The sequence below is a fragment of the Phyllostomus discolor genome, chromosome 8 (genome assembly GCF_004126475.2).
Source record: "Phyllostomus discolor isolate MPI-MPIP mPhyDis1 chromosome 8, mPhyDis1.pri.v3, whole genome shotgun sequence".
NCBI lineage: Eukaryota > Metazoa > Chordata > Mammalia > Chiroptera > Phyllostomidae > Phyllostomus > Phyllostomus discolor.
In genome coordinates this window covers 73,138,562-73,210,650 of record NC_040910.2, presented here as the reverse complement: position 1 = coordinate 73,210,650, position 72,089 = coordinate 73,138,562, and the positions used below count along the sequence as shown (strand labels likewise).

Sequence of the window (72,089 nt, the reverse complement as noted above, 5' to 3'; positions counted from 1 at the left end):
GTTCTTTCCAGCTTGGTTTTCACTTGAAAATATGATTGATCTTAGAAATACCAGCTCAGTGATAATTCTGGCAGCTTGGGCCCCTTGTCAGGAAACTGGTATTCTCCCTAGTAAAAAGAATAAATAATAATTGTCACTGTTATTTTAACAACAGTTGAAACATGTTGAAAACTTACTAACCACAGTCGGTCAGCTAAGGCTGTGGTAACCAAGTTCCACAGACCAGGCAGCTTCACCAGCAGTGTTCAGTCCTCACAGTTCTGGGAACGAGAGAGTCCATCATCAAGTCGTCAGCCGATCCGGTTCCTGGTGAGAACTCTTTTCCAGGTTGCAGATGGCCACCTGCTTTGGCCACCTGCTTACTATGGCCTCATGTAGGCTTTTCCTGGTGTGTGTGTGCCAGGAAGGGGTGGGGGAAGCAAGAAAGCTCTCTGGTATCTCTTCTTATAAGGGCACTAATCCTATTATGAAGTTCCCATTCGTATGACCTCATCTAAGCCCAGTTACCTCCCAAACACCCATTTCCAAACACCTGGGAGGTCAGGGCTGCAGCACATGAATTTGGAGGAACATGATTTAGTCCACTGCACCTGCTGGGTACATGGTAAACATTATGCATGCAATGTAACTTTTAATCCCTACAACCCTCAATTTAATAAGTATATTATTATTTTCACTTTATAGATAAGGGAAATGAAGGCTTAGAGAGATGAAGTAACTTTGCTAAGGCCACATAGCAAATAACTGGAGAGCACACAGGCTTAATCAGGAGGCATGCTATAGGGAACGTGCAGTTTCAACCAAAGGTAGACTCAGCCTGGCCCTTAGTCATAACTGGGCCCATCTGAAGGTCTTCTGCATCCGTTTACATAAGGGATGGAGGGCTGCCTGTGGAAGAACCCACTCTGGCAAAGCAGAGCCAGGCCCACATGCTGTATTCAAAGACCAAGAGCATGGGTTTGGGAAAAGTAATTCTGAGTATGGGTCATGTCACTCAGTGACCCAAAGAATTATCCTGTGACCTAAGGAAAGAGAGATGCAATTGAAGAGTAAGAAAACATTGGGAGAAAACTTCTCCACTGAATCAGAACCATCTGGGGACATCAGAGCCCAGTGCATCCAGGCAGAAGCCCAGCAGCCTTCATAGCAGCAGGAGGAAGGACCATGCCTTCAGCACCCCACACCAGCAGTCCTGACCCTGACGGAGCAGCACCTGCATCCCAGCTTCCACCTCCAGGGGACAGAGCAACGAGACACCACCAGCGGTGAGCAGTGTAGGAGGAAGAGCAATGCTGCTCCACAGGTCCCGGGGGACTCATTGCAGAGCTCAGTAAGACACCCCTGGGCACTTATAGAATTAGGAGGAGCTCAGCCCCAGTCCACTGGTGTTCCTGCATCAGAATGGGAACTGACACTTATGAGGATCTCATTTTTACCTTCTGCCAAACAAGATCCCGGAAAACAAGTTACATTTACATTATTTTCTTGCTTTAAAATACGCACATTATCCTAGTCACCTTGGGCTGCCATAGCAAAATATTATAGTCTGGGGGTAGAGCTTCAACAACTGTCATTTATTTCTCACCATTCTAGAGGCTGGGACATCCAAGGTCAAAGTGCCAGCCGATTCAGTGCCTGGTGAGAGCTTTCTCCCTGACTTGCAGACAGCTGTCTTCTTGCTGTGTCCTACATGTGGGAGAGAGAGAGCTCTGCTGTCTCTTCCTTTTCTTAAGAGGACACCAGTCCTACCGGGTTAGGACCCTGCCCTTTTGACCTCATTGAACCCTTGTCACTTCTTCATAGGTTCTGTCTCCAAATGCAGCCACATCGAGAGTTAGGGCTTCAACACTGGATTTGAGGGGGACACAAGCATTCAGTCCATTACACACACACACACACACACACACACACACACACACACACACCCTTTCCCACTAAGTTGTAGAGAAAGGCCAGGCAGGTACTACTGTCCACACTTTGGATATGAGTTAACTGAGGCTCAGAGAGGCTCCATAACTTACCCAAGGCCGTTAATAAATACAAATTAATCACTTTGTTTGTAGAACCTGTCACGCCCTGCCCACACCCCCTCAGCGCCTGCCATTCCTGAGGGCTCAGCTGCCCTCAGCCAGCGTGGAGGATGGGAGCTCGGGGATAAATTCCCCGGCTGCCTTGTTCCTGATACATCTCTTTGAAAGTGTGTTCCACGCAGCCTCCCTGAGCTGCCTAGCAAGACCAAGCCGTCCTTGGCCGCTGTGCTAACCTGCTAAAGAACACTCAGTTTGCCCCCTTCCCTGCCCTGCCCCACCTTCCCCACCTCCACCAGAGACTACCTCCGAGATAATCTGTTTGTACTCACATCTTCGCTCAGCATCTGCTTCTACAAGAACAAAACTAATGACAATGGTTTGGGATAAAATTTGGAAATCATGAATATCACACTCAAGTCCATGGATATTTTGAGTGGCTAGGGTTTAGAAATTAGTGAAGAGCAAGATAGGCTATCCTCTGACCTCATAAAGTTTATGTCTAGAAAACAGCAACAAAAAATCTTCTACATCTTACTGACTAGAAATAGATTTTGTTACTTTTCTCCAGATATAATATAATTTCACTCTTGCAAGTTCATGTAATTATATACATACACCCCAGATGTGTCCAGAAAGTACCCAGCCATGTGCTGTGGAAAAAAGAGACATTTATTGAAGAAGATACAAGAAACATTGTACATAGGACAACGATGCCTCAGTCCCCTTCAAAGTAAGCACCCTGGGACTTCACTCAGTTCTCCCAGTCTCCATCAGCTGCCCTGTTGTATTTTCCTGAATCTCAGCAATAGTCTGAAATCTCTTCCCTTTCAAAGGTGGTTTTAGTTTTGGAACAAGTCAGAAGTTGCAGGGCACCAAATCTGGGCTCAGGGGGGCTGAGTCACCTGAGTGATTTGACGTTTCACCAAAAGACTGCACAAGACATGACACAGGAGCAGGCATGTTGTCGTGAGGAAACTGCCAATCACCAGTTCCTCATAACTGCGGCCTTCGGAATCATCTGAATAGTTTCCACAGAGGAATGTTCAAGCTTAATGCAAAATTTGATGCAGATTCATTACTCTACTTGCTTAACCATTTTTAAAGTCACAGCCACACAGTACACATGCTCACTCAACAGCATCTACCACCCCCACTGACTACTATAGTGAAGTCATCATTACTCACATGTGCATATTCCAGTCCACTCTCCTTGGCTGCCAGGTTACATCGACATCATGCAAACCATTCTCATTATATTAACAATGGTTGGACTTTTTTCAAAGAGACCTCATATACAGTTACTAAATCTATATTGTGCCATTGTTTTGAGTCCATATTTTTTCTCATAAAATTATGAGTATTTTTATACTTCTAATTTGTCTTTAAAACTGAAGAGTATTATGCTAAGTGAAATAATCCAGGCAGTGAAAGACAAATACCATATGATCTCACCTGTAAGTGGAACCTAATCAACAAAACAAACAAATGAGCAAAATAGAGCCAGAGACACAGAAATAAAGAACAAACTGACAGTAACCAGAGGGAAGAGGGGAGGGAGGCAAAGGGAGAAAGAAGGGAGGGGCTAGCAAAGGAACGGGAATAGAGGACTCGCGGACATGGACAATGTCGGGGGGAATTGACTGTGGGAGTGGTGGGGGTGGGGCTGGGGAGACCAACAGGGAGAAAGGCAGAAAAACTGTAACTGAACAACAATTTTTAAAAATTAGTTTTAATGCTTATAAAATATTTCCTCATTTGTACCAGCATTTATTTAACTGTTCCCCAATTGTTTCCAATGCTCCATGGTAACAGATAACACCATTGATAAAACTTAAACAGATTCTAGGTGCACTGTGATGCAGTCACATTAACACTTTAGGAACATCACCCTGGCAGCTCTGTGGGGGCAGCCTCGAGGGAAGTGGAAGCAGGGAGACTGACCAGAATATCCAAGCCAGAGATGATGAGGCCCGAACCCTGGTGTTGGTGCTGAAGGTGCAGCGAGCAGAGAAGTGGGATTAGAAAGGCGGAACTGAGCTCCTGAGTGGCTTCCCCGCCTCCACTTACAAACTCTTCCAATCAACTTAGAGCTCCTCACTGTTCCTTGTCACCTTGTCAGTCCTTCAGAGAGAGGCCTGTCTTGTCCTCCAGAGTCCCCGTGAGATTCTAATGCAGGTCTAGACCTGCATTACTGAGGTGAAATGCCCTTTTTCCTTCAATAGAAATAATTCTGGGGACATAGTTACACTCGATAAACTACACTTTAGATGAAAGAAATGATAAAAAGTCCACCAGTGCATGTACTTTGTGAGTCGGAGTCATCCAAGGAAACCTGGTAAGGTTGGCAGAGCAGGTTATTTGAGCAGGGAAGATTTGGTTATTCATTGGACCCAAGATATGCCAATCTTCTCTGCTCTGCCAATAATCCATGATCTGGAGGATGCAGTGGGACTCAGCAATGGGAATTTGGGGAGAGATGCTCCTGGGGCTGCTATCATGCATCCTGACTCCAGGATGGTGAAAATGGGCCAGAGAAAAAGCAGGCTTTCCAGAGCCTTCCTTCAGGGAGTGCTGGAGAAGGCAAGGGAGGAAACTGTGAGTTTAGGATAAGTACAACGTGTGGAACCCAGAGGGAGGAGGATCTCCCCCAGGGAGGCCAGGAGCTGAAGGGACTTGCCAGTATGTGATGTAGCAATAACATGGAAGTCCATTGAGGTCCAGAACAGCACCAGGAACATCATTCATCTCCTGAGGACCAAGTGTATGCCAGGCCCTGTGCTGGGTGCTGAAGACAGTGATGAGCAATAAGGTACGGTCCTGCCCTCATGGAGTTTACACTCTAGTAGGAGCAGGCTAACATGGATGAAGGAGACTGGGCACTGGATACCCAGTCTCCTATTTCATTCTCTCACCACCATCCTATGAAACATGTACTTGTTTACTGTGGTGGTTCCCATTTTACAGGGGTACAAGTCGAGGCTCAGAGAGGTGGGTAAACTAGCCAAATTTTACAGTTGATGACAAAATGTCTGGGATTTGAACCAAGATACAGCTAACTACAGAGTTCTCTCTTTGGCTGGAATGGTGGTTCTCAACCAAGGTGATGTCTTTTCCCAGGGGACATTTGGCACTGTCTGGAGACATTTTTGGTTGTCAAAACTGGGAGAGGTGTGCTCCTGGAATCTAGGGGGCAGAGGCCAAGGATACTGTCAAATATTATGCCACATGCGAGCAAGCCCCTCGCAACAAAGAGTTACCAGGCCGAGATGTCAACAGTACTGATATCGATGACCCTAGGTGAGCGTGTGTGCCATAAACACCTATAAGCAGGGGTTCAACTCCCCCTGGAAACTCTCGGGATTTGTCTGAATGCACCGCCAGTCTGACCAGGGAAGCCAGCTCCAGGCCCCAGGTATGGGTGGCCCTGGCAGGCAGAGTGCCAGCCCCCAAACACAAGGAGGGTGGAGATGGATAAATGCCCCAAATTCCAGGTAAACTGATGGCTGAGGGAGGAACGAGAGGCCATGTGGGAGCTCCCAGAACAGCTGCCCTCCTCACACCCACCCCTCAAGATGTTTGTCCTCAGAGACATATTCATCAGTTCCTTGAAGGATACAAACACAAATAGTTCTTGGAGCAGCTTGCTCTCCCCAGATAGTGCTGGACTAATATTTGTTTTAGAAAATGGCTGAGCTGTTCATCTTCTCCGGCAAAGGGGATCTGTTTTCCTCTCAGGAAGTCACTGGGGTTCTCAGTCAGAGAAGCCTACATCCGGAGGACCGGCGATTCCTTTCAGGCTTGATGCGCAGGCAGGCATGCTCCATGATGAAGAGACAGAAACAGAGGACAGTGGAGGCAACATTAGCTGCAGTCCTACTATGTTCTCAGTTTTGTATATAGCATCTCATTCACAAGTGTTCTGAGAGGGATGGGATAGACTTTTTTTACCCCATTTTACATAGAAAACACTAGCAAGAAGGTAGATAACTTGCCCAAGGCCACACTGCTTGTGAGGGACATTGACAGGATTTGGACACTCATGTGCATGTGATCCAAAGCCCCTACACATCAGGTCGGTGCTACTCCAGCAGTCAAGGCTTGTCAGCAGCACAGGCTCTCGTGCATCTCCTTGATGGGACAGAGAAGTCTTGCAGAGAGCATGGATTGGAAAACCAGTCATCAGAAAACTCTACAGACCCTGATCCTGTCAGGAATCTTTATATTGCAAGTTAAGAACCCCAGTGGGAACTGGTCTAAATAATATGAGAATCTATCCATTCAGGAGCTGGAAGTTATTGAGAAAAGGCAGACTTCAGAGTTAGTTGGATTCAGTGGCTAAAATATTTCCTTAAGGACTGTTTTTTTTTCTGTTTCTTCCCTCTGCCTTCTTTAGTGTCAGCTTTCCTTTGATGGCAAAATGGCTGCAGCAGTTCCAGGTATCACTTCTACATGCCACCATCTGGGGAGAGGAGGGAAGATGCCTTTACAAGATGCCTTCAGTAGATGTCTGAGGCCAGGAAGAAACCTTTTTTCCATAATCCCCATGGGAACTTCTTACATCTTGATGGCCCAGTTTGGGTCACATACCCATCCCTGAACTAATATCTTTGGCTGGGGGAAGGTCTTGCACTGCTTGGCTTAAGTCTGGGCTGACTGAACAAGACAGTGTAAGAAGGGGGATGAGATTCGGAAGCTGACTGAGTAAAAAGGAATCAGAATCAACTCTTGGAACTACGGTTGGGTCAAGGCTCTAAAAACAGCATGGTCATTGCACATAGCCATTCTATTCACAGGCAAGAGATGGAGTAAATTGGGGGAAGGGAGCCACCAGGTCTACCACAGGCAGTAAGCATACCAGTCTCTGTTGCAAGGCAGGCTGGAAGTCAGGAGACTGGAAAACATGAAGGCTGCTTGACCTAGGGTCAACTAGGTCAGCAGGCAGAGCTGCAGTGGTGAGAGGTACAGTGAGGACAGGGATAAGCAGATGCCATCAGATACGAAGCCAGCTCCAGGGAGGTCATTTCCTCCATGAGACAGAGGCAAGACCCCTTTAAGGCATGGATGTGGAACGGTCCAGCAGAGAGAAAGACTGTAGGTCAGGATGCTGTGGTATTTATTGTTGTCGTTGTTTTTAAAGGGCAGAGGACCTTTTGTGAACAGATGACTCCTATTACCCATATTATCTATTTTTATAAAATTGTCAGCTCTGTGAGAGTGGGTTCATCTCTGTCCCTGACACCCAGGATACAGTTTGGCACATAGAAGGCATTCAGCAAATGTGTTCAGTTAATTAATATAACCAAGAAGGTAGACCTTATGGATATATACCAAGCTTTATACTCTGATTAGAACAAATATGCTTTCTTCTCAGGCACACATAGAACATTCACAAAAGTTGAGCCTTATTAGGTCACAAAGAAAACATTGGTAAGTTCCTTAAAGCAGAAACATTAACAACGCTCTCTGAACACAGTGCAATAAAGTTAGAATTTAGAATGAAAAATTTAAAAAGACCTTTCACCTAAATTTAAAACATCTTCTTATTAGTTATCTATTGCTGCAAAAAGTATCCCAAAATTTGGTAGTTCAAAACAACAAACCTTTATTATATCACAGCATACACACGTTTCCCCACACTATCTGCACAGAGGGCCTAGAAGAAATGGCATTCCAGCATCAATAAGCACAACTAGAAACCAGATCTTGGTCCCTAAGTACCATTCTCTGTTAAATGGAACAACGGCTTCTTTTTCTGTTCGAGTTGTCAAAAGTCTTGTTTTTTTAAGATATACAACATGGTGATTTAATATACTGACGCATTGTGAAATGATGACCACAATCAAGTCAATTACCATATACATCACTGCACATAGTTACTATTTGTGTGTATGTGTGGTGAAAACACTTGAGATTTGCTCTTAGATTTTTTCGTTATTATTCATAGTTATCATACTGTATATCTAGAACCTCATTTTATGCCTGAAAGTTTGTTCCATGTGACCATCATCTCCCCATTTCCCTCATGACCGCAGCCCCTAGCAAACACCGGTTCTGTGAGTTGGGCTTTTGTAGATTCCACATGTAAGAGAGATCACACAATATTTGGCTTTCTGTGTCTGTCTCAATTCACTCAGCATAATGCCCTCTAGGACACAATAGCTCTTTTGAAGAATGACTGATTCTGAGGCTGGGCTGGGAAAGTACAAGGTAACCCTGGGACATTTTGTGGCACTAGAAAGTGAGAAAATGCTCAAAAACCGATTGAGCACATATAGGACATAAGTACTAACTTGTAGAGGCTCCCAATGGTCAAATATAAGGAAATTTGAATAAGATACCTAATGATTATAAGGGATTATAATCTATAGAATGAAATACATCCACGAGCCAATAGTATGATTATTAAAACTGAGTGAATGAATGAATGAATAAATGACAAGGGACAGCCCTTTCTTACAATGGAATTCCAATGAAAATAGAAGAAATGATGGAAATAGAAAATCACCACTTTAATTACACAAAAACCATGTTAATAATTTTTTAGTCAAGAATCATTCATGGATGCTAAAAGTAGTGGGCAAAAACATGATAAGAAGCATTATATTTACGTAAGTTTCAAAGTACCCTCCAGACAGATACTTATTGAGCACCCGGGGGAAAATCGTGACTTCACACCTGAGAAGCATGGTAGACGCCTGCGGATGGGAACAAGTGAGTAATTAAAGTGAGCGTCAGCACCGATGTGGTGTGTTGATGTCAAAGCCTCCTGACGGGAAGCGCTGGGAAAGACACACTATCGTTTCTGCAGTATTCTTGCCAAAAACATATAACCTGAGTTCATCATGAAAAACACTGGATGAACCCAAATCAAGGGGCATTCTACAAAGCAGCTCACTGCCATTCTTCGTCAAAGACAGAGAGAGACTAATTAACAGAGACTGGGGAGACACGACAACGAAGTGCAGCGTGCGATCCTGCACTGGGTCCCGGAGCACACTGAAGACGTTAATGCAACAGTTGAGAAAATGTGAATAAGGTCTGCAGTTTAAATAATAACACTGTATCAATGTTAATGACGTAATTTTCATAATTATACTGTGATTGCGTATGATATTAACCCGGGAAATCTGGGCAAAAGGTTCATGGAAATATTTGTAATACTTTAGTGGTATTTTGTAAGTCTGAAATCATTCCAAAATAAAAAGCTTTAAAAATGTAAAAAATAAACTTCCCCCCAAAAGGTCAGAAATGTCTCATATTCAAACTTAGGTAGTTTGCTAGTCAAGGCTGCAGTCTAATAACACACCTCCATCCCTCCTGAACCTTCTAAAGTGCTGTGGCACCCGTTTCTGGGCTGGTGGTCTCTCTGGGGAGCCGAGTTCAGTCAGACAAATAGGCATGAGAGTGAGATGAGGAGTTGGGCCAGGAGAAATGAAAGAATCTGGAACAATCCTCCCAAATCTGGGACCAAGACACCAGGTTTCCCACCATACATAGGATGGAGACTAAGTGTCCATTTTCTTACTATTATCCTAAAGAGGGAGTAGCCCCATGGGGGAGTAGAACTTGGGTAGACTGAGATGATGAGCACTTGGTAACAGGGAATTGGTAGGACATGGCAGATGAGGAAAGCCATGCCTGGGGGGCTGAGCAGGGCTGCTCTAGGCAGGACTGCCCATGGTACAGAGAAGAAGCAGCTAATTCAACTGCAGTTGAACCCCTACTATGAGTCACTCACTAAAACACAGAGGGGAAAGTAGGAAATTGGCAGAATATGGGTCATAAGAGGAGAGATGCCCTCTGCCTGGGATTCAGCAGAGGGAGCAGGGATGGGCCAAGAGGGAAACGTGAAATCAGGGGAGATTTGAAGAGGAAACGGCATGGGTTCTAGGCCTTGAAGAGGATTCTGACCTATGGAAGGAAATAATAAATAGTAAGGTGGTTCCTTGAGACTGAACAGAGGAAAAAAACACACACAATATACCTAAAAAAATGCTGTGTGTGTGTGTGTGTGTGTGTGTGCGCGCGCGTGTGCGCGCTCACGCGTTTCCTGCCCGATCCCTCCTATCTCTTCCAGCCAGGGGCTCTTCCACTCTAAAGGCCAGGACACACTTTAGCAGATGGTAGCACAAAGGGCTCTGAGCTGAGACTCATCCTCAGATCAGGTCAGGGACAGCTCACTGCCTTTCTCTGGTAATCCACTTGGAAGGTGACAGCCCCAAAATAATCCCCAAACCAGCAAACTTCCACCTCACGGCCGAGGCCCTCGGGGACAGAGGAAGCCTGTCTGTCCTCAGCTTCCGAGCAGCTCAGGTCCAGTCTCAGGGCAAGGGCCCCTCTATGGGTGCAGGTATCATCCTGGGAACCTGAACAGAAAAGGAAGGAAGGGGAGATGGGACACAAGCCTTAGCAACAGAGCCAGGGTCAGAACAGAAAGAAGTAGAAGCAGCGAAAAGTGCAAAGACCATGAGAACGAAATTAGGTAATGGGGTGGAGTGGGGAAGAAATACCCTTTGACAGAGATTGAGTTTAGACCAGATGAGCCACAAATTTCTGTCTTGGCTGCCAGTCCTTTTTTCTCTTCTTTAAAGGGAGGGGAAAAGAGACAGAAGTAAGTGTCTGAGAAACAGATGAGGGGGAAGAAGAGTGAGAAGAGAAGGCACAGAAACTAAGGAAGCAGAGTAGGAGGAGCTGTGAGGAGAAAGGAAGAGGTGAGAAGAGAGGGATCAGCCCATGAACTTGGAGCAGGGAGAACTGGGAGGGGAGCCAAGCGAGGAGGGGGGAGTCAGTGTACTCAGCTCCAGGGTCCTTGGCACTCCCTGATCACAATAAGCCCTTTCCGGCAGCGACAAAGTAGAGGCAGTTCCGTCAATGAGTTTGGGGCATCGCAGGTGTGGTGATGGGGCCTGCAGGTCCCATGCAGCTGGGCCTGGGCTCCTGCTGAGCTCACCCAAGGGCGGTGGAACGTGGTGGCTGGCTTCATTCCTGACTTCCTTCTTCAACCGGCTTTCCCCCACACAGTTCTGTCTAGCACTTATTATTTTTACATGAAAATGTATCAAAATTAATTTTATTTTGAGAATTATCTGAGAATTTCACAGCCCCTCTTGGGAACATCCTAGGTATCCTAGAGGGGCTGCAAACGGAACTGAGAACCCTTCTGAGGCTGACATGTGCCATCTGCCAGCTTCAGAGCTGCCGCTGCCAAGAGTTGGTAGTGTAGGCCTCCGGGGGTGGAGGGGGCTCGGAGTGCTGACAAGTCTCACCTCCAGGTGAGAGCCAGCAGGTGGTTGGCCTGGTAGAGGGACCAGGGCCAGGCTTCACCTGCAGCTGCAGCAGCTTTGACCGTGGTCCATGTCATGGTCAGGCAGAGTCCGCTCTCTAAGGTCAAGTCATGGAGTCACACAGATTTCAGGTGAGGCTCACATCACCAGCCTACAGTCCTACAGTCCTGGACCTCCCAGACACACCTCCCCCAGGTCCCCACCACCCCCTCTGCCACCAACCTCCTAGAAATTCTGTAGTTTTACAAATCAAATACACCCAGCTACAGGCACTGTCACCCACAGAAGTCCCAGGGGCATCTGTCCCAGGCTGCTCAGGATCCTGGAACATGGCAAAGACTCTCCACGGTGGCACAGTTAGTCCTCACTTCACATCAACAGGTTCTTGGAAACCAACTTTAAGAGAAACAACATACACCGAAAACACTTTTACTATAAGCTGATTGATATAAACAAGAGTTAAGTTCCTAGAGCATATTTTAAAAAATCACCAAACTTCTAAATGAACACCCAAAATACTTCTAATAGTAAACACTGAAATAAATGTGAACTATACATACCTTTTAGAAAAGTTAAGAAAAACAAGGTAATTATTTTCTAACCTGCTAATTCCATTTCAGGGTCACAGATGTCCAGAACCTCTCCCGGCAGCTCAGGGCACATGGCAGGACCCACGCTGGACAGGACGCCCTTCCAGCACAGGGTGCTCACGCCCCACGCCCACACTCGCTCGGGCTGGGACACTGTAGACACGCCCACCCATTCATGGCACAGGTCTCTGGGATGTGGCAGGAAAACAGAGCATCTGGAGAAAACCCCTGCCGACATGAGGAGAATGTGCACACTCCACACAGGGGCCCCACCCAGGAATTGAGTTTTTTCTCATCAACATTACCACCAATGACACTGAATGAAATGAGGTTATTCAAGGACCTACTGCACTGGCTGAAAAACAGGCTCAAGGACAGATCAGCTCACTACATGAGCACTGCTTGTTTTTACCCATCAGACCTGCTCTGTGATGGGACAGCAATAGCACAGGTAGACCAAGTGCAGAGTCTGTGCCAGCACCTGTGCCAGGCTCTGCCACCCCAGTCCATCCTTGCCACAATCCTGGAGGCAGATGCTAATCTATCACCTCCCCCAGGAAGATGCAAAATAAGCTGGACCACCACGAACCCTGGAGGCTACAGGGGTGCGAGCAGGGTCTGTCACTGTCCAGTGACTGAGGAATTCCAGCCTGCAGTACAGAGCTTTACTACATGGACCCCTCAGCCCCCCTCAGCCCAACCGTCTGTGAATCTGTTACTGGAGGAATGACACACAAGGAGGGAGGATAGATGCACAGTGGATCATGAGTTCTTCGCATAGAGTCTCGGTTCACCAACACACTGTGTCCATAGGTACCTGGTTTTGAAAAGAAGGCCCTCCGCTCATAGCCTGGAAGCTCTGGACACAGACGGAGACCTGGCTGACAGGGTCTGCGTGAACTGTCCTGGAAAATGGGGGAGGGGCTGGAGGATGCATCTGAGGGAAGGAGAGAAGGCAATGGAGCCTGAGACAGGAAAACCAGCAGAAGTGACTTATATCCTGGAATAACCCAGGGACTTCTGTGCATTGGAATTTTCCATTTTTGCTGTTCTGTTCTGCAAAAGAAACTCCCTCATTGCCCGAGCCTTGAGTAAGTTGTGTTTCAGACATAGCCTTGCCCCTCTGGCACTCTGACAGAGCAAAGAAACTGGGGAGATACCCAGCAAGGTGATGTGATCTCCAGAGAGGCAATTCAGGGGAGAAAAGGGACAGAAGATTCAGGAATGACATAGGGGGACCGAGAACTCAGCAGAGACAGGGGCTTAGAACCCATACCCAGGAATCCATGAGGCAATGGGAGGAGTGCTGGGCTTCCCACTGCCTATGGGATGACTTTCTGGTCTCAAGGTGGTAGCCCAGGCTGCAGACCACCCCCACCCTCGAATCCATAGACATGATGCAGATGTTATAAAAACGGACTTGTTGTGCATATGGGGTGGGGCATTTTCTATGCTTTCCACTCTGTTTTGTTGTGAACCTAAAACTTCTCTAAAAAATAAATTCTCTCTGGCTGGCATAGCTCGGTGGATTGAGCTCGGGCTGCAAACCAGAGCATCGCAGGTTTGATTCCCAGTCAGAGCACATGCCTGGGTTACAGGCCACGGCCCTCAGCAACCGCACATTGATGTTTCTCTCTCTCTCTTTCTCCCTTTCTTCCCTCTCTAAAAATAAATAAATAGAATCTTTAAAAAATTCTCTTAAAAATAAATAAATTCTGATTAAAAAGTAAAAAATAAGAATACAGAAAAGAAAAACATAAACACATACCTCCATAGCACCACTCGAAAACGAGAGGGATTTGTTAGAAACCTCGGAGCGAGAGGACCTTCTACAAGAAGGAAAAGAAGGAGCCTTCATTTCCAAGATGAAGAGGGACCACGGGCTTGGCTTGCAGCAGGAACACACAAGAAAAATGACACCACAAGAGGGAGGGGATGAGGAGAGGCCATCACCAGTCACTGCAATGGATGCGGGCAAGGGCTGGGGAGCTGGGAGCAGCACCTGGGTAGTTTTCCGTGCCACCAGCCACTGGGGTGCACAGCCTGGTGGCATGGCCCTCCAGACATCCTCGGTGTTCACTACAAACAGTTAACTCCCCACCCACCCCGATGTGGGCTGCACAGCCATCTGAGAGGAAATCTCAACTCTACAGGTGAATACACAGTCAAGATTCACTGTGTGTGAGAAGGGACTTGAACCACTTTGAACTCTTGAAGAACAAAGTCCCCTTGGACAGGCTGAGGGTTTAGGAACTTGTAGGAAACAGTTATGTCTTTTTCCTATGTCAGTCTCAACAGACAGGTGGCCTGGGGTGAGGAAGGATGGAATAGGAGGAAAGCTATGACATCGGCATCAGACAGTGGAGAGTCTAGACATCTCATGGAATCTCTTCTCACCTCAGGCAGAGCTCCCTTAAATGAATCTCTTTCATTTTCAGAAAATTCTTGGCATAATGTTAACATCTCTGGGAACCCTGAGATGTGAAATGAAATCCTGGTGGTGAGCAGACCACAGCAGGGAAGGTAATGGATTGCATTTTGTAGATATCAGTTTCTATTAGTTGCAAGCAGAGATCTATATTGCAAATGGAGTTTGTCCATGAGGAGAGAACATGCCACGCAGTTAAACTGAAGCACGGCTACAGACAGAGGCTTGCGTACAATAACCAGTCACTACTGGGGTGAGGCAGCAGATTCGTGCCCTGAGGTCACTTCACTGGCCAGCAAGTGAGAGAGAAAGTGAACACCTCTCTGGACTTTGCCCTCTTGCTCATAGCCCTTAGTGGCTTCCAGCTCATAGGCTGTGGCAATATTGTGAAGGACATTTGCCTGAATCCATATGTGCTCCAACCATTGTCGGCAACCTCAATATGTTATATGCTTCCATATCAATGCACAATGATGTTTCTACTGGGTATAGATGCTTAAGCATCACTGCATTTATGGCAGCCTTTTAAACATTAAGTGTTTGCTCAATCAAGAATTACTACAAATATTGCTGCTAACATGGGGTGGTCTATAACACTTGACATAACAAAGGAGCCCCATTTCCCAAAAGATGGTATCCAGTGCTCTCCCCAGAGAGGTCCCCCTGTGCTGAAGAGCAGGTCAGTCTATAAGAAACATGAGGAATGGATGCTGGGCAATTAGGTAAGGGTGGCTACAGTGAGTGTGGTAGATGAGAATAGGTGAGGCAGGAATTAGGCCTGGTGAGCAAGAGAAGCTATGGGTGGGTAGGAACAGTGGGCAGAAGTGGGTGTGATTGGGTGTGAGTATGTATGAGTATGAACGGGCTTGAGTGGGCAAAGGCAGTGATGGTCCCTTAATAGTCCATCTGCACCCCCCAGCTCCCATTTTATAATTAGGCAGGACCATTCGATAGGCCGTGGGCAGAAGTGACTTGTGCCCTTCCCGAGCTAAGGCACACAAGGGCCAGGGTGCAACCTTCTAGCTGTGCTCAGGTGCTGCAGTGACCAGCAACATTCCAGGTGGCAAACTCCATCACTTTGGGTCCCTGAGTGACCACGTGAGTGTGACCCGCCCCCTCCACTAACCAAGGTTGGATGTGTAGCACAAATGAGAAATTAATCTTAGTTCCATTAAACCACTGAGACTCCAGGGTTCGTTTTTCTGCAGCATGACCTAAGCTGTCCTGCCTAAGGCAGCGGCCTGGGGAGGGTGGCTGTCTGGGTGGTGAGCTTGTGGTGCAGTGACACCTGGCTGCAGGGAGCTACCCAGCAATTCCTTCCACTTCCCAACAGACTTTTAAGGGGCAGGTACAGGGGATTTGCTAGTGAACAAATGACCAAAATGCTGGTCCCAAGGGGCTTACGTTCTAGCAAGAGAGACACAAACAAACAAAAATAATTAAATAAATAGTGTATTGGAAGATGGTAAGTGTTATTTTTAAAAAAGTATCTTAACTGTAACCCTGGCTAGCAACAGTTGTGTGTTAGACCCTAACAGGCAGGGAGCTGAAGGGGCCCCAGCACCCAAGTCTGTTTCAAGGTCATGGCCTCTCTCCTGGCCTCACTAGGAGAACCTCCCTGCCTGTGTGAAACTCCAAGAGAATTAACAAAGGCAGCTTGGGGACCCATGGGTGAAGTTTGCAGCTCTGGGTTTTGAGAGTAAGTCAGAAACCTCGGGGCAACCGGGCCAGACAGAACGTGAGCAAAATGGAGGAAGGAAGCTTTATGTCTAGCGGGTCTGCCATGCATTTGCCTACTACCTAGGACCAAAGGGTGAAGGATGCAAATGTGCTGGCTTTGAACCATGCCATTTTTTTCCTCCTTACTTTCTGGGTTTGGATCCCTGGGAAGGGGTGGGGGATCAATCTGTTGTTCCTTCCTTATTCTGCAGCCTAAGAGCAGAGACTGGAGTTTACTATTTCCAGACTTCCATTTATTCCCTCCCAGATAAAGATCTCCCAGTTTGGTAATTAGGAGCAGGGTCCCCTCCCTGTTCCCTCTAACCTCCCAGAGCCTGCAGCAGTAAATAAAAGTGCCCACACTGGCTTAGTGGGGGAGGAGGCGGGAAGCAGGGGGGTTGATGATGATGTTTGAAACGAAACCGCTGTGGCCTGCAGCACCAGACAGACGGGCTCAGAGCCCTGGGCGGGCGGGAGATGCAGCACAGTCACTTGATCGTGGGGAAATTAAGCCCAGTTCATTAAAACACAATATTTAGGTATAATAATGCTGTGGGAGCAGCTTTGAATAATTGAAGATGCATTTAATTTACTGTATTGCTCTGCTGTGAATACTAAGAGTGAGACAATAACCATTTTTAAAGTTGAGTAAATATTGATTAATAAATTTTCAGCATGGAAGTTCCTTGCTACCAGGCACATACATGGCTTCATTGCCTGGGCCCAGGACTTAGTACCTGCACTGGAATATTTGGTGACTAAGTCCACTGGAAACTCTGATGCCCCACCTAATTTTGTATCATCATGTGCACATTTCCACTCAACAACCACGGATTCTGCTCCCCACCTTCTCCGTTGGTTATGTTTTTGTTGTTAATATCCAATTCTATAGCATTTTGATGTGAAAATAGATTGTTTGGATTGGCCTGTATGACAGTGGTCTGTTTCTACCTTTTAGAATGTATAGAGATTTCCTTGGTGGCCCCGCTAGGGTTGATTTTTAATATAAAACATAATTACAAGCAATATAAGTGAAAAGAAAACTATGTTCTCTGTTAGGCACAAAACAAACAAAATCAGACTTGCAATTTTCTATTTGAATTCCCTATTTTCTTACCTACTTTTTATTTATCTGCCGTGTCAGCTTATGAGTGAAGTGGGAGGCTTGGTCAGTTTTTCCTTGCTTTTCCCTTTCAGCTTGATGCATAACTGTGGCTTTGTGCATTTCTCCTTGTACTTCTATCTGGATTTGCTTCAATATTTAAAATCCATATTGTTGGAACAAAATGGTTCATGATGTTGATCATTCCTTGATGGATTATTATTTCTTTTGTCTATAAACAATGCTTCAGTTTGCCCTTTATAATACTTTTCACATTAAATTTCATTCAGCCTGATGTTAATATCACTATTCCAGATTTATTTGCTAATATTTGTTGATATTTTTCATCTTTATTTTCAATATTCCTTTGTCAGTTTAAGAATATCTTATGTAAAAGACATATATCTGGATTTGAGTTGTTTACTCAAACCGAGTCTCTGTCTTTTAATAAGCCAACCTAATACATTGTTGCAGTTACCTGGAGTTCTTCCTGCCAAATGATTTTGTATTTTCCACGCTTTCTTGTTCTTGTTTTTCCCTTTCTGGCTTGGATTAAATTGATTAAACCTGCTTTGTTTCATTTTTCTCCCAAGTTTGGAATTTACATATTTTCTTTATTCTCCCACTGGCTGTTCTTAGCTTTTCATCACATCTACTCAAACTCACAGCTTAGAAATAATAACACTGATCACGAAGAGGGTGAGGGGAGACTTTGAGAAGAGATGGACATGTTTTGGTCTTGCTAGTGGTGACGGTTTCACATGTGTGCACTTACCCTCACTCATCAGGTTGTGTATGTTAGATATATACAGCTTCCCATATGCCAGTAATGCTTTTACAGAGTGGGATTTTAACTCACATTTTTTCCTAATGCTATCCATTAGCATTATGTAAAAGGAGAAAATGTAGGGTAAAAGATATTTGACGTCGGTCTTGGCAATGATTTTTTGGGGAAAGACATCAAAAGCACAGGCAACAAAAGCTAAAATAAACAAGTGGGACAATATCAAACTAAGTGTGTCTGCACAGCAAACAGATGTAAAGAACTCACACAGCTCAATAGCAAAAACAGCAAATAATCCAATTTGAAGATGGGCTAAGGAACTCAAGAGACAATTTTTTTCCAAAGACATAGAAATGACCATTGACATGAAAAGATGCTCGACATCACTAATCATCAGGGAGATGCAAATCAAAACCACAGTGAGAGATCACCTCATATCGCTTAGAATGGTGAGTTTCAAACAGACAAGGTAACAAGTGAGGAAAAGAGAACCCTTGTACATTGTTGGTGGGAATGCAAATTGGTGCAGCCACTATGGAAAACAGTATAAGGTTCACTGAAAATTTTAAAATAAAACTATCATCTGATTCAGCAATGCCATATACCCAAAGGAAATGAAACCAACATATTGAAGAGATATCTGCACTCTCACATTTACTACAGCATTATTCATAAAATCCACCATACAGGAACAACCTACATGTTTTTCAATGAATGAATGGATGAAGAAAATGTAATACGTGTAATATATGTAATAGAATATTACTCAGCCATAAAAAAAGAAGTCCTGACTCTTGCAACAACAGTGGTGGACCTTGAGGGCATTATGCTAAGTAAAATAAGCCAAAGACAAATACTGTATGGCATCACTACTATGTGGAATCTAAAAAAATTTTTTAAAGCAGATTTTCACAGAAACAGAGAATAGAATGGCGGTTGCCAAGGGCTACAACAAGGGAAAACGGGAGATGTAGGTCAAAGAATACAAATTTTCAGTGATACAAAGAGTAAGTTCAAGCTTAGCTGGGTAGCTCACTTGGTTAGAGTGTCGTCCTAATACATCAGGGTTGCAGTTTCAGTCCCTGGTCGGGGCATACACAAAAATTAATCAATGAATACATAAATAAGTAGAACAACAAATAGGTGTTTCTCTCTTGCTCTTTCTCTATAAAAAAATCAATAGAAAATTTAAAAGAACAAAATGAGAGGGAGGAGAGGAGGGTTGGGTGGGTGTGTTGGGAAGGGAGTAAAAGATAGAAAATTGTACTGCAACAACAACTTAAATAAAATTTAAAAAAAGAGAATAAGTTCAGAGGATCCAATGTCCAGAATGACGGCTACAGCCAACAACACCGTGTTGTGTGCTGGAGGCGGCTGAGAGCAGATCCCCAGCTCTCTCACTGCACACGACAAAGTTGGCTGTGTGAGGTGTGAGCCGCAGTCATGTCACAATATACATGCACGTCAAGTCGTCTCTTTGTACACTTTAAATATATTCAATATAAATGCCAACTATTGCTCAATGAAGATGGAAAAGAAAAAATGACCATTTTATCTCTTTTTAACTGTACTGTTCATTAAATATATTCACTTGTCATACGATCATCGCCACCACCCATCTCCAGAATGCTTTTGATCGTCCCAAACAGAAACTCTGAATCTACTGCACGGCATCTCTCCATTCTCTACCCCCAGCCTTTGACAGTCTCCGTTCCACTTTCTGCCCCTATGAGTTCCACTACCCTGGGCAGTTCATGTAAGTGGAATCGTATAGTAGTTATTCATCTTTTTGTGACTGGTTAATTTCATTTCTTGTAAAACCTTCGAGAACCATTCATGTTGTAGCATGTGACAGAATTTTCTTACTTTTTTAAGGCTGAATAATATTAATATCTGATTGTATGTATATATCACGTTTTGTTTAGCCACTTATCTGTTGATGGACATTTTAACTATTGGAAATAATGCTGCTGTGAGCATGAGCACATCACATTGATTCTTACGGTTGCAATATCTTCCCACATCTTTCTAAGGATAGCAATTAAATGTATTCAGGTTTCTGCTCTGCTTGCTTTTTAAACTGTTTTCAGATGTAAGTTCACATGTCAAGTTTGGTGCCTCCTTAAGGCGCTGGCTCCTACCACCTGGAGCAAAAAGGGCTGCATCTTCCACCACTCACCCCATCAGGGGCTTCAGGGTCTGCTTGCATCCTGGTGTCTCAGTCCCCAGGCTTGCCACGTCCTCGGACCCACTCCCATTGTCTGCGGGCTTCCTCTTCTACAGGATTTTGTGTGTGTGTGAAGTTTCCTTGCTCAGTCTAAGGGATTTCTCATAATTACTGTCCATCAACAGCATCTCTTCCTCCTGACCAGCATATTTCTGTCACTTCTCAGAAGCTGGGGCAGGCGTGGAGGAAGGCTGCTGCGTGCACATTGTCAGCTACCACGAATCTGGTTTCTCTTCAAGTTTCACGTTCTCACACTGCCATCTCACATCAACAGGGCCTGCTCTTTGGGGGAGAGTCATAAGCAGAGAACAGATAGTACTGTGATAGTAAAGGGCCGAAATAATTTTAGGACTGTATAAATGTAACTACTCCTTAGCAGTTAAGGAGTTGAAATTACATTCCACCCTTGGAAGACAACTTCGAGGCTGATGTGGCCCCTGGTGAAAATGAGTTTGACACCCCTGCCCTAGGGAATAGCTTCTCTTAAGCCCCTAGAGTTTGTCGATAGTAGTTGGTTTAAAATGTGAATATTCCTTTCAGTAATTTGGATTTATCTTAACCCATCCTCTGAAGAGGCAAGCAGCCAGTGGTTTTCCCATACCTGTGCAGGGAGAAGAAGAAATTCTTCTTCTCTAAGCAGCTAGTACGAGAATTCCTGGGGCCGAACACACAGGCCTTTGTGAAGACAGTGTCTGGATGATTCCACCTGGGATGGAGACTCAGACACTTGGGAGCTGAGGGCTGAGGGTGAATAGTGTAGGGGAGAAAATCTTTTCCTCCATTTTCTTAGATTATTTGGTGGGGGCTGCGAATTAAACTAACATGAGGCAGCTAAGCAAGAGAGAAGAGTTTATTTACACATGCAATGCTCATGTATGCAAAAGGACTTAATGATGAGTAACTCAAAAGGGTGGTTAGAATTTGGGGTTTATATACCTAACAGCAGGGAAAAGGGAAGGGAGAGGAGGCTCCTTTGAGAAGTTCAAATAGGTCTTCAGAAAAGACAAATAGGCTTTTTAGGAGAACAAACGAAAGGTAAAAAAGTTTGTGATGATATTTGTATGCAGGTATGAGCGTCTTCTTCAGGACCATAAAACTCCCCCAAAGAAGGAATTTACGGCAGGTTCATTTCCCAGAAGTTGTGGTTTTTGTTCAGGCAAAGCAAGCTCCAAGAAAGCTTTTTCTCAGCACTGGTTGAAAGTCAAATGTCTTCAGTTTAAAACACCTTCATACCAACTCTGGGGTTTGGAGTGGGTCCCCACAGTAGACTCACACAAGCTAGAGGTGCTGGAGAGGGGGCTTTTGGTCCTGAAAAAGAAAGGAAGAGAGAGAAGAGTGAGGAGGAGAGAGGAACAGAAAAATGGTAGATGACTCCTCAAATCCTGAGTAAATACATCACGTCCATGTGTTGTCTGTTATGAGCAGCCTTTTGTGGAAACCACAGCAGACACTGGCCTTTGCAGCCACGGTGGCAGCTGGCTGCACTCTCGGAAGATGAGAGGAAAAGGTGGAGGAATTTGGCCATCAGAAATGCTCCAGAACCCTCAAAAAAAGCCGTGGGCTTGCATAGGCTGAGAACTGAGAGGTGGAACCAAGTTGGTCTAAATACCCAGGAGACAGACAAGCCCCAGTTGACAGGGAAATATGCAAATGCCAATCCAGAGCCCTTCAAGGCTGGGGACTCAGAGCCGGGTGTCCAGTCATGAGGACCCAGAGTCCCCTCCTTTCCATGCCCTGATCTCCTAATGGAAGTATCCCCACAAGGGCAAGAGTCTTGCTTCCAAACAGCCACTCACATTAATCTTTAAATTAGTGTATTTCAGCATATAAACCACATGTCCCAGGCTTCTTCTGCTCTTACTTCTCCTGTTCCTACTCAGGACAAAAATTCTTTGTCAGGTTTTTTTCAACAGCTCTTTAGAAACATAATTGACCTACTACACATGTTTAAAGTGTACTGTGTGACTTAAGTATGTATATCCACAAAACCATCACCACTGCCAAGATGATGAACACACCCATCTCCCCCAAAGTTTCCATGTACCCCTTGGTAAGCCCCTCTCTACGGTCCCTGCCCAGACAACTACTGATCTGCTTTCAGTCATTGTGGCTAGCTTGAATTTTTTAATAATTTTATATGAATGGATAGACTATTTACTCTTTTTTGTCTTTTTTCACTCAATGTGAGATTCATCCACACTGTTGCATGTATCAATAGTTAGTTCTTTTTTATTGATGAGTAGTATTCCATTATATGGATGCACCACAATTCGTTTATCCAGTCATCTATTGAAGAACATTTTGCATTGTTTCTAGGTTTTTGCTATTACAAATAAAGCTTCTAGGAACATGTATGTACAAGTCTCTGTATAGGCATAGTCGTTCATTTCTCTTGAGTAAATACCTAGGAAGGAAATGGCTAGGTAATATGTTTAACATTTTAAGAAACTACTGAACTATTTTCCAGTGTAGTGTACCATTTTACATTCCTACCAGCAGTGTATGAGAGTTCTAGTTCCTCCATATCTTAACCAATACTTGGTATAGTGAGCCATTTCTATTTTAACTCTAATAGATATGTAGCCTTTTTAATTTTAACTTCTAATAGATATGTAATGATATCTCCTTGTGGTTTTAATTTGTATTCCCTGATATCTACTCATGTTTTGCATCTTTTCATATGTTTATCCACCATCAGTATAAATTCTTTGGTGAACTATCTGTTCAAATATTTTACCCACTTTATTTGCTTATTTTCTTATTATTTAGGTTTGAAAGTTCTTCATATATAACTGGTTTATATAATTTGCAAATGTCTTCTCTCACACTGTGGATTTTCTTCTCATTCTTTATTTCTTAAATATATTTTACTGATTACGCTATTACAGTTGTCCCATTTCCCCCCCTTCACTCCCCTCCACCCTGCACACCCTCTCCCACCCACATTCCCCTCCTTTAGTTCATGTCCATGTGTCCTAAGTTCTTTAGCTTCTACATTTCCCACACTATTCTTGCCCTCCCCCTGTCTATTCTCTACCTACAATCTATGCTACTTATTCTCTGTGCCTTTTCCCCCTCTCTCCTCCTCCCACTCCCCTGTTGCTAACCCTCCATGTGATCTCCATTTCTGTGGTTCTGTTCCTGTTCTATTTGTTTGCTTAGTTTGCTTTTGTTTTAGGTGTGGTTTTTAATAACTGTGAGTTTGCTGCCTTTTTACTGTTCATATTTTTTATCTTCTTTTTCTTAGAGAAGTCCCTTTAACATTTCACATAATAGGGGCTGGGTGATGATGAACTCCTTTAACTTGACCTTATCTGAGAAGCACTTTATCTGCCCTTCCATTCTAAATGAAAGCTTTGCTGGATAGAGTCATCTTGGATGTAGGTCCTTGCCTTTCATGACTTGGAATACTTCTTTCCAGTCCCTTCCTGCCTATAAGGTCTCTTTTGAGAAATCAGCTGATAGTCTGATGGGAACTCCTTTGACCATCCCCTTATCTCTTGCCGCTTCTAGAATTCTCTCCTTAATTTTAATCTTGGGTAATATAATTATGATGTGCCTTGGCATGTTCCTCCTTGGGTCTAACTTCTTTGGGACTCTCCAAGCTTCCTGGGCTTCCTGGAAGTCCATTTCCTTTGCCAGATTGGGGAAGTTCTCCTTTATTATTTGTTCAAATAATTTTTCCACTTGTTGCTCTTCCTCTTCTCCTTCTGGTAACCCTATAATTCGGATGTTGGAATGTTTAAAGATGTCCTGGAGATTCCTAAGCCTCTCCTCATTTTTTTGAATTCTTATTTCTTCATTCTTTTCTGACTGTATGGTTTTTTCTTCCTTCTGGTCCACTCCATTGTTGTGAGACCCAGTTTTCTTTCCATCACTATTGGTTCCCTGTGCATTTTCTTCATTTCAGTTAGTGTAGCCTTCATTTTTTCATCTAATTTGTGACCAAAATCAACCAATTCTGTGAGCATCCTTGTCACCAGTGTTTTGAACTGTGCATCTGATAGGTTGCCTATCTCTTGGTCGCTTAAAAGTATTGACTCTGAAGCTGGAGCTTTCATTTGTTCTTCTGTTAGAACTATCTTTTTTTTTTTTTTTGGTCTGGTCACGCCTGTTACATATGAGGGGCAGAGCCTTAGCTTTTCACCAGGACAGGGCACCCCAATAGCTGGGTTGTGACGTTGTATGTGGGGGCGGGGTCACAGAGGGAACAATGGCAGTTCCTCTGCTTTCTATCAGATTTTAGTCCCCTCTGCTGCTTCCCACAAACAAATTGGGCCCTTCCATTGCTGGTTCCTGGGTGGGTGGGCTTGTGTATGTTATAGGACCCTGTGGGTCTCTCCAATGAACTCTCCTGTGAGGCTGGGAGTCTCTCCCAGCACCTCAACCCCCACAAGTGTTTTCAATCAGTGCTTTTAGGCTTTATTTCCCTGCGCTGGGTCCCTGGGTTGTGCGGTCTACCTCTCTGCCCATTTTTCACCTGGTTTATCTGCATGCAAATGTGTGACTGTGGACAGCCAGCTGCCTTGTGCACCTCACTGGGTCTGCTTGTTGCCTCCCCATGCCTGGGGTTTGCTAGCCGCCACCTGTGCACCTGGGGTCTGCCAACAGCTGTCTGAGTCCTATGCACCCCGGTCTGCCAGCCACCGCTTTTTCCTGCCTTGACCCATCTCCACAGGCCTCCAACTCTGCCTCTCTTACCGGTCTGGTTGATCGGTTGTCAGACATCCATATAGTTCAATTTTCTGTCCTGGTTTCTTTTTTGTTTCTAAATTTTTGTTGCCCTTAATTTTGGTTGTGCAAGGAGGCACAGTATGTCCACCTCTTAGCCGGAAGACTCATTCTTTTAATAGTGTCTTTTGGAGACCAAACATTTTTAATTTTGATAAAGTCAATTAAAGAAATTTTTCTTGTATGAATTGTGCTTTTGATGACCTATCTAAGAAATGTTGGCTAAACTTAAAATCACAATGATTTTTCAATGTTTTTTTGAGGAATTTTAAAGGTCTATGTCTACTTTAAATTAGTTTTTGTGTATGGTACAAGGTAAGAATCAAAATTATATTTTTGCTTCAGAACATACATTTTTTTCATCACATTTAGTTGAAAAGATTGTCCTTTCTCTGCTAAATCATCTTTGCATTCTTTTTTTTATCAAAAGATCAGTTGTCTGTGAGTGTGTGTGTCTGTGTGTTTATTCTGATACCAATATAATACCACAGCTTTATAATATCTTACAAACAGGTAGAATTAGACCTGATTTTTTTTATTTTTCAAAGCTGTTTTTGCTATTCTAGATTCTTTGCATTTCCATATACATTTTTGAATCAGCTTGCCAATTTTCTAGCCAAAAACCCTGTTGAGATTTTAATTGAGAGTATGCTGAACCTATAGGAAAACTTGAGAATTGAAGTCTTAACAATAATGAGTCTTTTGACAGATGCACACAGCATAACTATCCACTTGGTTAAGTCTACTTTAAAATATCTCAACATTTATATTTTTAGTGTATAGGACTTGAGATTGTTTGCCACACTTATTCCTAAGTACTTCCTATTTCTTGATCTATTGTAAGTGGTATTTTTTAAATTTCCAATTGTCTGTTGCTACTATATAGAAATACAATTGATTTTTGTATATTGAAGGACATCCTGCAACCTTGCTAAATTCATTTATTTGTTTTAGTAGCTTTTAAATAGATTTCATCATATTTTATGCCTAGACAATGATGTTGTCTACCAATAAGGATGGTTTTAATTTTTCCTTTCCAGTCTGGATTAATTTTCTTTTTTTGTTTTGTTTTTTTTTTGTTTTATTTTTCACAGCTTTAATTGAGGTATAATTGATATATACAAAACTACACATATATAATGTATATAATTTGATGTGTTTGGACATATGCACGCATCCATGAAACCATCACCACAGTCAAGGTTAAAGACACACCCACCATCTCTAAACACTTCCTTTATTCCTTTTCCTCTTTTTCGATTTCTTTCTTTCTTTGTGTGTGTGTGTGTGTGTGTGTGTGTGTGTGTGAGTGATAAAAGCCCTTGATATGAGATCTACTCTCTTAAAGTTTTAAGTGCACAACACAGTCTTTTTCACTATAGGCACTATGTTGTATAGGTTATCTTTAGAATTTATTCATTTTGCATTAACTTTATACAGTTGAACTACAGCTCCAGTTCCCCCTTTCCCCAGCTCCTGGTAACCACCATTCTGTTCTCCGCTTCAGTGAGTTTGACTATTTCAGCCTTATCGCAGTGCCTAGAACCTTTAATAAAATGTCGAACAGAAGTGGTAGGAAAAGATCTTGTTCAGGATTCTAGGGAGAAAGCATTCAGTCTTTTGCCATTAAATGCAGTATCAGCTATACATTTTTGTAGATGTCTTTTATCAGGGTAGGTTGTTTTCTTCTATTTCAAATTTACTGATGGTTTTTATTAGATATTCATGTTGGGTTGTATTAAATGCTTCTTCTGCATCTATTGATATCACTTAATTGTTTTATTTTTTTAATTTGAAGGCATTATCATATATACCTAAATAATAATAGCATTAGTTAACAATTGAATGCTTATTATGATTCAGATCTTTTGTACATGCTTCCCACTTACCATTTCATAAATTTGCACAGCAACCCTACTATTTAGGTTCTGTTATCTTCATTTCACTTACAAGGAGAGTGAGACACAGAGAGAGCAGACGATGGCACAGGACTGGTCCAGAGCCCATGCCCCCTGAAACACCACTCTAGCTACAATGTAGAGGCTGGTAGGAGGAAGACCAGAGGCAGGCAACATTCTGGGGAGAAAGGATAAGGCCTGAACCAAGGCAGTGAGTGAGGGGTAGAGAAAGAGAGATATCTAGAGAAAGGTAGGATGCAGTCGGTGAGTTGTAATTTGTAGGAGTGAGGCAGAAAGGGAGTTGAAAAGGAAAGCTCTGGATGGTGCCTTTCACTGAGATGGGAAACATAAAAGCATGAGCAGGAGAAGGTGATGATTTTGTTTGAGCATGCTGGGTTTGCATTCCTGGGCTGGGTTTGCATTCCCAGGTGTCATGCAGAGGGAGGTATTCAAGAGATGAACAGGTAGGTCTAGAGTTCAGAGAAATAGCCTGGGTAGGATTAGAGTAACATCAATGGCCAGACATTACCATTGGATAGATCACACATCTCAGAAAGAGGCAGACAACATGATTGGCTTTAAGGATCCAGCTAGACACAGAGACATAGAACCAGGTTTAAGTTTTGTGTCTCAGGACAACTTTATGCCTAACCACAGAAACTATGAAGAACAATTTACAATGTACCCTTTGTGACAGCCCATCACACACTAAGGATATACACCATACCACGTAACAGGCAGCACGGTGAGATGAAAGAGTCTGACTATCAGACAGACCTGACCTTGAATCAACCATTTACCAGTTGCTAGACCTTAGGTAGGTCAGTTCATTTCTCTCAACCTCCATTTCCTTAAAAAACTGCAGACAATAATGTTGTAACTCACAGAGCACATGTAAGGGTTAAGTAAACAAATGTTTGGAAAGCACCAAGCAGACACATAGTAGATACTCAAACAATGATGGATGAGCCACCTGTCCTCCAGTTCCAGCAGCTTCCTCCTTCAGAGCACATTGGATGTCACTTCAGTCTTGGGATAGCTGCCGCATAGACCTTCGCCAACCCCGTCATTTTGCTAATGGGAAGCAGGAAGGCTGCAGACCACATGGCCAAAAAAAAAAGTCACCCTTCGAGAAGTAGCATGTTACATGGAAAATGTTTTAATCAGGCAGTTCTGAGTTCCAGCACAGGCTCTGACATTTGCTAGCTACATAGTCTCAAGCAAATCATTCAACCAGCCTGAGCATTAGTTTCCCTGTCTGTGCATGAGGGTAGTCACCTCAAGTCACAGGGTTGTTCTGGGACTGAATGAGATTCCAGATTCAAAACACCCACCCCCAGGGTCTGGCACAGAGCATGTGCTCAAGACACGTGAGATCCTATCGCCTGCAGCTTTCTCTACCTTCTTTGTCCACAGAAACAAAGTTAGGAGTCACTTTCCCTCATCTGGAAGTCCAAAGCTCTACCCAACTCCTACTATTGGAATTCTCACATTCTGCCTCCTGCAACCTTCACTTCCGAGAAAATTCCACCTTACTTCCAGCCAGAGAGCTGCCTGGAAGACAAAGGCTATGTGTGACCCACCTTTCTCTTCCCCAGACTGGCCAGTTCACACTACATACATAGCAAATGTGCCCTGAATACAGGGATGAATGAATAACTAAATGAATGACATTGCAGTTACATCAGAAGCCATTAGTGAGAGAAAATTAATTTGCAGATGGAATTATTACATTGTGTACCCAATCTTGCAAAACAATGAGGCACAGCTTGTAGGAGTTTCAAACACTTTTTCAGAAATTTAATTGCCAGTTAATTTTCCTGCAAAACACAATCACCTCTACGAGGGAAAGGAAACAAAACACAGCCCTGGAAACCTCATTAGGCTCCATCTGGAGCTACAGTGGCTTTTTCTGAGTTGGAAACCTGAGGATGCAAGCAGCCATGGTGGTCCTGAGCAAGTCCCTTTCCCCAGGGCCTTCCATACCTCACATCCCGCCGAGGGGGCAGGGCTCCCACTTGTGACTACTGAAGTGGGGGTGACCTGGGTTGAGCCATCCCCCATCAGTCTCTCACTGTGTTCTCTTGTGACCCCAGCTCAGTTTGTGATGAGAGCTAAAGCTCAGTCTGTGACCATGATCAGAACACAGTCTGGGGCAAGACTGAGGCTCAGCCTCCATGCATCCTCACAGCTATGGTCACTTATATATACAGCTACACATATCTCTATGGCTGCGATTAGAGGTGGACCCTTGGCCCAGACGTGCCACAAACACCCGAAGTGGCTGCTGCCTGATTCAATCAGGAATCACTGCATTAAATTGAATAAGTGCTGTATTGTTTCCTCAGAGTCTCAAGACGAGGTGGGACATGGGTAAGAGAGGGAGGAATGGGAAGGAAGTTTCCTCAGCCCTGATGAGGAAGAGCTCAGAGCTCAGGCATACCAGACAGAGTTCAATCTTGCCCTGACCCATTTAAGGCACTTCTTGGCCAAGGAGCTGGATTTGTCACCTTCTGCTGCATGGCAACCCACACAAACGATCACAGAGCCAGCCTGGAGACATGTGCCCGTGGGACAGATTCTGTCAGCAACAGTAGCTGTCACCTGCTTGGGTATCACAGCTAAGTGGGTCAGCATTTGCCGGCCGCTGCGCTGATTAACAGTGTGTACAGTGGCTATATCACGGTGTGTGGGCACCGAGTCTCTGGCCTGGGAAACGCTGCTGTGCCAGCAATGAGCTCATTCCATGAGCGGCAGCGAGGCTCTGGGAGGGTCCATCTCAGTCACTACCTTTGCTGGGTGCTCATGAATTCTTTGCATTGGTTTGTCCCCTGCTGGGTCTCCCCTCTCTGCTTCTTCCAGTGTCCCACCTGAAGGACACCTCTGAGATGAGGGATGAGATGTAATGAAGCTACGTATAAAATTAATCAAGTATGACACAAGAATTGATGTGGAATGCAATCTTGCTGGCATATTACTCACCTCCTCGGAGTGGAGTTCTTTGTTTACTGTTGCAGAATTTGTGAAGGACTTGGGCAAGGAGCAACACTGGGGGTTATTTTTCAGAATGAGGACTGGAGAGACAGAAAAATATTACAGGGGAGGGTGGAACCAATATTTAAATGCTCTCAGATTCTTGGAGGTTGATTTTTCTTGTTTTGATCTAGTTACAAGAAGCATCTAAAGATGGCTTCAGAGAACCTGACTGCCGTGTATTAGAGTAGAAATCACCCATTTATTTGTCCATTTATTTATTCATTTGATAGCATTTGCTGAGTATCTACTCTGTGCCTGGACCTGTGCTAGGCATAGGAGCAAGCCAACAAAAATAATAGCAGTTGTTGCAATAATAAGAATAGGTGTTGTTGTTAGCTGACATTTATTGAAGATTTACCATTGGCTAGACCTTAGGCTGAGCACTTTGTTAGCATTACCTTATTTCATTCACAGAACCTAAGAAGTAGCAACTATTAATGTCCTCATTTCAAGTTGAGGAAACCGACCATGAAGCAATTAAAGAACTTGCTCAGAGTTGAGCAAGTAGTAAGTAGTTAAGTTGACGGCACAAGCAAGATCATTCAGATCTTCCCTCCCCACAACCTGAGTTGTAAACAGCGGGTGGAATTCACATCCCCCAGGCAGTGTCTAGACAAGACACCCTCGCTCTTCCGCTTTTGGCACCAGGTTGTTCCTTTTTTATGCCAACCCTTCAATATCCCCCACTTTGTGCCAGTAAATTCTCTGTGGCTCAAGTTATGCAGAATTGGCTTCTGTTGCTTGCAATCAAAGAGCTGTAACTGGTCCAGGTAGTGAGCTCCCACAGAGGAGCAGAGGGGGCATGACTGTGACAGGCTATGAGGAAGTGATCCGCATGTGAAATGGTGTGACAGATTGTATTTTCCAAAGATGGCTGCAAGGACATCTGCTGTCCCACCCCCTCTCCTTGAACCTCACCACTTCCCCATCAAGTGGTAGGGTCAATGTCCCCTCCCCTTGAACCTGGGCAGACCTCTGTGTGTGCCTTGGTCAATAGAGCATGACAAATACATTATGTGGCTTCCAAGGATAAATCACAGAGTGCCATGTACTCCACCTTGCAGTGTTGGGACACTCACTCTAGGAACCCAGGCATCATGCTACGTGCAATCCCAAACCAGCCTTTATGGAGAAACAAACATGAAGAAACCAAGTTTAGGTGCTCTGGCCCACAGCCCAGAAGACAGCTAGCATCATCCTCAGATATGAGTGAAGATATCTCCAGATGATTCCAGCTCCAACCAGCAAGTGACAACCCCACCACCACCATCCTTCCCGTCTGCTCTGTTGAGGTCCCGGACATGATGGAGTAGAGACACTCTGTCCCTGATGGGTCCTGTCCAAATTCCAAACCCACAGAATCTGTAAGCATAATGAAGTGGTTGTTTTGCTCCACTCAGTTTTGCAGCAATGGGAACTGGAACTGATGGATGTTTGCAAGAGAGGACTTTTAGGGTCATGCCCAACTCGGAAACTCTTAGCTCAGTCACTTCCCACAGGAACTGGTCCCCACACCCATGCATAGACCCTAAGACAGGGCTGCACAGGGCTTATCCACCCTGGGAGAATGGAGCTTCAGAGCCCATACTCAGTGATACCCCAAGCCCAGGATCTGAAAAACTAAACCCATGTGTTCAGCAGACAACCCATTTGCTAAGAAGAAGTTTCAGGTGTGGACTGGGAAAGACCCTGGGCAAGTATCCTAGTTAGGAACTGGAAGAACAAGAGGGGAATCATCAATCTCTCTAGAGGGTACATCCTATTTGTTATTCAGGGAAGGACCATTTGTCTCTAAGGAACATCAAACAAACCAGCCGAGCCTCCTTTATGGGCCAGGGAGAGATGGAGCAGGGGAAATAAACAGGGTATGCAAAAATGATAGCATCAGGAAGTTATCGAGAGAGAAACAAAATGTCCTGAGCCAGCTGAGAATTTCATTAAAGTTCTTGTTAAAAGTAATGCTCTGTTCTTGTCACCACTGAGATCAGGCCATCTCTTTCCTGAAAATGGAATGGCGTTCATGCTGGGGACAAGGACAATGGAGACTCTCTCTGTCTCTGTCCTGTATGCACACGTGCATGCACATCCATGTCCCCATCCCCAGCTCTCTGTCACTGCGCCCTTGTCTCTGTGGTGTGGCTCAGAGGACAGCCTCCTGAGTCAGGGTGCCTGGCTCCACCTCAGTGTGGCCTCGAAAATTACTCTCCCTCCTTCGGCCTCAATTTTCTCATCTTAAAAAAAAAAGAGAAAAGAGCCCTGGCTGGTGTGGCTCAGTGGACTGAGTGCAAGGCCTGCAAACCAAAGAGTCATGGGTTCAATTCCTAGTCAGGGCACTTGCTTGGGTTGTGGGCCAGGTCCCTAGTAGGGGGCAGGGGAGAGGCAACCACACATTGATGTTTCTCTCCCTCCCTTCCTCTCTCTCTAAAAATAAATAAATAAAATCTTTTTTAAAAAGAAAAAAATGGATTATAATAATACCTATGTGGTAGGGGTGTTGTGGGATTTAATGAAATATCGGCTTAGCCCTGGACACAAAGAGAATTTCAGTTCTAATTATTATTTATTATATAGTATCATTTATTTATATTTTATTATTATTACATTTATTATTATTTATCATCATTATTATTGAGTGTTTTTCTGGGCTGATGGGGCTTTGCACGTCTGTGTATATATACATTTCTGAATCTGTAAGACTGTCTTTACTTCCTCAACCGCCCCATGAACACCCAACAATTCCTTCATCGGCAGTGTGATCCTTCCCTCTTCCCTGGATCAAGAGAGTCAGAAACCTCTGAAGTGCCACAGAAGAGACAAGAAAACTGAGCCCAGCTGATTTGTAATAGGCCTGGTAATGAACATCAACCTTTGTAATTAACAACCTCAAAATCTCAGTGATCTACAAAACACAGTTTTGTTTCTCATTCGTGCCATAGCCTGTAGCATGCAGGGCAATTGTCCTCCAGTCCTCTTTTCCCAGTGGGGACTCAGGAATCCCGGCTCTTCCCATCTTATGAAATGACCACCCTGGGAGACTGGAAGGTCATGTGGGATGTTTTTAACCCAGTTGTGGGGAAGGCTCACGTCACTTGCTCCATTGGTCAGGACTCAGCATGTGATAAATGGTAACACTGATTTTGCCATGAAGAATAAATTCTGACTTCACAGAAAAAAGGTTACTGTCTATAAAAAGTAGTAGAGGGCTAATGAGAGCTCAGACGCAGTGTGTCTCCCACACTGTTATGCCTAGGGCTGGGGTGGCTCTAAAGATCGGTTCTCAGTTCATCCCCTTCTCTCCATCTCTCTCTCCTGAGTCCAGACTATGATTGCTTCTTCCTGGGATTTCTGCATATCTGCCCCGACACTCACTTTCTTTTCTCCAGACTGCACAACGCATCCAGGTTGGCTGTTCCTCAGTGAACAGCTTTGACAACATATGAAGCCAGCTGGCGTTTGAGCTCTTAGAAATAGAGTCAATACCCCTGAGCTTACAAAACCCTCCCCACCTCATTCCCCGGACTCACCTCTTCTCTTTGAACTCTGGGTTCCAATTTGACCTTCCAGTGGTTCCTCAAATTCACCATGTTTCTCTCATCTCTCAGTATCTTGTCCTGCTGCCCCACCTGAAACATACCTATTCCACCTCTGGCTCTTCTAGCTGCCTAGTCCTACTTACCATTCAAGCCCCCACATGGGATTTACTCCTCACCCTCACAGTGGATTAGATCTCCTCTGCCTCACTCTCATAGCACACTGTCTTAAACCTCACCACTCTCAATTGTTGTTACGGGAATCCCCTTGAAACTGCAGCCTCCAACAGGGTAGGGATTCTATCTGTGTAGTCCATTCACTGCTGTCTTCCCAGCAGCAACCACAGTACCTCACGCATAGTGAATACTCAATAAATAGTTGCTGAGTTAGTGAATCGCTATTAGAGAATTCAGTCTTATTCTCTTACACCCATTTGTCCACTGCCGAGACGTCTCCTACTTGATAGGAACTCCTCAAAGTCTCCTCTGCATTTCTGGTTCCCTTTCTTCACATGCAAGAAAGAAAAATGAGGGAATGGCTCATACTGACAAAAAAACATAACTAACTTATTTTCATCTTCGTCTGTCAGCTTTGACAGTGTATGAAACCAGTTGGTGTGTGAGCCAGAACTTAGAGGTCGTGTTAGGGGGCAGATTCAGTGTGACTTGAGTGGTGGGATCCATGTCAGGCCTTGGAATCATCTAAGGTGTCCCTGTGGAGCCACTGTCTCATTAGACAGACCCCAGGGGGAGTCAGGTGTTTCCCTCTGAGATTCAACCCTCTGCTGTAGTTAATGAGTCATAGCTTCCCGTAACTGGCTCTGCCCCTCCAGACAATGTTATCTGAGGCCAGAACCAGCAGATCCAAGCCCCAGCGTCTCCCTCCAGCTCCAGGGAGAGAGGCTGGGTGGGGTGGAGGCCAAAACAAGCGTTTCTTCAGATCACAGAGGGAAGAGAGGTTGTGATTTCACAGCACATTTTCCTAAGCACGAAGGGAAAGAAAGTCAGATAAAGCAATGCTTTGGCAACAGATGGTGAGCAAGATCAGTTGGGAGAATCTCATTTGGGGCTGAAAGGAAAAACTGCAGAGATGCCTCTGTCGAGCGTATGATGACTCCCACCTGCCTGGACGTCTTTATTTTCTAGCCTAAAGGGCTTCATCCAAGGGAAGATCAAGTGTACGGAGCTGTCTCACCCTGTTCATCTGAGCCAGCATGAGCATGTCTCAGAAAGCACCGAATGAAAGCCAAATAGAGTCTTAGCCTAGTCACCACTCGGCACCAGCTGCAGGGAGCAGGGGCTGAGGATGCAGCCTCCCGCTTCCATGGAGGCCACTGTGGAGCTGCCCATGAGTCAGGACCCTGGCAGAGGACAGTCAGCCTCCTCTCAGAGGACCTGGACAGGGGCCGGGGGAATGGTCAGGCAGACAAGAATCCATATCACAAATGCCAGAAGGAGACAGCCACAAACGCCTAGTGGAAGGTTTGCAAAACCTCAGCCACACCCATGTCCCCAAGACATGATGACATCAGGTGCCTCCTGATGTGATACAGTTAGTTGGGCAAAGCGTCACTTCTGTGGTCTTCATGAGAGAAAACATCAGACAAACCCGAAGGGAGGGGCATTCTACAGAAGAACTGGCCAGTAGTCTTCAAAAGGGTCAAGGTCATGAGTGACAAAGACGGAAGAACTGTCACAAATTGGAGGAGATTGAATAGGTAGGACTACTGGATACTCCTGGGCTCCTGAACCAGAAAAATTATACTACTGGGAAAAGTGGCAAAATATGAACACAGCCCGTAGATTAGTCAAAAACATTGACTTGGCATTTATTTTCTGGTTTCAGTGATGGTGCTGGGGTTATGTGACATGTCAGCATTAGGGGAAGCTGGGGAAGGGTGTATGATAATACTCCACACTATTTTCGCAATCCTTCTGTAAGTCTGAAGTTATTTCCAAAAAAGCAAAGAATCTGACCACAAACTTTTTGACTTTAACTGATTATTTTTCCCTGCTAGCATGTCATGGTTGCTGTGGAAATTAGGCGAATCCTGTTGTAGAGCACTCAGCATGGGGCTTGGTACAAAAGAGAGTGGTCTGTAATGTTTGGGTTATCTTCTAAATTCTGAGGCGATACAATTGACAGGATCCAGAGGGGGTCAGCACTTCCCAGGTGGTTCCTGCTCTGGAAGTGGGGGGAGGGGTGGTGCTCCTTCTGGTTGAAAAGTTCCTTTTTCACAGGGAGCTTCAAGATGCTGTTTTAGGAATATGGGTTTTGTTTTATTATTCTTAAGCTGTATAAGTTACAGATACCCTTGTATGTACATCTTACGACTTTTCAAAAGTAGCTGTTTTTTTCATGAGATAAATTTTTATTTTCAAAGGAAACTTGCTATCATTACCCAAAAGGAAAGACCAAGGTCATTAGTCATAAAAGTAAAGTCAACTGGCCCTGGCTGGGTGGTGCAGTTGGTTGGGGCATCTTCCTGTACACCAAAAAAGTTGCTGGTTCCATTCCCAGTTGGGGTGTATTTTGCTGTGTATAATGCACACCCACATTTTTGTGCATATTATACACATTATTATACTGATGGTATGTAATCATTATACCCATGTGTAATGTACATCCTTATTTTTCCCTTAAAAATCTGGGCAAAAAAGTGTGCATTATACATGGCAAAATACATAGGTTTCATTCAGGTTTGACCCCCAGTCAGAGCATGTATGAGAGGCAACTGATTGATGATTGATGTTTCTCTCTCTCTCTCTCTCTCTCTTTCTTTGTCTCATTCTCAAATCAGTAAAAACATATCGTTGGGTGAGGATTAAAAAAAATAAAGTGAATTGGTACAAATGAATACAATGACAGCTAGGTACTGCGGCCCACCAAAGGCTCTGAGCCTCAGACCTCTTTCCTATTGTGTTAAAGAGGGAAATTAGCAACTGCTAGAGAAGCATTGAAATACATCAGCCTCCAACTGGGACTTCCTCCTTGATGTAGTCAGAGGAGTGAAAGATTTGAAAAGTGAATAATTTTCTCACTATGTGATTCAGTGCCAGTTAGTGTCTTATCTGTGCACCTTTGAAAACTATTTCTGGGACCACCTTGAAATCATATCCCACTCGGGGAAAACAGTGCTTTTTTCGAAGCCTCCTGATGAGGTCGGAAGACCGCGGGGCTGCAGGACGAAAGTCAGAGGCTCGCTGCAGGATGAAGAGCCATCTTCAGGGTTAACCCCGGGTGGGGAAGCAGCAGTTGTCACATGCTGATGGTGGGAGTGAAAATCCATTCAACTTCTTTGAACACGCTCTTCCCTTTGATCTAGTAATTTCTCCATGTAGGCATTTGTCCTACAAATATAATTATGAGTCATTACAGTATTTTTTTGCAATGGGAACTGACAGAAACAACCTCAATATGTATCAGTAAGAAATATACTACACAATAAAAGATTACACAGCCATTAAAAAGAATAAGAAACATGTACATGTGCCAATATAAAAGAGTTTCCAATATTTATTATTTTTATTACACATATTATGTGAAGAAAACAAGCTGCATAATAGCACACATACTATACTCCTATTTGAGTTTTTTAAAGTGGATGACAAGGCACATAGCTGATGTTGTCTTCGTGGCAGGACCTTTGCTATGATCTAGGGAACCTTCTCCCCCACCATGCACAAGGGCCACTCTTAAGGAAACACTGACTGCACCAGCTGCAGAAGAAGAGGCAGCAGTCCCACACAGTAAGATCAGTGCCATGGGTGCTGGACAAGTTGGTATGGCATGTGCCATCAGCATTCTGGGAAAGTCTCTAGCTGATGAGCTTGCTCTCATGAATGTTTTGGAAGATAAACTTAAAAGAGAAAAGAGGGACCTGCAGTGTGGGAGCTTATTTCTTCAGGCACCTAGAACTGTGGCAGATAAAGACTACTCTGTGACCGCCAGTTCTGAGATCATGGTGGACACTGCAGGAGTTTACCAGCAAGAGGGAGAGAGTCGTCTCAACTTGGTGCAGAGGAAGGTTAATGTCTTCAAATCAATTATTCCTCAGATCATCAAGTACAGCCCTGATTGCACGATAATTGTGGTTTCTGACCCAGTGGATATTCTCACATGTATTGCCTAGAAAGGAAGTGGATTAAATTGCCCAAGCACTGTGTGATTAGGAGGGGATGTAACATCTGCATTCTGCTAGATTCCGCTATCTTATGGCGGGAAAACCTGGCATTCATCCCAACAGCTGCCATGGATAGATTTTGGAAGGACATGGTGACTCAAGTGTGGCTGTGTGGAGGGGAGTGGGTGTGACAGGTGTTCCTCTCCAGGAGCTGAATCCAGAAATGGGAACAGATAATGATGGTGAAAATTGGAAGGAAGTGCAGAAGATGGTGGTTGAAAGTGCTTATGAAGTCATCAAACTAGAGGGATACACCAAGTGGGCTATTGGATTAAATGTGGCTGATCTCACTGAATCCAGGTTGAAAATTTATCCAGGATTCATCCAGTGTCGAGGTGAAAGGGATATATGACATTGAAAATTAAATCTCCCCGAGCCTTCCATGTATCCCTGAATCCTCGGAGATTAACTAGTGTTATCAACCAGAAACTGAAGGATGATGAGGTTGCTCAACTCAAGAAAAGCACGGATACACTGTAGGACATCCAGAAGCATCTCGAAGACCTGTGACTTCAGGCTTCTAGCTGTAGACATTTACAAATCACAATGTGACTGACTGTGAGCCTTTGGTTTCCACCCATGTCCATGGATCACAGTTTGCTTTTATCTTCCTAAATATGTGAGCCTGGGCTCACAGAATCAGAACTCATGCTTAGTTTAATGCTTGCAATATGAGTCCTTGAACAAATAAAATTTACTATTGTAGTGTGGAAAAAAACTGGATGTATACATCGTATCAGTCAGTTATTGCTATGTAAGAAACAGTCCCCCAAACTCAGGGACATACAGAAATAAGCATTTATTATCAGACTCAAAGCTGTATAAGAGTTGAGTCAGCTCTACTTTCCCAGACTGCAGAGAGGCCGGAGCAGCTCTGATCTGCATGTCTGTCACTCTTCTAAGACCAGCCATCTTCCTGGGGCATGCTCCTCTCATGGTCATGGCAGAAGCACAGGGGCTGGGCTCCACAAGTCAGCACATTATAAATCTTTGCCTATGTCACACCTACTAACACTCCATTAACCTGAGCAAATTGCAGCCAAGCCAAACACCCACGGGGCCAGGAAGTATGCTCCTGGGAGGAAGGGAGGAGTAAGCATTTGCTGAACAAGTATTCTTAAAAGCTCTAAAAATTATCTACATATGAGATATCAAGTATACATACTTGATGTGTTACATTATATATATATTCAATGTGTAGAGAGTTTAACAAAAAGCTCACATAAAATTAATAATGGGTTGTGTCTGGGAGGCTAGAGTGGGGGACCACAGTCAGGATGAGGGTAAAGTTTATCTTTCACCCTTCTGCAAAGTTTGATTTTCGTACAATTTACATAGTTCATTTTCACGCAAAAATAATTGGACACCACCTTTACATTGTCTGGTCCATGAGTCATTTATTTTCACACTGATTGTCTTATTTGACTCTCACACAAGATAGAGTGAGGCAGGCAGAGGGGATTATGGCCCCACTTTGTGGATGAGAAGGAAACTGAGACCCAGCCATGTAAACTGGTGACCTGCCCAAGGCCAGACAGCTGAAAAAGAACCAAGCCAGGGCTTGAAGCCAGATCTGCCTTGGACCAAAAACATACCACCATGGCATGCAGCATGCCCCGGACCAGTGCCCAGGAGCACTATCCAGTGAGGGGTCTGCCCTATGGATGGGCATAGCGATCACACCCCTCAGTCCCATTCACGCCATGCGGAAGAGACTGAATGCAGACAGCCCCTCAGAGAGCACCTTGTCCAACCTGGCCATTTCACAGATGAGCAAGGAGAGGCCCAGAATCACAAAGCCAGCCCCTCTGTCTCTCTGTGTCTCAGATGGGACCTTAATAACCACCTGACAGGTTGTTTGGGAGATCAAAGCAGACCATGCATATGAGAGGTGTTTGCACCCCAGAGAGCATGTGGCATGGTTTTGAGGACCCACTTGCCCAGCATTCATTCCCTACAGGAGAGCCAGTGGACGTCCAGGAGTCTATAAACTGACCCACACTGGAGTAGCAGAATTCTGAGTGACAGCAACTCCTCTCAGGACCAGCCAAAGGGCTCTGGGTCTCTGAGGCAGAGAGCAGGCTGCTCAGCAGCAGAACGTGTTACGTTTTGTACTGCAAATATGTTCCCGAATTGTTCTGCAGCAGACTTCATGCCTGAGCCGGGACTGCATTTATGCGAGTTCCTTCACAGCTCAGCACATAAATCGTTCCCTTAGCAGAGCTGTGTCCTGTGGGAAGGGCCCAGGCGGCTGCAGCGCTAAGAGCTTTGTTCCTCCCCCTCCCATCCCAGGCAGGTTCCCCCTCATAAGTCTCCTTCCCCACAGTGTCCCCAAAGGACAGCATCCCCTCTCATTACAGTGCACTCTGCTCCCTTGTCATCATCTCTCAGAAGGCAACAAAGAAGTGGGTGGGAGGAAACCAACGGAGGCGCCAGATGCTGGTGAGTGAGCAGAAGTGAGGGGGCCCTCGGAGTCCCACTTAAGCCATTTTCGACTTTGCATCAAATGGAAATTTCTGTGAGCTGCACTGAAAGCTCCTACAATGACTAATGTCACCAAGTGAGCTCTAGGAACAAATGGATGCTAATTATTTTGTGGAAGGAGAGACAAGTGGAGAATTTAAACAGAGGGTCCGACTAAGCAGATGGTGGGAAATCTGAAGGCTCAGAGAGGCAAGCCCCCCCCCCCCCGCCCCTGACACACTCCCATCCCTCCCCAACCTACACCCCCACCTCCCGCCGTGCTCAACAGTGAGCAGGGAGCTTAAAGGCCCAGGACTGTGAGATAGCCCTCTGCACAGATCCCACCCAGCCTCTAGTTCTAGGCCCCCATGGTCTTTGCAACTGGGCGTACAGAGGCTCCTTCATGCATGGAAGTCCAGGTCCAGGGACTGGTATGAAGGTGGGCAACACCTGGTAGCCCCACAGAGAGTCCTGTAACTGATATTACAGAGCTTTCGGATAAGGTGCTTAATGCCTTTTGTAAGCCCAACCCCAGGAGGAGGTCACAAAACACACACGTTTGGTTTTCCGAGATTGGCTGGATAGGACCTGAAACCAGAGGAGGAGTGGACCTGGCTTCCCACCTCCCTTACCCAGCCTGACTGAGGAGACTCTCTCTCCCCTTGAGCCATCTGCACAGCCTGGGAGGTGGTGTTCCAGGCACTAGACTCCCCAGCCCACTGGGCAAGTGGCCATTTACCGCTCTCTGCTCACTGTCACCACTCCAGCCTTGGCTCCTACCGTCCCACGGGCCTGGAAGGCTCCTCCCTCCCCCTCATCTTTCTACCTCCTACTGGACCTTCATGATTCAGTGTCACCTCCTCCCAAAGGCCTCCCCAACCCTAGCTGGGATCTCACAGTCCCGGGTGCCTGGCCACACTGCACGTAGTACCCTGAAGTGTAAAGTGGCTGTGAGTCCCTCACAGACAGGGACCTGGCCCTTTTCAGCCCCAAGTTCCCCCATGGGACAGGCAGGCTCAGAGGTGACATGGGAAACACCTGCTCACAGGAGATGAGCTGGTGCCCAGGGAGCAGATCAGTGCCTGCCTCTCACACCAGATGGGGACCAGGCTGTCCCCCCGCAAAAGAGAGAGTTGGTGGCTCATTAAGAGGAAGCCGAATGTGAGGATGACTCTCAACTTCCCTAACCTTCCATCTACTCAAGGCTTAGACCCAAAGCAATCACAAAACAACAAAGAGAACTGTGTGTGAGTGAACTAGAAGAATCCCCAAGAGCAGGGACCCCACCCATCCTGACCCCAGCCTTGAGGGAGTCAGGCACAGAGAGACCAGGGCCAGGCCTTCTGACTGCTAGTGCTGTGCCCTTTAGCCCACATCACATGACCGAATGACAGTAATAATGGCCTGGCACTTACATAAGAGCTCACCATGTGCCAGAGGCTGTTCTAAGCACTTTAAATGAGTTAACTCATTTAATCCTCTCAACAGCCCTCTGAGGCTAGAAAGTATCGGCAGGTACATCTTGCAAATAAGGAAACTGAGACACAGAATGGTTAAGTAATTTGTCCCAAGTCACACAGCAGAGTTGAGAGTTGACGCTGGCAGCCTGGCTGCAGTCTGTGCCCACGTGACTAAACTGGATGTCCCTCTCCTTGACCCTGACACAGAACAATTCCACCGTACTCAGCTAACTCCTTGGGGTCCTTACCCAACAAGGACTTTCCCAGTCCAGAAGCAGATGCCCAGAGAGGAAGTCAGCTTCTGGGGAAAAGAACTAACCCAGGTGAGCTTCGTGAATAGCACACACTCAGTCATCCCTGGTAGTACGGGGTGGCCGGGGGAGATATATCAGCCACACCCATTGTTTGCTATCACTAATCTATTGCCCTGTCCCTTTCAAGTAATTAAACCACCCTGGTTTTCCCCACCAGTTGTAATAACTGGTGCAAAAAGAGACCAGTGGACATTTGAAGGAAGACTTGATTTCTGGTTCCAGCTCTGGTTCTCTGATCAGCTGTGTGACCCTGGACAACTCCCTGAACCCCTCTGAGCCTGTGATTTCTCAGCAATACTGGGATACAACGCCTTTGCTCCAATAGCCCTGAGCAGAATGTAGGCCATGCTCTGCTCCCAGGCTAGCAGAAGAGGGAGAAGAGGACGAAACTCATCACAGTGCCACGGTGAGATGGGACACAGACTGAGCGCTTGGCCTGTTTGGGAGGAGGTCAGGAGAAGCATGGCACAGAAGCACCCTAAGCGGAGACGTGGAAGACAAGTCAGAGGTGGTCCGGGTAGAAAGGGTTGCAGGCAGGCAGAGCCAGCTGAGCAAAGGTGCGGGAAGGTGTTTTCAGAGAAGGGCAGTGGTTCTAGTGGGGCTCAGTGTGAGGGGGTGGGATGGTGGGGGCAGTGAGACAGGACTGTGAAGGTGATGACAGCTGGCAAGGTCCTCAGCGGGTATCCGCCTAGGGACTCCCAACTCACATGGCTCCTGGGTCCTGGCAGGCAGGATCAAGGAGTGAAGTGGACGTGAAGCAGTAAGGAGGGGTAGGGTGGGTAGCAATTAGAGAATAGGACATGACTAAGGGTATCCAATTTTTTGACCCCATGAAATATGTCTGTACTCTGAACTCGAGTTTGTAACTCCTCTTCTGTTCCGAACCTCTCACTATACAGAGTGCCACGCCATTACCCAGACAGGTCATGTCCGGTTGGTGCTGCCTCCCTAACTGTCTCTGTGATCCACAGGCCCTCGGACCTACCCTCCTCCCGGCACACATAGGTCATAACATCGAGCCCCAAGACCTCTTCCCAAGTTCCCTCCCTCTGTTCTGGTCTCACAGCTCCTCTGCCCTGGGATCCTGGTCTTGGGCTTAGTGCCCTGCCCTTCCTACCCACTGGGCAGGTACCCTGACCCAGGCCCAGGGCTGCCTTTGATGTCCATATCCTCTCAGCCACACAGCTGAGTGGCTAAGACACAGTCCCTCTCCACGGATCCACATGCACCCAGATGGACCCCACACCTGGGCTGCTTGGCCCCTGGGAGTTACAGCAGCCTTAGACAATAACATCTTTCTTTCCAGCGTCCACCCAAGTTGTCATGGTGACTGGGTCAAGAGATTGAGGGGAGGGGAGGCTTTCAAGTAACAGCCACCATATAGTTTCTCAGAATAGCCTTCCTCTTTCCGAGTATTGTCCCCTTGCCAGACTTCTCCAGAGGCCCCTGGAGGGGGCCCCATCTAGGAGGAGAAAAGGAGTTGGGGCCCCAGTCGGGGCTCACTTAGATACACGCACACAGTTCTGAAGGCCAGTCAAAGGCCCAGGCTGCCAGCCTCCAGGACAGGGGTGTCAAACTCATTTGCACTGGAGGCCACATCAGCCTTGCAGTTGCCTTCGAAGGGCTGAGATAATTTTAGGGTTGTGTAAATGTAACTACTCCTCAACTGTTGAGGAGTTGAAATTACATTCGGCCCTTTGAAGGCAACTGTGAGGCTGATGTGGCCCCTGATGAAAATGAATTTGACACCCCTGCTCTAGGAGGTCCCCAGAGGTAAACTGATACTTGAGAGAGAGGTGGTAACTTACCTCCATCCATGGGAGATAACCAAATCTTAGCTCCAGCTCAGCTGCAACCTCAACTACATGTTTATAATCATTAAAAAGAAGACAAGAGCAGCCCAGGTTGGTGTGGGTGTGGCTCAGTGGACTGAGTGCCAGCCTGAAAACTGAAAGGTCACCAGTTTGATTCCCGGTCAGGGCACATGCCTGGGTTACGAGCCAGGTCCCTAGTAGGGGATGCATGAGAGGCAACCTCACATTGATGTTTCTATCCCTCTCTTTCTCCTTCCCTTCCCCCTTTCTAAAAATAAACAAATAAATTCTTTAAACACACACACACACACACACACACAAGAACGGCATGAAAAATTTGGGAATTTGTTTAAAATAACCCCAGATGCTTTCCTTACAGAGAAAACCACTGTAAACATTTGACATGGCTCCTTCTTACCCTTTTTTCTAAGATTATGCATAATTTTTTTTTAAATGATGGAAAAAAGAGAAAAATATAGGTAGGTAAAACAGTTAAATGTATGTATAGATGGTTGATGCCCTACTTTTTCATTTGGCATTATATCACAAGCATTTCTTACATCACTGGAATTCTTTACATCATTTTTAAATGACTCATAAAAATTTACCCAATGGGTATTCCATAGTTTACCATTGTATTTTAATGGTGGGATATTACAATTGAATGTGATTTAATATTGCTATAAACATCTTTTTCTTTATCTCTGATCATTTTCTTAGGATATATTTCTAAAAATGGAATTCCTAAGACAAATAATATAAATATGCTAAGGCTTTCACAGACACTTGCCAAATGTCCTCTGGAAAATTATTCTTTCATCATCTGCAGTATACTGTTAAAACATGTTATCTATATGAGAAATTGCAAGGCTTGCCATTGCAATTAACATGCATTGAAAAGCTCTGATTTTAAATGCAGTTGAAATTAAAAGATGTTCTTCCCCTGCCCTGGCCTTTAGGACAAACAGGCCCCACATTGGAAGAACTGGTCTCCCTGGACGATAGTCTCTGCCAGTAATGAGTTGGAGAGCCTGTGGCCCTTCCAGCCCCCTGCTCTCACCCCTCCCGCCCCTCCTGACCAGCTCACTGACGAGGAGGGGGATAAATGGCTCAGTTGGCTGCCCTTGTTCCCAGAACCACTTCCTAGCAATGCAAGGGAGCCATTTGTCATCCTGCCACAGAGCCCAGCTCTGCCAGATATCTCATTCCACTTCCCCGACCAAGGACATGGCTCAGAAGGGCTGATCCAGATCTCGGGCTCTGTGGAGCGGTGGACAGAGCACTGAACTGGAGCCGGGAGGCTGACCGACTGCGTGACTGACTCTGGGCCAGCTACTGAATCTCTTCGGGCCTGGGAGTCTTCATGTCTAAAGTAGGGAGCTGGACTCTACCACCTCCAAGGTCCTCCCCGCTCCTCCTTCCCATGATCCCAAACAAGGAAATGGCTCCCATGGTCCTGCTAATGGCTGGAGCCTGACTGGCCGCCCCAGACCCAGATGTGAACAGAGTTGACATAGTATTCCTGGTCTCACAGAGGTAGGCAGTTCACTGTGGGAGGCCATTCCCCAGAGATGGGAATGGAGCAGAGGCTGGAGACCTCAGAAACACTCAGGGGAAATCTGGGATCAGTTCTCCTGGTCCTGCTGAGATAAAGCCAGGCCTAGGGGAAGGCACAGTGCAGCAGAAGGAGCCGGAAGGCAGAGGAGGCTCCCAGCACCATGGGGCCCCAACAGTGGCTCCCTGCTGCCATCACAGAGGCTGTCTCCATCAGCTGGGGATGAGAACAAAGCTCAGCCTGCTGTCTTTTCCATGGAAACCTGTGTTTCCAGATGTTCCTTTCCTGCTGAATAATTCCCAAGGAAAAGAAGTAGGAGAAAGATTCAGAGGATGGGAGTGGGGAGTCTATAGATTAAAGAAATAGGAACAGCTGGTCTCAGAGACTCCTGGAAAGAGAAAAGGAGCTTTTGTTCTGTCTTTTCCCTTGTGCTCCCAGCTTTCAATGGAAGTGCTGATTGACTGATCAGTGGTATCTTTTTAAAAGGACCTCGGCAAACAAGGTGCTTTCAAGCCCGGCGTGGGTGTGTCCCCACCCTCCTGAAAAAAAGCAATTCTATTTATTTCATTGCTTTTGGATCTGACTAGGGATTTGATTTTGTTCTAGTAAATTGCTACTTGCAAGAGCCTCAGGTGCCAATGCAATTCCTGGAAATGAGAGATAAGATTGCTCGCAGAAGACGCAAAAATAACCGGGACCTCCTCCGGGAGATTTTGTTCCTGGGTGAGGAAGAAAAATCATCGCCTGGGTCCTGAATGTGATTTCTGACCTGGAGCTGATCTGTGGGACCTAAGACTCCAAACTCCACCTGCAATGCAGGTTAGGGGTGACAGAGGGGCTGGTGTTCTGGTCACCAAGCCATGCAAGGGTGCTCTGTTTGAGGCCCAGCTAGTACAAAAATAAATAAACAGGTAAGCAGCTGTGGTGGAATAGTCATCATGCATGGAGACCTCAGGGAATTCAGCTGCACCCAAACTTTGACCCTCCTGCAGCTTCTGAGGAGAGACCACTGCTCCTTGCTACCTAATGAAGATGCACCCACTCCCCAACCCTTCAGCCAGGAGACCCCACTCCACCTGTTCTTACACTGCCTCCATCTCTTTCATTGCCTTGTGCCCCTATGAGTATTTTACTGTGAGGTTTGGACAATTGCTCCAAGGGCTTAATGGTCGAGGGTGCAGGGACAGGTGGAGGGAGGACAGGGGGAGGCCTCATGCTGTGGAGACGAGGGGAAAAGTCCCACCAGGCAGCTGCTAAGCTGGGCCTTTGTGCTGGCCCCTTTCCACATGGGTGTGTCCACCCCCCTTTTTCTTCCCCCAAGAGCTGACACCCCTCCCTGCAGAAAAGTTTCAGTTCCAATCACCCCCCCCCCCACATCAATCTCAGCTGGTGTGTCCAAATTTTGCAGCCTCTGAGCTTAAAGGTTGGCAGCAATTTTACATCACAAGGCAATGAGTTCTCCCTAGAGGAAGCAAAGAAGCCTCGACTTACCTCAGGACTTCAGCCCATGGTGTCCCCAGCTTTGGTCCCGCATCTCCAGTGAGGATGGCTATCACAGCCCCCAGAAGCAGCCTGGTACAGCTAGACCAGTGAGAAAGTGCATTCATTTAGCCTGAGGATGTTTCCCAAGTGCCTGCCACATGCCAGGCACCACGCTAGGAGCTGCCGATACAACAGTAAGACAAAGATTGTTCCTGCTCTCATTAGAGGTAGATGTTAAATTAAATAATCATATGAATTATTACTGCTGTGATACCTGTTAGAGGGGAGAATAGAGTTCCACAGGGGCATATAAGTAACATGGAGGACGGACTTTGCATGAAGGATCTAGAAAGGTTTCCCTGAGGGTACGATGCTTAAACTAAAAACTGAAGAACTGATAGAGATTTACCAGAAAAGGGAGAGAAGAGTGCTCCAGAGGCAAAAGAAACTGCACGTGCAAAGGCCCTGAGGTTGGAGGCAAGGAGCACTGTTCATCTGAGACATTTTGGAAGGTTGGCACAGAGGGACCACAGCAAGCCATGGATTACGGAGTACAAGAGGAGTCTGTCATGAGTCAAGGGCCTCATGAGCAGTGCTACAAAGGCCACATTGAGGACATCGGCCTTTCTCCTAAGGGCAACAAAGTAGAATTGAAAGGTGTTCAGCAGGAGAGGAACGTCAACAGTTCTCACCCACGCGGAATAAAAATTCGATTCCTTGTAAGTTACAGCATTGGGCTTCACTCTGCCTTTCGGGGCCACAGGGCAATAACAACAATGGACAGCACTCACTGTCTGTTCTACCAGCAATCCTGTGAGATGGGTACTGTTATTATTTCCGTTTTACAAGAGGGTCACTAACTGGACCAAGATCTGGCAACTGGTATGCAGTGGAACTGGTCTGGGAACCCAGGGTCTGAGCTGTAGCCACTGGGTTATTGATGCAGGCAGCACCCTCTTTGTTAGGATAGAGCTTCAAACATTCAAACACAGCAGTCTTGCCTCTTCTGTGCCAGGGGCCTGAAGGGAGAGGGAAGGGACATTTCATGAACATCTGCTCTCACTAAGCGATTTGCCTAAGTTCCCACAGCTGGTCTGACTCCATAGCCCTTGCCCTCTCCAATACTTCGAACATTCTCAGTTCTTTTGTACTCAGTTGTCCCATTCAGTGCATCAGCCATCCCTCCCTGGTGGCTTGGCAGCGTCAAGGGGTCTGAGAAGCACAGCTCTGTCTCCCTGGTGGAGTCCCTGTACAAGAGGCCTCTGGCAGGCATGCCCCAGAGACCCTGCATTCAGCCATTACATAGCCAAGGCCCTTGCTGTTCAACACACCAAACTTCCCTTCACTGTGGTGACTCTTCTCCATCTGGTCCTCCAGGAGATCATGCAGATTGTCAAGTGTTTTCCTAAAATGAAGACACCATGCAGAGTCATGGACAGTCCTGAAGCAAAGGTGAAGGAGCTGAGTTTGATCCACATTCCATACCTCAGCTGTGTGAGCCTGGGCAATCCCACCTCCTCTCTGTTTCCTCATCTGCTTAATGGGGACGTTACTTCTCTGCCTTTTCCCAGGACTACAGTGGGGGGCAGAGGTGGGGGGTAGAGATGATAGTAACAGAAAATGCCTTGAAAGCTGGAAAGTATCGTGCAACTGTGAGATCATTTTATTTTACATGGTTTCATGCTAGAATAGGCTACTCATTCTCTCACAGGAAGCCTTTGGTGTGATTTGCTTCTGGTAAATGCACACTGACCCCCCACCCCCACCCAATTGGCCACATGATTTTCTGTTTTTCTTGCAACTCAGATGTTTAGCTAGAGGTTGTCATCCAATTCACTAACCTGTCATCTTTAATCTACATTTCCATTTATATTCCTATTTGGAACTGTGGACTCTCAGGGCGGGAAGGGACCCTACAAGTGAGGTCACTGGGTCTCCTGATAGGCTCCTACTACTCACCTCCCTCACTGGCCACACAGAAGGATCCCTGCAATCCCTGATGACATTTCCATTGGGTCTCACAGCCACCCCTTCAGAAGATGAGGGGAGCAGAGGAGTCAACTCCTTCTGAGTTCAGAGAGGTCAAGCAGCCCCACCAGAGGTGCCAGACCAGGACTTCCCTGGTCCCTTCTGGAAAAGGGGACTTTAGGGCCCTCCGCTGAGCCTGAGGGTTAGGGTTCCAAAAGCCTGGGTGGATGCCTGGGTGTGGGTGTGGCCAGGAGGAACCATCAAGTGCCCCACTTGGACCAATATCAGGAAGGTGTGAAAGAGAGAACTGGTTTGTAGGGGCAGTGACCAAGTTTCCAGACCATGGTGAGGATCACACATAGGTGTTCCCCAGGACATGCAGAGAGCCTTTCAGGGAAGACCCCAAAGCTGAAATTCAGGCTCCATTGACCAGCTGACCACAGCTTGGTATCCAGCTTCCAAAGCACTTCCTCATCACCCCACACGTGTCACCAGCTTCTTAGGGATGTCCTCAGCCCAGTCAGAGTTGAGACCACCTCGTCTCCTCTTTTCTGAGCCCAGGTCTTCAAAATTCTTCAGGGGAAAGCCTCTCTCCTCTGCATCTCCAGACCCAGGCTTATTTCCAAAACAATGTTCCCAGGCTGCTCTCCCAGGAGTAATGGACGGGGGTCCTACCTCAGCTGTCAGCCCTTGAACTCTCCAGCGGAAGCTGTGCCTATGCCTTGACCCAGCGTGCTTTAAAGTCTGGAGATGACTCACGACGGAAACAGCCCACGACATGCCAGCCCAGCAACCAGATGTTCTGGGAATAACCAGATTGGTGGCTAACACCAACGCTGCCTTCTCATTATAGCCAGTGTCCCTGAGTCCTCCCAGAACTATGGTAAATGGAGAAATTAGCCTGCTTAATAGGGCCGTGTACCATGGTGCTTAGGAGCCCTGGCACGAAGGTCAGACTGCCTGGGCTCACAGCCCACCACCACCACTCACTGGCTGTAGGAAATTAAGAAAGCTAATTTCTCTGCGTCTCCATTTCCTTGTCTATAACATGGGGGTCATGATAACATAGGGGTTGTTGTGAGGATTAAACTAAGTCAATAAATGTGATGTACTTAGCACCGTGCCTGGCCCAGGGAGGACCTCTGGGAGCCCTGGCTGTTATTACATGATGTGTTATGGACACCTTGGAGTGCAGTTGGGTAGGGCTGTCTTTACAGATGCAGCCTGAACTCTTTGTCGACCGCGCTTTGCCTGGCACAGGCATGGTTCCCTCTCCCAGGGCAACCCCAGCCCCAAGGAAAGCAAGATGCCGCCCTCATACTTACCCGGAGAACCGCAGCGAGCACAGATTGTTTTTGTTTTACAGTCAAGTTGAGTCAGAGAAGAGAATACACATATATTTATTCTGAAACACAAACAGACTTCACTGAAGGGTCCGGCAGAGCCAGTAAAAAAGAGCAATGTGTTAGGAGTTGTGGAGGAAGAGAAGAAAGGAAGCCGGAGATTAAGTGCAGCAGGAGGCATTTTAATGTGCCTAGTAACTGATTTATAAATTCTGTGGAAGGCTCTACCCATTTGATTCTTTGCCGTGAAGACGGCATCTCCATTTTTCCACTTTATAGTCTTGGTGGGAAATGGCCTTTTTCAGAGCTGCCACTTAAGGCACTTAACTGTGCCAAGGGGCATCTTGGGATCAGTGACGATAAGAGCCCAACGTTGGCCCCTGGGGGAGAGTTCTGCTGGTGTCTGCTTAGCCAGGGAACTCTTTCTGTCCTCCTGCTCTGCCTCTCTCTGCCCTCCACCCCCCACATCTCAGAGTCTAGAAACTGCTCCTCCAAAACAACAGTGCTCTCAGCTTCTTGGGGCACCTCTGAATAACCATAATATTGTTCCCCTTTTTTTGAGAAACAGTCTTTCAGGCTATGTTTCAGTTCCTGTGTAAAGTAGGACAAACCCAAGCAAACAACAAGTGTTGGAGGGTTTTCAATGAATTTCTCTCTGCCATTCTTTCAGTCTGAGTGACAGCAAATGAGCAGCTTCCCATAATCCTTTCCTGCAGCCTGGGCCTCCCTCAGCATGCCACTTCTCTGGTGGGATGCAGCAGTTATGCTCTGAGGCCGGATACACCTGGCTCCCACATTAGCAGGTGCACATTTCACCAAGACTCAGTTCCCTCACCTGTAAAATGGGGTGAGATTAACATCTGCCTCACAAAGTGATTGATTACTCCATGACCTCTGTGAGGAAGGCAAGGCCAGCTCACAGGGTTGGTCACTGTCATGGCTAGGCTGCCTGAGGCCCGTCAAGGCGCCCTGGCCTCACTCTTGGCAGAGACTCAGGCATCAGAGTTGTAGCTCAGCATCGTTCAAGGTCAGGGCAGCGAGTGCTCCCCGGTCTACCTGTCTCATGCGGGAACTGAGTCAGCAATGGTGCCCAGGCTGCACCCACCTGACTGCCAGCTGGTGGTACAGGAAGCACAGAGATAACTGTGCCAAAAAGACCCAGACTTTTAATAAACAACAACAAAAAGAAAATAAGAAGAGCCAGCCTTAGCATTTCATTGTTACTTACTCTACCCTTTCCTTCTCTCTCTCTCTCTCCCTCTCTCCCACTCTCTCTCCTCAGTCTAAAAGGGTCATAGTGTTGTTGTGATAATCAAATCAGATGATGGCTATTCAGGGACTTTGTCTATCTGTAAAGCACTTTACAAATACTCACTTTTCTGGAAGAGTCCCTAAGGAGCTGCCTGTAGAAGAGGAGTCTGGCACCCTCCCAACAAGAATAGCAAACCTATCTCATCTCTTCCTCACGTCAGAGAAGACAGGCTGGCCCAGCTGGGGCCCATTTCTAGTCACCCTAGGGATTCATCTGGCCTGCTGGGGCTGTCCTGTCCTTTTACACTGGCCCCAAGCACAGAATCTCCAAATTGTCGGGACCCTACGCTCTAGCAGTTACTTTCAGTCCAATTCCAGCTATGTTGGCTTTAAAAATAACAGCTAACACTTACTGAGCTCTTCAAAGTGCTCTGTGCCTGTGCCATGTGCTTCTCACAACCCCTTATGAGGGGCACAGAGAGGTTAAGCAAGTTGCCCAAGAACACAGAGCCAGCATCCAGACCAGTCACGCTCCAGAGCCCAAGCTCCTGACCTCTGGTGCTTCTCTGTCTCGCTCACATACTCACTCCCATGCCTGTCCCCTTCCTTCTCCTCCTGTCTGCCTCAGAGGTGACCCCCAAACCATGCACTCAGAGCAGAAGACTGTCGAGATGGTTTGCTGGTGATGGAGAGCATTCATGTTCCTGAAACTCGGTAGCATCAACGTTGGATCCCTCTCTTTACAGGCTGTTGGCATGTGCACTGTTGGTGGGAATGTGAAATGGCACAGCCACTGTAGAAACAGTATGCTCGTTCCCCCCAAAATTAAAGATGCAATTACTATACAATCCAGCAATTCCACCCCTGGGTATACGCTGGGTATGAAAGAAACAAGCATCCTTCTCCTGTTCCCGTGTGACTCATCTACTCTCACACTGCTGGCACACTTACTTACACTCCTGACACCACACGTGTCAAGCGATTCTCTCCAACACCAGCTGGGTGTCCTACAGCGCAACGCAATTCTGACAGTAACCGAAGCTAGCGCAGACACCACAAGTTAAGGGCTCAGTCCCACAAGACGGCCCCCAACTTGAGATGCCAGTTGCAAGTAGTAGGGCCCCAGGTCATCCACCATTTCTGACTTGGCTGCTAACTGGAGGTTCCCATGACACCTCTCCCCTTGTATTCAATGATTTGTTTGAACATGTCACAGAAATCAGGAAAACACACTTACTAGTTTATTATATAGTAAAGGACACGCTAAAGGATATGGGTGAAAAGCCAGATGCAGAGGTACACAGGGCGAGGTGGTCTGGAGGGACGGACGGTCCTGAGCACAGGAGCTTCTGTCCCTGTGGAGTTGGGGTATGCCACTCTTCCAGTGCATAGATGTGCTCACCACCCCAGAAGCTTTTCAAACCCCTAACATTGGGGGTTTTATGGAGGCTTCCTTAAGTAGGGATCAGCAATGATTAACTCCATTTCCAGCCCCTCTCCCTCTCTGGACAATGTGGGGGAGACTGAAAATTCTAAACTTCTAAGCATGGCTTGATCTTCCTGGCGACCAGCTCCCATCCAGGAGTCACCCAGAGTCACCTCACTAGAGCAAAAGACACTGGTGTCACCTGGAAATTCCAAGGGATTTAGGAACTCTGTGTCAGGAACCAGGGTCACAGACCAAATGTTAGAACAGAGGATGATTCCAGCACTCTTTCTATTCAGGAAATGTCAAGGGTTTGGGGAGTTCTGTGCCAGGAGCCAGGGACAGAGTCCAATCTATGTTATTTTAATTATTTAATAATCCACAAAATAGTTGAAAGCAGGGACTCAAAGAGATATTTGCACAGCCCAATTTCTAGCAGCAACTCATGTCTGTCAGTGGATGAATAGGTAAAAGGTAGTACATACATATGGTAGAGTGTTATTAAATCTTTAAAAAGAAAGAGGTTCTGCCCTGGCCAGGTGGCTCAGGTTATTGGAGTGTCATCTTGTGCACCAAAACATTGAGGGTTCGATTCCCAGTCAGGGCACATACATAGGCTGTGGGTTTCTTCCCTGGTCAGGGTGTATACAGGAGGCAGCCAATCTGTGTTTCTCTCTCCCATCAGTGTTCTGCTGTCTCTCTCTCTCTCTCTCTCTCTCTCTGTCTCTCTCTCTTCCCCCCGACCCCTCCTTCTCTCTCTAAAATCAATAAATAAATCCTCGGGTGAGGATTTCATAAAAGGAGATTCTGACACGTGCTACAACAAGAATGAATCCTTAGGACATTACACTAGTGAAACGAGCCAGACACAAAAGGACAAATACTGTATGATTTGCTTACATGAGAACCTGAGGCAGTCAAATCCAGAGAGACAGAAAGTAGGAATGGTAGAGGCCAGGGGCCGGGAGGAGGAGGAATGAGGAGCTACTGTTTAATGGGGACAGAGTTTCAGTTTTACAGGATGGACAGAGTTCTAGAGATCGGTTTCCCAACCCTGTGAATGTACTCAACACTGTTGAACTATACACTTTAAAATGGTTAAATGGTCAGTTTTATGCTATGTGTATCTTACCACAATTTTTAAAAAGCCACTGTGGGCCCTGCACCTGGTTTGCCCTGGCAAGTAAGCCAGCTCCAGCCTGCGGCTAGCTCCTCCTCCGCCAAGACCCTCCACTCAGCCAAACTGGCATTAGGTGGAGAAGCCAGCCCCATCGCTGTCTGGACCTAGACCCAGCCCTCAGCCCAGGCTCAGAAAAGAGCCCCACTATGGCCTCTGTGGGCCATCTTCCTCCAGCACAGGGCCTGGCCGCAGACCCGAAATTCCACTTTTCTCCCTCCCAGGCCTGTCTCTTTACATGGAAGGTCTGGGGTTTATTTTCCCACTAACACTGACTGTGCCATCCCCCATTCAAGGGCCAAAGCTCCAGCCTGGTGTTAAGTGACACATTTTTTTCCACCCCACAAAAAGATACCATGTCTGTCTACAAAACCATTGCCGGAGTGGGGAATAAAATTGGATTAAATCAGTGGGATGTGAGTGACTCAAGAAATAATGTGGGAAGAAAATATTAGGACATCTGTATTTTTATATAAAATATAAAATTAAATTATGTTAAATGCTGTATACTAATATTTAAGTATGATACTAATACTTAATCTGCAGATTGGCGGTACTAGAATTTATAAATATGTATATATGCCTGTACTGAGAGTGGATGCAAAAATATTCTCTACTAAGAAGGATGTACAGCCGAAATGCTCGGTGGCCGAGGAGCTGGGTGCCTGCACAGCTAGGTGGCCCTCAGGCTGGAGCAGATAATCCCAGAGGGAACTGACCAGCCTGAAACCCAGTCTCTGGCGATGAGCCACAGGGCTCTGTCTGTGGCCCTGAACTGTCTGGGAAAGCTGATCCTCGGGAGAATGTGGGAGTTAAATGGGCGCTGCATTTCCCTGCCACGTAATGACACAGTTTCATCATCTGCATGTTCCAAACCCTCCAAGTTCCCCATGTTCTGCTGCATACAACGACAGCACCCACTCTTTGTGAAGCAGAGTGAAAGGAAACACTCCAAAATACTGACCGTGCTTGTCTCTAAATGGTGTCTCTGTGGATAATTTTTCTTCTTTTCTCATATGTTCAGGATGTGGACATATTACCTTTATAAAGAGAAAAATGCACCTGTTCCTTTTGTGTTCCTGCTCCCAAGCCCCAGCATGTTATGAACCCGCAGCCTGCCAAGAACCAGGCAGAGAGCCGAGGCCTCGGACCCCTCCGACACTCCCCTCCCCCTGACAGAGTCGGCAGGTGTGGACAGCAGGCCGTGGGCTGGAGGAACACGGACAGGGTTCCCTCCACATCCCAGAGAGAATACCAGCCCAGGCAAAAGTGGGTTTGCTGTTCTGAGTACAGGAAACAGAATTTATTCTTGTACTATGATTTATTTCTTTATTTATTAGTATGTTTTCCATATGAACAGCTGTAAGCCTACTTTCGTCCAGCCCTGCGTTAGTAACAACATTTCTCATTTGACTCTGCAATCAGCAAAGCCAAGGATACTTCGCCCCACATTGATGCCCACTCCATCCTGGGCCGCCTGCCTGGAATATGGTGTGGTGGTCAGGGTGGTGACCATGGAAGCCATACTTCCTGGGTTCACATCCTGAGACCTGAGCAAGTCACTCAACCCTGTGCCTCAGCTTCACCATCTGTAAAGAGGGTGTGACGATGTAGTGTTCACCTCTCAGGGTGTAATGAGGATTAAATAAATAAATACAGGCCTTAGAACACTCCTTAGAACACTGCCTGACACTTAGTCCATCTACAGAAGGATCACTTGTGATGATTATTTCCCATGATTCTGCACAGCCCCTCCCACGTGTCATTTGCTCAAGTGCCACCTCCTCTGAGAAGCCTTCTCTGGTTATCCAGTATGACCCCATCCCCCACTGCACCCTGCAACTCTTTAGCCCCTACTGTGCTGATTTTCCTTCATAGCACTTATATCTGTGTCCTCCACTAACAAGTGAGCTTCTCGAGGGCAGTTTACCTTCTTTATACTCTGGAATAACCCCCAGTGCTTAGAACACCACCAGGCACATAGCAGTCACTCAGGAAAGATTGGCTTGAATGAATGAATGACTACATTTCATCTCTTTGTCCTCACATGAAACTTCCCTTTCTAGGGAAAGAAACAGACTCAGAGAGGCTAAGGGAAGTGTCCAGGTACGCAGCTACAGAGTAACCCGGTGCAGCTTTGAAGCTGGGTCCTGTGACTCCATGAGGACTCATCCCTCCCAGCGAGCTTCTCAGGACTGCCCAGAGCTGGTTCTCATCTCAGGGAGAGGCACTCCCTCTTCTCTCATCTCTCAACACTCTCACCTTGCACTCCATGCTCCCACCCCCTGAACACCCTGCAGTCTCTAGACCACATGGCGCCATGTCTCATCTCCAGGCTTTTACCTGACCTGGAGCACTCTTCCTGCTCCTTGTCATCTGGCTACCAACATCTAGCCACCCTGTGAATGTCAGTGTAAAGTCCCCTTCTTCTGGGAAGTCTGCCCCGCTTCACTTGTTAGGTTAGGCAGCTCTCCTCCATGCTCCCAAAGACCATCGAATTTCTCCTGTTTTCCCTTACCTCACTTGGTTGTCAAAGTTCATTTAATCATGTCTCTTCCTGCACCCCCATACTCTAAGCTCCTTAAAGACAGAAATACATCATTTAACTCACAAAAAACCCTAAAAGAAGAGTGGCATCACCCCCTTTCATGGAGGCTCAGCTTACTGGGCTGCATAGCTTTTAGTGGAGCATTGGGTTCAAGCCAGTCTTACTATTCCAGAGCCCACAGGGACCCCTACTCCAGCCCATGGGGTCTGCACAGTGGAGATATAGCCATCCACTTATCAACTACATACTCTTCACTGCACATGGGACACTCAGCAGGTGGACTTTGTTGTGAGTTCTGCAGAAGCCACCACACACCCTTCTCTGCTGAACTCTCACCTGCAAACCCCATGACCTGGGCCACACTGCCTCCAACTGATCAGTGGACTGCTGTGCCCTTGAGGGGAGGGTCTCTCAGGACCACCCATTGGGGTTTCCTGTCCGGGGTCAGATCATGCCCTGGAAACCCACACATGATTTGGCACTCCCAGATCCTGCAAGTGGGAGTCAGAGCATCAGCTCCTCACCCTGACATTCAGGCCCTTTCCCACCCCCTCTTCTTGTCTCTGCTCAAGTCTCACTGTGCTGGTAACAACAGGTCCTGCTTCCTAAGCTGTTCCTGCAAACTAGGCACTGCTCTAGGCTCCTTACCTGTATCTGTACATCAGATCTTCACAGCACTACAGTGAGGGAGTTACAGCCCTTCTCTCCATTTACAGGTGGTCACATAGCAAGGACGGGCAAGGCTGGGATTTTAACCAGAGCCCAGGCACTTATCCCCTACACTGCTTACCTGCACCACCCCCGACCCACCTCCTCCCCCATCACGATGCCATTCCTTCTGCCAGGATCATCTTTCCTCACCCTCCTCACCCAGTTGGCTCATCCATCCTCCTCAATGCAGCCTCCCCACCACTTGCTGCTCACTGTCCGCATGCTCTTGTACTCAGCATTCACCCTGTGGATTGCAATCTCATGAGGGCAGGCGCTGTGTCCTCTGACATGCCTCTGTGCCTTCAGCCCTTGACCTGCAGACACTAAGTGCTCTGTAAGTGTGTAACAAATGAGCCACTAAGTGAATGCAGGAAGGGGCTGGCTTCCTTTTCAGATTTGGGAGGCTCTCTCCTCTCAAAGACAAAGACTTCACATTACTCATGGATATAAATCGACAGTTTCAAAGGCTTAATCCTTCCACATCTACTGCAAAGCCATATACACATGGAAATAAATAAGTTTCTTTTTTAGGGGGAAAAAGACAGCTTTTCATGGTAGCATAAAAACAACACTTTATTTTTCATCTCACAGAGCCTGTCTGGGCATAGTTATGCTCAGGAGCCCAAGAAAGACTCAGAGCTAACACTCCCATGAAAAATTGCCATCTCCACTGCTGCCCGAGGCTTGTGGAAGAAGTAGAAATCCTGTTCTCTGTCCATCTGTGTGTGTCCAGCATCATCCATCACCCCCTAGAATGGGGCCTGTGAGGGTGGGGTGGGCGTGAAGCCCACAATAAATGGCAGAGAAATTTGGTGAAAGAGAGAACATGTAGGTACGGGGGGCTGTAAAGGATGGAGAGAACAAGAACACCAGTATGTTGTGATGATTTTGACACCTGTTATTAGGACCTGAAGAGCCCCAGTGCTCTTACGCTAGGCTACTTTCAAGTCTGCATTGTCCTTTCCCAGGCCCATCAACAGCCACCAAACTCAGATGAGGGTTCCAAGTACATTCATCCATTCACTCACTCAGCTTTTGTGCACTCGCTCATCGTACGGTGGACATTAATGCTGCTCAATAGCATTTCCTCTCTCTGTCTTCTGGGCCCATATAGTATGAACATCCTGGCTTCCTTGTACTTATTTGGGGCCATATCACAAATTCTGGCCAACAAGTTTGGGCCAGAATTTAGTTGGAAAGTGATAAATGTCACTCCTGGGTTGAAACAGTACTTGTTGGTGCAAGACCCTCCAGAACTCCAGCTGAAGATGCCGGCCACTCCATCAGCCTGGATGCAGAGGAAAGGGGCAGGAGCAGCACCACCACTCACCACAACTCACACATCATGTGAACGAGAGAAAAGTTTTGTTGCCATAAACCAAAGATTGGGATGGGGGGTTGCTGATGTTACTACAGCTTAACCTAGCCTATCCAGACTGACACCATGCAACAGGCAGACCCAGGAGCCAGATGCCTTCAGCATCAGCCCCGTATACTATTCACTAGCTAAGCAACTTGGGGCAAGTTCCTGAGCTGTAAAATGGGGATGACAACAAAACCTGCCTCTCTAAGCATCTTCATGAAGTGGAAAAAGGCTTCTGCCATCCCTCTCCCTCACTTATTTCCCTGCCCCATGTCTCGCCTTCTACTCTTGAGTCTCAAGGATGGGAGCAGCACACAGTCCTGGGTCACGCAACAAATGTGAAAAAGGAGCACTGGGCTCCTGCCAACAACCAGCCCCCAAGCACACAGGCTGGTGCTACATATTTTCCACTGCAAGAGCCTGCACTCAGCCACATCCATGACTGCAGGCTGCCAAAGGGTCAGTCTCTCAGGAATCTCATTTCTGAGGGTGTTGTATATGTGTTTCTATGAAGTTCTGCAAACAGAAGGACAGTGGCACGTTGCCCCAGTGCTGTCCTCATCTGCTCAGCCTGCCATAACCAAATACCACAGACTGGGGGCTTCCACAACAGACAGTTACTTCTTTACAGTTCTGGTGGCTGGGAAGCCCAAGGTCAAGGTGCCAGCTGATTCGGTTCTGTTGAAATCCCACTTCCTGGCTTGCAAACAGCTGTCTTCTCTCTGTGTCCTCGTGGGTGAGGGGAAAGAGAAAGCTCCCTGGTATGTCTCTTCTCACCAGGACACTGATCCTATCAGATCAGAGCTCACCCAAAAGTTTCATCTCCAAATGCCACCTCATTGCTGGTTCAAGACTTCAACATACAAATAGATGGAGAAATGATTCAGTCCCTAGCAAACACATAGCAAAACTCACAAAATCTGTGAAAATTTTGCAAGCACTTTACAGTTTACAAGATATATTCCCATATGTGCTCACATCGGAGATTCACAGTTGGCGTGAAGAGGCTTCACAGAGGAGGAGACCGAAGCACACGGAATCGAAGGGAATGGCCCACATGTATTCAGCAAGAGACCAAGAACCTGGAATCCAAACCTCATCCTTCTGCTTCTCAAATCCACGCTCCTTCCTCTACCCCAAACTCCAAGCCACATACCATCATCATTCCAATAACCAGGGGTGAGGAATGGAGCATGAATGACTGAACATTGTGATTAAAATAAAAGTACAGTCAATTCTAGATTAATAGGTATAGGAGACAAGTGTGAGGGTTAAGTTCAAGGGCTCTGGATAGGGAGGTCTGAGTTCTAGTCCTGGCTCGGGCAGACACTTGTGTTACCACCTTGAGGAAGACACCAATCTCCAGGCCTGGGTCCTTTGTCCATGACAGGGAGGTAGGTTATAACTGCTCCTACTCCATGGGGTTGATGTGGGGATTAAGTGAGGTAATGCATGGATTGAGCATAAGAAAGTAATGGTGTCAGTTTGCTCAGGACGCCATACAAAATACCACAGCCTGAGTGGATTAAACAACATCCTCACAGTTCTGGGAGATGGAAGTCCAAGATCAAGGTGCCAGCAGGGTTTAGTTTCTGCTGAGGCCTTTCTCCTTGCCTTACAGATGGCCACCTTCTCACTGTGTCCCATGGACTCTGTTCTGCGCACAGCCATACCTGGTGTCTCTCTGCAGGTCTGAATCAACGCTCCTTACAAGGGCACCAACCAGATTGCATCAGGACCCACCCCAGTGGCTTCATTTTAACTTAATTTCCTCTTTAAAGACCCTTGCTCCAACTGTCACATTCTGAAGAATTGGGGGTTAGGGTTTCAACAAATACTTCTGCGAGTCAGGGCCATAATTGAGCCCCATAACCTTAGGAGAGCTGGCATGGGACTCTCTCTCACACACACTGGTGGTACGAGGGCAGACTACTCACTCCACGTTGGGACATTATTTGGTATCATCTACTCAAGGTGAATGTGAACATACCTGTGATCCAGCAATTCCTCCCCCAGCAGAAAAGCAACCCTCTGTTCTCCCAAAGATGGACACCAGAATGTTCGTTCAGCACTGCTCATCATAGCTCCAAACAGGGAGCTGCCAGCCTCCTAGCAACAGTTGGATGGATAAGTAACAGGTAGTGTGTTCACATAGACTACTGCATGCTGCAGGGAGAATGAAGGGGTGACCACCAGACACAACAGCCTGCATGAAACACACACACACACGATGGTGAGTTGATTCCCTTTGTACAAGGTTTACACATAGACAAACTAAGTAATGGATGCACATGGTGTCAGAAGTCCAGACAGCACTGACCCTTGAGGGATGAGGGTGGAAGGTAGGAAGGACTAGAAGGGGACATAAGGGCTTTCAGGGTGCTAGCAGTGTTCAGTTTCTCAATCTTGGTGCTGGTTATACCTGTATGCTGTGGACTGTATCATGTCCCCCACAAATACACATATTGAAGCATTACTTCCCCCTGTGATGGTATCTGGAGACAGGGCCTTTAGGAGGTGATTAGATTTAGAAGAGATCGTGAGGGTGGGGTGCTCACAATGGGCTCAGTGCCTTTATAAAAAGAGGTGTCTGGCTCTTCAATAGATGGTGTTGGGACTATTGGAAAGCCACATGGCAAAAGAATAAAACTAGATTGCTATTTGTCACCATACACAAAAATTAACTCAAAATGGGCCAAAGGCCTAAATACAAGACCTGAAAAAATAAAATACATTAAAGAAGACATAGGTACTAAACTTATGGACCTTGGTCTCAGAGAAGATTTTATGAATTTGACCCCAAAGGCAAGGGAAGTAAAAGCAAAAATAAATGAATGGGATTACCTCAAACTTAAAAGCCAAGACCAAAAAAAAAAACACCAACAAAACAAAAAAGGCACCCAACCAAATGGGAGAAAATATTTGCAAACAACACCTCCGATAAGGGGCAAATAACCAAAATATATAAAGAACTCATACAACTCAACACCAGACAAACAATCCAATTAAAATATGGGTAAAGGACTTGAAAAAAACATACAAATGGCCAACAGATATATAAAAAGATGCTCAACCTCACTAGCTATAATAGAAATGCAAGTCAAAACCACACCTCACCCCTGTTAGAATGGCTATTATCAACAAGGCAAGTCATAACAAGTGTTGGAGAGGTTGTAGAGAAAAAGAAACCCTCATTTGCTGCTGGTGGGAAGGTAAACTGGTACAGCCACTATGGAAAACAATATGAAGCTTCCAACAGAGTTACTGTATGACCCAGTAATCACTCTTCTGAGTATCTACCTGAAAAATTTAAAATCATTTCTTTGTAAACATATATATGCCCCATGTTTATTGCAGCACTACTCACAGCGATCAAGACGTGGTAACAACTGAAGTGTCCTTCAGTGGATGATTGAATAAAGCAGATGTGGTACACATACAAGAGGATACTACTCAGCCACAAAAAAATGAGTACGGCCATTTGCAACAACATGGATGGATCTTGAGAATATTATCCAAAGCAGAGTAAGTCACAAGGAAAAATTAAAGAGCTATAAGCTTTTTAAAAAAGATTTATTTATTTATTTTTAGAGAGGGGGAAGGAGGGGGCTTGGAGGGAAAAAGAGAGGGAGAGAAACATCAATGTGTGGTTGCCTTTCACATGCCCCCTACTGGGGACCTGGCCTGCATCCCAGGCTTGTGTCCTGACTGGGAATAGAACCGGAAACCCTTTGGTTTGCAGGCTGGCACTCAATCCACTGAGTCACACTAGCCAGGTTAGAACTAGATGCTTTTACTCACATGTAGGACATAAAACAGACAACAATAAAGAACAAACAAGACAAACATGAAACTCATAGGCACAGACAACAGTGTGGTGGTTACTAGAAGAAACAGAAGGTGGGGGAGGTAGAAGAGGGTAAAGGAGGGATAACTGGTGATGGAAGGAGACTTGACTGGGGGTGGTGAACACATAATACAGTACACAGATGATGTGTTATAAAACTGTACGCTTGAAACTTATATAATCTTATTAACCAATGTCACCTCAATAAAGTTAATAAAAATTTTAAAAGAAAAGAGGTGGCTGGAAGCGATCTATCTGTGTCCCTCCTGCCATGTAAGGACACAGGGAAAAGGCAGCCACCTGCAAGCCAGGCAGAGGAAGGATCCCACTGGAGCCTGACCACACGGTACTGGGATCTCAGACTCCCAGTCTCCTGAATGGTAAGATATGGACATGGTGGTTTAAGCTGCCCTATCTGTGGTGTTTTGTTACAGCAGCCTGAGCAGACTACGGCTGTGCGAACTGAGTGAAAATCCATGGAGCTATACACTACTCTACACTAATAGTTCGTGCAACTTTCTGTAAGTTACACTGCAATTAAAAGTCTTCAGAGGGTGGGTGGTGGAAGCAGAAAAAGTCCTCCTGGTGGGAAACATAGTCTGACCCTAGGAAGGCTTTCTCAACCAACCTAGATGAAATCAGGGCTTCTCCGGCTTCCACCTTCGGACAACCCCTCTCCCAGACTCTGCTCTGCCTGCCCCCACCCTCGGCAGCACCTGCCCTGCCCTCTGCTCCCTGCATTTACAAAAAGCTCCTGCGTCCAGCTCAGCCCTCTCACCTGTTCTCACCTGCTTGACCTGCACAAGTTCTGAGCAGGAGTTTCTTCCCAGCCCCAAGCCAGGAGACAGATGGTGTGTCTTGGCCCCATCCGACTTCCTTCCTAATTTGCTGGCCTGACACCTGCTTTTTGACCTCACTCCTTAAGAAAAAAGCACATTTTTCTGCTGACCCAGATTCTGTGCCTTTGATGGTGAATAAGAAGATGGACTTTGCCCCCAGAGACTGAAGCTCTGCAAAACACAAGCTCAGATCAGGTGAGAAAAAGAAGAGAGGTCAGCTCAGGGTCGGGGTGGAAAGAGCGCCAGTGGGAGCCAGGTGGGGAGGGGCTGGCCCCACAGGGAAGGACCCTCCAGCTCACCTTGTTCAGAGGTGTCAAGTGTTTTTTCTTTTCTTTTTAAAAGCTTTATGAAGGTAAAATCTACATATGATAAAATTAGCCTTTCTAAAAGCAAGATCCATGGATTCATTATTTTACTGACAGAGTTGGGCAGCCATCACTACAATCTAATTTTAGAACATTTCCATCACTCCAAAGAGATGCTCTGTGTGCACTGCAGTCTCTCCCATCTTCCCCATCCTCCCCTCCAGCCCGAGGAGGCCACTCATCTACTTCCTATCTCTATAGATTTGCCTGCTGTGAGCATTTCATGTAAATGATACCATGCGAGACGTGAGTTTTTCCTCTCTGGCTTCTTTCACTCTGCAAAATGTGTTTGAGGCTCATGCCCATTGTGGCATATATCAGTCCTTTATTCCTTTTAATGGTCACATGGTATTCTATTATATAAATAGACCACATTTTGCTTATCCATTCACCAGATGATGGACATTTGGGTCGTTTCCATGTGTTTGGCCATTATTAGTAACACTGCTGTGAACATTTGCAAACAAGTCTTTTGCGGATGTGTGTTTTCATTTCTCTTGAGTATATTTGAATGAATGTTTGGGAAGCATACCTGGAAAGGCAGAGATGGCTGGAGAAGGGAAAATGAGGCAGAGAGTTATCACGAACCAGGTCTGGAAGCCTCGATTTATGAGACAGCCTAGTGGGGGAAGAGAGTGGGGGTAGTTTGAGTTTTGGAGTCAGACCCAAGTTCCAATCCTTGCTCTAGTTATTTGACTTTTGGCAAGTTGCTAACTTCTCCAGCCTCAGTTTCCTCATCTGTACAATATTGCTGCCAATGCCTACCTTGCAGGCTGTTGTCAAGGTCAAAAGAGACGGCTCTTATCTAAGTGTGTGCCAAGAAGCTGTTGGCATGGTCTGGGGCAGAGCTGGCTGCTCAAGCATTCCACTGTACCCACACCCCCAGAAGTCTGTGCACCTCAACTGGTATTTCTCAAGCCGCAGTGGCACGCCACATGGCCTAGCAGGCCAGGGCATGGCCGGTGTGCCCTTCCTCGAGCCAAAGCCATGCTGGGCAAACATCAGATGTTCCTCTGCTGTCCTCTCATTGTGGCCAAGCCAGAGCCTCTGTGGCTGTCCTCCATCCCCTGCCAATATGGCAGCACAGCTCATATGGACGTAATGTCCCCAGTTGGCGCCACACTGATAGGTCTTGTGGAAAGGGTGTAAAGCCAGTCTTGACAGTGCTAGTGGCCTACTCCTCTAGAAATAAGGTGCCCTCAAGAAAAAAAGTCATGTGTGCCCCATTATGCTAATCCCCAAGAACAGGTCAGGTCTGCCTGTGATTGAGTAGGCTTGTTAGGGGCAGTGACCTTGAACCAATGGCATGACTGTCCATGGCTTCATTTTCTCATCTATATGAATGACAGGAAACCACAGCGAGGGTTCAATAAAGACTCCTTCAATGGCGCTTGGCACAGAACTCGGCCCACTGGAAGAGCTTAGTGAGTGTTAAAGATAACACTTTCCCATCTAGACTGAAGCCTCCATGGAAGCAAACTAAGTGGCAGTTCTGCTGACCTGGGCGTCCCTGACACCCAGCCCCGCCCGGCACGTGCAGGCACTCGGATGAACACTTGTGAGTGAATGCGTTAATGTGTTCTCAGAGCACTTGGCCTTTTTCCAGCCGTAGAAGGGAGCACCTGGAACTGAAAACAACTATTGAGCTCTCAGTCCCAAGAAGGCCAAGACTGCCTACAGGCTCCAGATATGTCTGAGGGTCGCAGGTCAAGGCGGGAGGATGGAAAGGCCCTAGTCATGGTGCTCAACTGAATGGAGAGGGAGGGTAGCTCTGCAAACAGATTTGGAAGTCAGATATGGGGGTTCTGCTGAGCAACCCAACCAAGGTACTTACTCTCCCCCATCCCGGTTTCTTACCTATAGGCTTATTGTATGAATTAAATGAGCCAGCAGATGTGAAACCCTTAACACGATGCCTGGCACAAAGTAATCACTCAGCTGTTGCCAGTCACTATTATGAGGATCATTAATCAGCATGGAGAATGGGTGTTCTGGACGGGTTAGCACCCTCAGGAGGCGAGGAGCTCCAACATTCTGCTGGCATTCTTATTAAAGCACAAGATTTCCTTCCTCCCCTTTATGCAAAAAGACAAAGGCATGTTCGATTTCAGCTTGAGCGAAGAGCTCAGTATGAGACTACAGGAAGGTGAAAATGACTTCATTTTCATTCATCTTCCCTGGGCGCCTTCATCTGACACTGGCGACAGAGCTTTAAGCATTTGATATTGGCTTGTCCTGATTCATTACCCTGGCCTCACCCTGACACCCACGCCTGCAGGCTGAGTGGTAGAGCTTGGCTCCAACCGGAACTTGGAACTTGAGGTCTCAGCAGGCAGATGAAAGCACCTGGGTTGCCTCTCTGCCTCCACTCGCTGGCCTCACCTTGCCGAGCTATTTCCTCTCCTGATTTGCTTTTTTCTTTCCCCACCCCCAAGAAACACTGCCAGCCCTCCTCCATCGTCATGTGGAACTGCCTGCTGGGGAATGTCTTTTAGAACACCAAATTGTATCAAGTATAAGGGCTGCTTCGAGAGTCCATCTTCAGCGAGGAATTTCTCCCTGTTTGGTTTGGTCGTCCAGTGGAGCATTAGACAGCAGTTTAATCATTATTAGCGGTGCTGCACTGCGACTCTCTGGAGAAGCACTAAACTGGAATGAAAAGGAACTGACATAATTAGTCTGACACAGTTCAATAGGGAACTATTACACCAAAGGTAATGAGCTCCAATGATATGTTAATGTTATTGTAAGGAATTATGCCAGTGCAACAAAGTGGCTTCGACTTGGGGGGGAAACAAGCGTGGAGTTTTCTCTGGCAATAGGCTAATGGAAATAAAATTGAGAAGGCTTGTAAAGCCCCCTTTCCTTTGTTCTCAAGCTACTTGTGGTCTCCAGGGGCTGAGGATCTGCTCTCCAGGCCACAGGAGGCTGCAGAGGCCACGCAGGCGGCACTGCTGCTGTTGGTCTGCACAAGTGCCTGGGTGTTTGTTCGATTAGGAGAATACAGAGCTCAAGAAAATGACTCTGAGCACTAAAGATTGATGGAGAGAGAGTGTGATAACAGTCCTTTCCAGTGGCTTGACCCTGCACAATGTATGGTGCATTTTCATGCTCCTTGCGAGAAACAGAGGGGACCGTGAAAAGTGAAGGATCTGCCACTTACTAAACTGTGATCCTAGTAAAGTAACTTAACATCCGTGGGCCTCGGTTTCCTCATCTCCAAAGTGGGAACAATAATGAAATAATGTCCATGAAGCTTCCATTATGAAGAAGACACGCAATGAAAAGCAGTTAATGTGCCAGTTAATTGTCTTTCTACTCTCTGTGCAAGGTTGGTGAAGGCCGACCCGTTAATTGATGCTTAGGTCAGAAGAGGGAATGTGGGCAGCACTGTCCCGCACCAGCAGATCCAAAATGGGATTGACCATTTCCCAAACCTAAATAACGAATTAGTCCCCACCTTTCATGTTGGCTGGAGTCTTGGCTGAAGTTGGTGACACCTGTTAGAATGGCTGTCATCACAGAGAAGAAAGACAACTGGTGGACAGAATGTGGACTAAAGGGAGCCCTTCTCACTGTGGGTGGGAATGTAAATGGGTGCAGTCACTGTGGAAAACAGTGTAGATGTTCCTCAAAACCTTCAAAAGAGAGCCACCATATGATCCAGCAATCCCACTTCTGGGTATATTTTCAAAAGAAATAAAATAGCCACCTATTGATGGCACCCATTTGATGCCTGCACTCCCACATTCACTGTAGCGTTGTTCACAACAGCCGAGACAGGAGACAACCTAAGTGAATTCACTGACAGATGAATTCATAAAGAGATGGTGATATGCACACAATGGAATATTATTCAACCTGTAGAAAAACAAGGAAAATCCTGTCATTTGTGACAACATGGGTGAACCTGGAGGATCATGCTAAGTGAAATAAGCTAAACACAGACAGACAAATACTGTATGATCTCATAGGAAGAACCTTAAAAGTTTCAACTCTTTAAAGCAGAGAGTAGAGGGGTGGTTACTGGGGTCGAGTGGTGGGGGCACGCGGAGATGCTGGTCTTAGGGCACAAAGTTTCACATGTGCCGGCTGCACACTTTCCGGAGGTCTGACACACAGCACAGTCACTGTGGTTAACAATACTGTATTGCATACTTGAAATTTGCTGGGAGAGTAAATCTTCATTGTTTTTACAAAAAGAAGTGCTAGCTGTGAGGTGATAGTTATGTTAATTAGCTTGATTTTGGTAAACATTTCAGAATATATACATATATCAAAACATGATGTTGTGATATACAGTAAATAAATGGTTTTATTACATACACCTCAATAAAGCTGGAAAAAATAAAATAATTCCAAATAAGTAAATGAAGTTGGCATGACAGCTGATGTTTGCACTTTTGTTCCATGTATTTCATTTTCTTGATCCGAGTTCTCTGAACATAAGGAGAAAAGGGAAGAAACCAAAGCCCAGCCCCACAGAAAGCAATAACTCTCCGAGACTCTGCCACCCTCCCTTCTCCCTTGGTTTCTTTTCAAAGTTAAAGCCACCATTAGAACATACATATGTATATACTTACAGTTTCACATTCATTGCCTCATCCTCCCAAAACGATCCAGTGGGTGGCAGAACAGGCATTTTCCTTATTCCCGTTGTACGGATGAGAAGACCGGGGCTCCTCATCTGTGTTGGTGCAGGCATTCTCGGGCAAATATTGTAGGAGGGCCTTTCCTTCCATTGTAGAAAAGGGTGTTCCTTGCCATGGGGACAGTGGGAGAATCACTCTGATGGTCTCTCAGGCTGAGAAGTGCTCCTGGCCTGTTATCTCAAGGGTAACAAGAGCTGCCTGGTCCGTAATCTGGGGGCACCACCCTTACCCCATTGATACCCTCCATCCATCTTCTCGGGACATACCCACTCTGCACTGGAGGGCGTGGATGCAGCTCTGGCTGAGGACTTCAAGCCAGCTTCTTCAAGCTGTTCAGCAGTGGCAGGCCACACCTGAGCCCGCTGTTTTCCACGTGTCCTGCTCTGAGGAGCAGCAGCAGCAACACCAGAAATGTTTAAGAGACACCAGGTCTCAGGCCCTCTCCCAAAACAACTGAGTCAGTGCCTCCAGACATGGGGCCCAGCAAGACAGTTTCACGGGTGTCTGGGTGGTTCTGATGCCTGCAGACTTGTAAGGATGGCTGATCCAGGCATCCTGTCCTCCTAAGGCACAGGGAGGAGAGAAAGGAACAAGGTCTCATTCAGGATCCTCCCTCACTGCCCTTCTGTAGCTCACTGGTGCCCCTACGTCTTCCACCTGCAGCCCTCACCTTTAAGCCCGGCACCCCACCCCCTCAGTGTGCCCACACCCTTCTTGTGAGACCACCAACCTCTCTCCCGGGCAGTGCTGGGGTCCTGACTTGAGTTCAGCCCTCTGCCCCTCCATCCTTAGCCAGATGTCCCAGGGCTTCCCCTGCTCTGTCCCAGGAGAGCTGAACCCCTGGACTCGGGGTTGGAGGGGCCAGTCCACTTCAGTCTCTCCCCACCAGCCATGCCAATTTCTCCCAACTTTTTAAGGACAAACTCACCTCCCAAGCAAAGAACGACTTTCTCCTGAAGATGCCACTTTCTGTTTTACAAGAGAGGTGTGGGCTCCTCCTATTAGTGTGAATGGTCCTACTCCTTGTGAGATAACAGCCTGGCCTCACACCCTGCAGCATTTACTGCTTCCCGGACCTTTTTGCACATCACAGAGCCAGTGCTCAACTGGCAGTGCCTCTGAGTCACCGAGATGGCCCTGAATCCACAGTTCTTCCTGATGGGGAAGGAGTGCAGTTCACCCCCATCAATGGGTCACTCACAGCATAAGGAGCTCGGGCCCAACCTCCTTGCCTTGGGGGAACAGAGCCAAGCTTCAGTTCATCAGCTCTTACTGGAAGGAACCAGGCAAACAGAGACAGGGACTGCGGGAGGGTGCTGGACCCGCATCCTTGAGTTTTCCTGGGGTAATGTACAAACACAGGGAGTGCCATGGTCCAGGGCCCCTAATTTCTGCTCGCCCTTCCCAATCAGTGACACTCTCCACCCAGGCCCTGGAGCCTCGGGAGGAAATGGCCTCCAGCCAGCTCACAATCCTCTCCGGCAGGCACAGGCATGGCAGGTGAATTCCTGCTCAAAGCTGCTCTGCTGCACCGTGCTCTGTTGTCCGCACCACGGGGGCCCCTCCCCACACAGCTGCCACAAGCCACGGGGGTACTGGCCTCTTGTCTGCAGGCGTGCGGTCGTGGGGGATACCCCGGCCATGTCACACCGATGCCACCCTTGGGGAACATCAAAGCCACCATTGGGGCCCTACCCAGTCTGCCTTTGCCAGAGCTGGAGTGTGGAGGGTGCACACACGCACACACACACGCACATGCCCAGTGCTCGCTCGCCCACTGGCAGTGAACCCCCTGGTCAGAGACTGGGGTGCCCAACTCAGATGGGCCCGTGTTCCAGGTCCAGTCCTGCCACTCGCGCCTGAGCCCTGCCATGCTGCTTTCTCTGAACCCCCATCTCCTCATGTTCCATAGCAGTGATTTTCAACCTTTTCCACCCCATGGCACACAAAAACTAACTACTAAAATTCTGGGACACACCAAAATATATATTTCTTTGCAGATCTGACAAAAAACAGATATAATTTTGATTCATTCAAATCAAACAACTATTGTTGTATTGGCTGTTGTCACTTTTTTATTTGACAATCTAAGGGAAAAGAGGTCAGTGCCCCTGACCAAATAGGCATGTATTGCATGTTTTAAAAATGTTTGTGGCTCACTAATTGAAAATCACTGTTTCACAGGAATAATAATAATACCTACTTCAGAGTCACCAGCTCACACAGCATGACTTGATAAAAAGGGTAGATGTGATTTTTTCATTATTATTATTATTTTATTACTTGCAGTGGCCACAAGATGGGAGGGTAACCCAATCGGAGAGTCACAGTAAGAGGACCCTCAACGTCAGACAACAGCATGACCTGCGTCCTGAGCTGTGTCTGGTGGAGACAGGCTGAGCGGACCCATCGCACTGATGGCCGAAGGGTCTGTCCATGGCAGGGTCTGAGGCCTGACACATGGCAGGGGCTGATTCTTGTGCTGGGTGCCTCATGCTTCCCTTAAACAGCGCAGAGGACTCCTGGTGCCGAGGGCAGGACCTACGCAGAGCCGGGCCAGGAGCCCTCAGGCACAGGAAGTGTTATATGAGTCCCAGGCTGGGTCTGGACAGCCAAGGGTGCACCAGTCTACAGCAGGACTTGGGGAGAAGCCAGGTCCAGCACCTCCTGAAGACCCTCGCCCTGGACTTTGCAAGGCCCTATGAGCAACCTCTCCACCCCACCCACATTCCCTCCTCACCTCTCAGGCCTTGCCTTTAACTTCATGCCCTTAAGGCATGCAGTGTTGCAAGTGATCAAATAATCTGATTCAAGATGGTTTAAGTAAAAGAAGAAATGTATAGGTTTATAAACTGAAGAGTTTAGAAACAGAGCTGCCTGCAGGCATGGTTGGATATAGGGCTTAAAAATGTATTATTTAGCAAATATTTATTAATACTTCTATGTTCCATGCAGTGTCCTTATGTAAAAAGAGCTCCTGCCCTTGTGAAGACTAAGATGCATAAAAATGTTCATGCTCACCCCATCTCTCTGAGGGTGCAGAGCCAAGTACACGCACCCTCATGGCCACAGGTGGCTATTACAGCAGCTCTTAAGGTTATAGCCTTCCAGTTTCAAGTCCATCAGAAAAGATGAGTCCCTGCAAAAGTCCTTGGAACACTGATTAGACATGCAGAGTCAAGGCCCCCACTCCAGAACCAGTAACCGTGAGCAGGAGAACGGGACATGGTGGTTGGCTCACACCTTGGTCTCACCACCCAAAGGAGGACCAGATGGTGGGGAGCAAATAGCAAATGTCTTCTCTCTTCCCCTGTCCAGGGTCTCCTTGCTGGAGGCCCACTCTTCTCTCCAGATGTAACCAAGCTCATCTGATAAGCTGAGCAGGCTGAGTTGTATTCTCCTTTCTCCCTGGTTTCCTCCCAAAGATAAAACAATAATCAAAATGCAGAAATGTGCACAATGTACAGATTACTTAATTTCACAAGGATGTTGGTGTGTCTTCGATCTAAGCCCCTCAAAAAACCCCTGTGAAGTGGTAGGTGCTGTGGACTGAGTATTTGTGTCACCCCCAAATTCATACACTGAAGCCCTAACCCCTAAAGTGATGGTATTTGGAGACAGGACCTTCAGGATGTAACTAAGGTTAGGTGAGGTCATTAGGGTGGGCTCCCACGATAGAATTAGTGCCTTTACAGAAAAAGACACCTGGGTGCCTGCTCTACCCCCACCCCCACCCCCACCCCACATGCATGCACAGTGGCCATGTGAGAACACAATGAGGTGGTTGGCTGCAAGCCAGGATCCCAGAACGTCCTCGCTGGGACTCAACCACACTGGCACCCTGATCTTGGACTTTCAGCTTCCAGAACCATGAGAAGATAAATTTCTGTTGTTTAAACCACCCAGTCTGTGGCATTTAGTCATGGCAGCCTGACTGCACTAAGATAGTAGGGCACGCTTTAACCCCC

At 46.5% G+C, this 72,089-nt stretch overlaps 1 pseudogene; it reads left to right on the top strand.

Annotated features, from left to right (window-relative positions):
* Positions 1 to 22,136: 22,136 nt before the first annotated feature.
* Positions 22,137 to 38,022, top strand: LOC114515355 (annotated as a pseudogene).
* Positions 38,023 to 72,089: the final 34,067 nt, after the last annotated feature.